General features: G+C 42.2%; 4 protein-coding genes across 10 annotated transcripts; 1 reads left to right on the forward strand and 3 right to left on the reverse strand.

The window, feature by feature from the left end:
• Positions 1 to 1,954: 1,954 nt before the first annotated feature.
• Positions 1,955 to 6,926, reverse strand: nr2c1 (nuclear receptor subfamily 2, group C, member 1). The gene is made up of 13 exons (XM_070907308.1): positions 6,855 to 6,926; positions 6,482 to 6,715; positions 6,247 to 6,325; positions 5,968 to 6,147; positions 5,725 to 5,875; positions 5,204 to 5,300; positions 4,712 to 4,896; positions 4,183 to 4,336; positions 3,928 to 4,049; positions 3,601 to 3,743; positions 3,270 to 3,407; positions 3,017 to 3,122; positions 1,955 to 2,864 (listed from the first exon to the last, which is right to left on the reverse strand). Exons 1-13 carry the CDS (start codon positions 6,924 to 6,926, stop codon positions 2,693 to 2,695), a joined length of 1,833 nt encoding a protein of 610 aa, XP_070763409.1. The 3' UTR covers positions 1,955 to 2,692.
• A 2,298-nt stretch (positions 6,927 to 9,224) lies between these two features.
• On the reverse strand, positions 9,225 to 24,464 carry LOC139286419 (FYVE, RhoGEF and PH domain-containing protein 6-like). Its single transcript, XM_070907203.1, has 21 exons — positions 24,336 to 24,464; positions 21,228 to 23,220; positions 18,877 to 19,021; positions 18,471 to 18,538; positions 17,913 to 17,943; positions 15,407 to 15,552; positions 14,159 to 14,315; positions 13,871 to 13,958; positions 13,292 to 13,342; positions 13,121 to 13,179; positions 12,959 to 13,030; positions 12,417 to 12,485; positions 11,874 to 11,957; positions 11,679 to 11,758; positions 11,424 to 11,526; positions 11,185 to 11,331; positions 10,803 to 10,908; positions 10,593 to 10,687; positions 10,381 to 10,509; positions 10,142 to 10,281; positions 9,225 to 10,059 (listed from the first exon to the last, which is right to left on the reverse strand). The coding sequence occupies exons 1-21, from the start codon at positions 24,346 to 24,348 to the stop codon at positions 10,023 to 10,025; spliced, it is 3,813 nt and encodes a 1,270-aa protein (XP_070763304.1). The 5' UTR covers positions 24,349 to 24,464; the 3' UTR covers positions 9,225 to 10,022.
• A 10,018-nt stretch (positions 24,465 to 34,482) lies between these two features.
• LOC139286424 (methionine aminopeptidase 2-like) lies at positions 34,483 to 41,339 on the forward strand. Of its 6 annotated transcripts, none has more exons than XM_070907216.1 (11): positions 34,483 to 34,672; positions 35,456 to 35,569; positions 35,814 to 35,876; positions 36,539 to 36,641; positions 36,956 to 37,117; positions 37,393 to 37,574; positions 37,810 to 37,904; positions 39,030 to 39,126; positions 39,218 to 39,321; positions 40,394 to 40,509; positions 40,611 to 41,339. In XM_070907216.1, the coding sequence occupies exons 1-11, from the start codon at positions 34,498 to 34,500 to the stop codon at positions 40,861 to 40,863; spliced, it is 1,464 nt and encodes a 487-aa protein (XP_070763317.1). In that variant the 5' UTR covers positions 34,483 to 34,497; the 3' UTR covers positions 40,864 to 41,339. The 6 variants fall into 6 exon arrangements, with proteins under 6 accessions (XP_070763317.1, XP_070763311.1, XP_070763312.1 ...); XM_070907210.1 differs by having other exon boundaries at positions 34,498 to 34,666; positions 35,417 to 35,569; XM_070907211.1 differs by having other exon boundaries at positions 34,519 to 34,679; positions 35,439 to 35,569.
• Positions 41,292 to 50,660, reverse strand: LOC139286423 (netrin-4-like). 2 transcript variants are annotated; one of them, XM_070907208.1, is made up of 10 exons: positions 50,530 to 50,660; positions 49,717 to 50,267; positions 47,427 to 47,699; positions 46,324 to 46,450; positions 45,875 to 46,063; positions 44,869 to 45,076; positions 44,616 to 44,728; positions 44,419 to 44,487; positions 43,682 to 43,855; positions 41,292 to 43,258 (listed from the first exon to the last, which is right to left on the reverse strand). In XM_070907208.1, exons 1-10 carry the CDS (start codon positions 50,588 to 50,590, stop codon positions 43,116 to 43,118), a joined length of 1,908 nt encoding a protein of 635 aa, XP_070763309.1. In that variant the 5' UTR covers positions 50,591 to 50,660; the 3' UTR covers positions 41,292 to 43,115. The 2 variants fall into 2 exon arrangements, with proteins under 2 accessions (XP_070763309.1, XP_070763310.1); XM_070907209.1 differs by having other exon boundaries at positions 49,717 to 50,249; positions 50,530 to 50,590.
• Between the last annotated feature and the right edge of the window lie 1,814 nt (positions 50,661 to 52,474).

The raw sequence follows: 52,474 nt of genomic DNA on the forward strand, positions 1-52,474 counted from the left end.
AAACAACATGACTTGAGAGGACTGTGCACAGAAGCATGAGGACTGATGTAAAAATAGTCATCTGTTTGAGTTAAAGGGGTGAGCATACTGCAGGCAGCTGAAATGAGGAACTGAATGTGCATCAGTATGAAGTTTTTGTCTGATCCTCTACATGATAAATGTTGTTGTATATTGTAGGAAGAGTAGCTGTATTAAGCTGTTGCTTCAGTTTACACATTTTCAGTCTGCTGAAAATCCTCTAGTTGTGTTACTCACAATTTCTTTACTTAATTGTATGTATTATGTAAGATAATCTCACATAATACCACTGGACACAGCTTAGATGTCATTTGCCGTTATTTAATTTATCTTTAGAATTTTAGAATTATTAATGCTATATCTGTAATGTTAGAGATACTTGCTATTTTTCATAAAACCAGTACAGTCTCTGTGTTTTGCAACACCTTCACCAATTTTGCTCAAGCAGTCAAAGCCAAAGCCCCAAGAGGCCATGGGAACAGTCCAACTGGCCCTTTCACTCACATTCATTCAGCTTGGAATGAGCTAATCCACCTAGCTGCGAACACAAAAGCCCATGTTGCATCACAAATCGCTATACAGTTACAGACAATAAGTGTTTTTTGCAGTTGCGAATTGTTCGGGCTGATCTGTAAACAGAGACGTCAAGAGAATCCTGCTTTTGTTTGCGCAGACCATACAGCGAGCGCACCATACATCGACATGCATTAACCTCTGTGGTTCAAAGAGGGCAAGTTGAGTGATGGAGTGATATGATAGGGCTGTGGAGAATCCCATAAAGAAGCTGCTGGATACACTGGACAATGGACTTCTAAAAACAGCAGCAGACAATATCGTTCATCTGGTCATCAAGTTTTAATGGTCCTATCAGTGCCTTTAATTAGCTGGACACATTCACTGGGTAACTACAGCAAAGGAAAGCTCACAGGCGCTGTCCTCTGTTCACCCACATCCGCAGAGCCCTAATGAAAAATTGATTGGCTAATAACACACTCTGAAAGTCTAGTCCCTTGGATAGCACACTGCAACATCTTCCACCTTCTCGCCACTTGACACGAAACGCAACAATAAGTCACTGGGGTAGGATACACATTTTGCATTATTAATTCAGAAGGCACATGTAAACAATCTGCTGTGTTTATGGAAACGGGGCTAAGTTAAAGCAGGGTTACTGTTTTCTTTGTACGTTTTTTAAACTCAAAGACTCATCAAGTGTGGAACATATACAAAGAGCTATTGGAGGCTTTACTCAGTAAACCTGCTTGTAGACAGCCCCAAATAGGGCTGATAAACACATATGAGCCACAGTCCAACTGTGGATTAGTGCATTTGATGAGGCAATAGACAAGATGTTTCAAAAACTCCAGCTCGACCCAAAATCAAGTGTTTGTGTGCATGGGGTCAGTTTTGCTGGTACCACGTTACTTGAACCTGGTCAACAAACTTTAGAGATTCACTACTCTCTCTTACAGGGGACTTTGAAGGACAAATGTTGTACTTGCTGTACTTGTCAACTAAGGAATGTATATCCCTTTTAATATTTTGAATACTGCATAGATGTCTCTCTGAATGCTTAACATACTGATTACTGGCACATCATTTATATAGGTTGTTTTCTGTTTTCTTCTGTTGTTATCACTGTTATTGTTTCTGTATTTGTATTTAGTCTTTGCAATGACATGCATGACAAAAAAAAAAAGACTACTGCCTTTTTAATTAAGAGGACAGTTAACCAGAGCAGATACAAAAATGGAGCACTGCTACACAACATATTTCAGGCTAATTGGTAATCAACAGCTGCTTTCCAAAATACTTCCAATACAAACATTACATACAGTGTAGAATCTGCAGAGGTTAACATTAGGAATCAGCTCCACCTATTCATACTGATAAGACAATCAAATGAAAGCTCACCTGTGTAAATAATAGAGAAACATGATTGAAAGGTGTTTTTATTTTCAAATGACTTGACCATCATTTTCCATCCACATTAAATTGTCCAAAAGATGGAATCCATGAATTACCAAGTGCTGCCCATCGTAGCCTTCTTGGTGCGTTCTATACACAAATCTATATACACAATTACTTCAGATCCACATGATGTGTACATATTTGACAAGTGATGCTGGCCGATCCTTTGGATTGGCAAACAAATAAGAAATAAAAGGTTATAACCTTTAGCGATAACAACATCTCACAAATCAATTCACATTGACAAGTTATTTTTCCTCATAATTATTAGAAAATAAAAAAAAGCACGACCATGTCGGAAAGCAGTGAAAAACAAAAGCATCAGGATTCCTTCAAAGTACAAACAAGATCTGCAGAAAAAGGAAAGGCCTGGAGGCGATGAAGCATAAAATACTATGTACAATAAAAAGCGCAATCTACTATGCAGGTTTTAAAGGTTCATTCCTGAATGGGCAGATATTGGCAGACTCTCTTGCCACTGGAGTTAATTTTATTTGTCCTCTTTGTGAGATGTGCTGCACTGACTGGTTACTGAGGAGTCCGAAGCACGAGCAAGGTAAGAGTGAAAACAGAATTCCCATAGGATGCTGTGTCATAAATACAGTATGTTGTGACCACTTAGTGATCGTTCTGCGGAGCACTCTGATTGGTTGGCTGTCGAGTTTTCACAGTCCAATGTTGCAATTCCAAATGGCACAGTGTGTCAGACCCCAGAGACAGCCTGGCTATTATAATCAGTGGACTCCATTTTGAGGATGTATGGGATGATGCTGTCGATCTGCACGTTGCCAATGAGCCCAGCGAAGAACAGCTCCTCAGTGACAGCTGCACTTATCAGCCTGAGGGCAGGAAGACGCAGCAACAGCTTGGATAACCTGACAGCAATGAGGGGGAAAGGAGACATACTGTTTAAACGTGTACTGTTGCAAGTACACAAAGGTATCATCACAAATCTGTCTTGCTGTATTAGTACATCATCGCCTTTCTGTCAATGAGCTGGCATTATGTAGTACAGAGGCCTACTGACCGATAGGAGTCTTCTGGGTAGGTTCTGGTTACGTAATCCTGCAGCTCCATGTAGGCCTTCTCTTGAAATCGCTCTATCTGTGGGGTATTATCAATGCCTGGATGATCTGGTAAAAAAAAAAAACACAGTCACACATGAATCGACACACATTTAGCCATCTGTTAAACTTGTGTTCAGGATTTTTTCCTCTAAGGGTTCTGCCCTAACAGGAAGACAAGAACGTGAAAATGTAATCGTCCAGTTGTCTACGCACCAGGACTGAAGAGAACGATGGCTTTGAGGTAGGCATATTCATAAGAGTCTGGTGACAATTTGATCATGCTGTTACAGAACTCCTGCATCCTCCAGATGTGCTCCATTACTAGCTTTACTCGCTCTGGGGACAACTTCTCTGTAGGAGACAAAAAAAGTTTAGAAGAGGAGGTGAAGGATGTACAAAGCCGAGGAACAGCATAGTTTTAAGCAAATTGTGCCACAAAAATAGACATGATCTGCAGGTATAATTGCCCCCCCCCCCCGAAAAACATCACTTGGACTTCTGAAGTGTTAAACCTTGCAGGCAACCAAGAGCAGACCCCTCCTACCTTCCTGTAAGCTGGTCTGCAGATGGTTGATAATGGCACTTAAGATAGTACCAACATTCATAACGTTGGAGCACTGTGCCAGACCCAGGGCAAACAGTTCGTTCCAGCAGGCTTTCATCAAGTTAATGTCATTGTCTTGACCGCTGCAAAAAGTAAAATAAGATTAATTTAAATTATACTACAGAGGACTGTGGGGCCACATACGGGAAACCTCACTTAACATTGATTCATTTTATACATGACATGACATGTAATGACAGTCTAATACCACTATTTATAAAAGGTGTATTTAGGAAACAATGAAAAATCTTGTGACAAAAGGCTTACCCAAGGGTTTGAAAGGCAGGAATAGAGCGTGCCCAGTGCATAGAGAGAAAAAGTAGCCGGGAAGCTGACTCACAGATGTAGTTGACATTGAGGTACTCTGGCACAGGCAAAGGCATCATAAGCTGTAGGAGCAAATTGAGCGGAAAGAGAACACATCAGAGTGTTTATCAGAAACATTTGTAAAAATGTGTAACTCAGTTAAACAGAGGTTTTGGTCTTCATCCTGAGGGTCAAGGTCAGTGGCTGTGCGTTTACCTTGAAAGGGATATGGCTGTCAGAGAGTATAGGTCCCTCCAACTCCACCACAGGACCTGACTGGTCCCCTGACATTAGCTGCATTGTGGCCTCCAAGGACTCTCCTGCTGAGCCATCACCAGGGTGCAGGACTTTAGCCAGGGTGTCAAAAGCTCTAATGATGTGCAAAATATGAACACAAAAAGGTTTTAGCATTAAAAGATCCACATGTTTTGATTTTGTTACTAATACATTGTATCTTACACAGAAACAGGATATATAAGATACAACTCAAAGCTCTACAGCGCACCCGACATATGGTGCATTTTTTATTCACTATGGGTGAAATCTAATTAAGTCCTTAAGAGCTGAGTCAGAAACCACATGGCCCTACAGGAAATTCTATTACAGCTTTGTGACAAACAGAAACAAACAGTCCCTGGGTTTCATTCTAGTGCTCCTCTAGATCTCTAGTATACATACCAAACTATTCAGAATAAACTACCGCTCAGTATCAAACCCTCTTGAATCTTTATGTCATCTCCCTCACCGAGTGATATCACTTGCGGTTTGCTCTTCTCCTTGGATGTCTGTCATCGAGCTGTCCCCGTTGCTAAGCGTTTCAACTCCCATCAGATCATTGCCGCCGTCACTTGCCTCCCTGGCCTTGTTAAGGTGGGCGAGGGACGTCACTACATTTGCCAGTGTGCCGAGGTCACCTTGAGCTGGGTCATCCTGCTGAACGAGTAACGGTCATTATCAAGCATGATTCATAAACACAGAAGTTTGAATTTGTTTGTATGGCCCTGTCTCCTGTTAGCAAAACACTTGTGCTTATTGCTGAAGTACCTCCAACAGAATAACAAGCACAGGATGGTCCACGTCACACAGATGTTTAGACAATATACAAGCAATTACTCCTTTCTTAATTATATTTTATCAATCTGATTTATTCTCAGGGGCTTTATTTAGGTTTTAATGGCTAGGTAGGAATGACATGTCAGACTGTTATTTAATGTCCTGTCATTTGACTGCATGTTACCTTGTCGGGGGATGCTGGAATCAAGATGGTGTTTTCCAGCTTGGAGAAGGGTTGTTGGATGTTGAGCAACATGCTTGACTCAAGCAAACTTGTAGACCTGAAGTTAGAGATTTAACATGTCACATTGCATTTTGTAATACAAAACCATGCAATACAATAAAGTCATTACTCAAACTCTTATCAGTTTATTATCTAGACGTGCACAACCTAATTTAATTCAATTCAATACAACAAATTTCATCTTTCTTAAGCTTATAATGGTCAGATAAAGACAATGTGTCAGAGAGGTGCTAATTTAGCTCTATGGTCATTTTTGAGGCTGTAGTTAGTGATGGTGTTGTATTGGACTATAGTATATTGAGATGTGTTACTACATTCTAATAGAGTTATTTGAAATATAACATATATATTACACAAAGATATCGTTTGTAGCACGGCTATTTATTGGGCTGTATTAGACTGTACAGGTGTATCTGATAAACTGGTAAATTAGTGTATTATGTTTTGCCATGTGGCTGTACCTAGCAGTTTCCTTGTCTGATACAAAAGTGGGTGTGGCAGCCAGAGGGCTACACAGGTTCTTGCGGATATAGATCTTCTCAGTTGAGGCTGCACAATTGACAGATTTCTCTCTGGTGGTCACTTCAACAGGCTTCCTCTCACACTGCACAGCTGAAAACAAAACAAAAGGCATCAGACATCTTTTATGCGAGTCCTGAATAACATATTCACAACTGTATATATAGAAAATGACAGTCTCTTACAATCCTGTTTCATGCCCAGAGCCATGCAGCGCTGCAGTCGACAGTACTGGCAGCGGTTTCGGTGGAGCTTGTTGATGGCACACTCTCCGGAGCCCCTGCATGTGTAGACTAGGTTCTTTCTAATGCTGCGTTTGAAGAAACCCTTACAGCCTTCACAGCTGACAGCACCGTAATGACGCCCTGAGAGAGGAAAGAGAAAAAGGGTCAGGTTGGCGAATGTTTGCTCATGTGTGTTACTAAAAGATAATAATGTAAAAGCAAATGAAACTTAATTCCTACCTGAGGCCTTATCCCCACAGACAACGCAGTACTCCACAACTGGCTTCACAATAGACTGGTCTGACCCTTCAGTCACAAACTGACAAACAAACCCAAGACAATGGAGTAATTTAATACAGCAAACACTGCAAAAGTTTAGACTGACCAAACATGTTCATGCTTCAGTCATAAGACCTTTCAGTAACTTGTTTATCAAAACAGACTAAAAGAAGTCTCTAATATCCTCTGGCGATACCTGAATCTGCTGCCCAGCCAGTTCAGGGGAAGCAAACAACAGCTGGTTAACCCCAGAGCCGTCTGGAGTAGTGAGGATGACCTTGTTGGGTGAGCCTTCCTGCTTGGCCAGGATCACCTTCCCACCAGGGGAATAGTCAGCATTTGCTAGGATAAACTGCTGCTTTGCGGGGGAAGATGGCTCAAGTGCTGTGACGATTTGGATCTTCTGGCCTGTCTGCTGATCAGTTACAATCTAGAAGAAATAAAAGAAATCAAGGAAGTGCTGACTGTATATGAAGACTAAGCGTGGGAGAAACTAAACTAATATGAAACAAAAACAAAAAAAACACAAAAAAATCTTTCCACGATTATGTGAAAGACTGTCACATCACCTGGATTCTGTGTCCTAATGCCATGCTGCTGTCTGCTGACACAAGTTGAATTCTTTGAGTCTGTCCATCCATTCTGATACTGCACGCACCTTCTTCCACTGCTGTTCACATCAGTGCCCCATGAGGCATGTGCACCTGCAGAGAGAGTATCTGTTTTACTTTATGTCTTATTAAAGCAAACTTTCGGTCAGGTGAGGGGAATAACTTGAAGGATAAGGCTGACTTTATTCTATAACTTTCTTACTGTCATCAAATCCCATGTATAATACTTCCAACTTTTGTGGCACTTAGCCCCAAGCCCATTCTTTCATGCTGAATTTATAAAAGACAAAAAGGTCACAAATATATATATATAGAAGTCATTTTCTAAAAAAGCTGTGCACTGTAGTTTTTAGCAAAGTTCAACAGGAGTAAATAGTGCTTTTGATACACATGTACATGAGGTGAACTAGGTGTTTACAGAAGCCAGGCGGTATGTGGGATTGACTCAAAACTTAGTTATGTGTTGAATTAAGATCTCATTAAACATTTCATAAAACTTTTACCTCATATATAAACAGCATTTTATATATATAGTGATGTGTGTGGAGAGACACGGAGTCCGGACTAAAATCATTTCCAATTTGATACGCTGTATCATAGCTCAGAGCTGTTATTAAGATGACCACTAAGAGCGTATAAGTCTTGTAAACACTTAACGGTACAAGTACTCGTAGCCCTTCCGTTTAGTCGTTTACCTCTCCCTTTAGCTAGCAGATAGTTTTGACCAAAACTTGATCGATATTGCTAAACGATGTTAAGCGCTAATCAAATCAAAATTAGCTTGAAATTATCTTTAGTGAACCAGCAGGTAAAATACAAACATCTGTTTTATTATACTGCGTGTCACTAACTAATGTCAGTGTGTGGCCTGTGCTAACCAATCTAGCGTTAGCCGGCGCTAGCTCGAAACTGTACTATTGGTGGTAAATTACAGCTTAAAATCACTATGAAGTGACAACAAATGAGCGGAAACGCTGTAGTAGTAACACAAACAAGCACTTGACAGCCAGCTATTTAAAATCGATACGGAAGATAAAGGTATTTCTTTTCCTGTGGGTGAAAGGTCAACATTGAAGGGTTAAAGCATGCTAGGGTTCAAGGCCCATGATGCCGAATCGCAGAGTTAAACGGCGGGACTTCTGTTTTGACAACTGGACAACATTCGCATTCATTTTTGCACTGGACTTCCATATCAGTCGGAAATTTAACTAAAGAGCTGACGATTCAACGCTACTACACGCCATTGTCACATTCAAACTTCAAATCAATGATGTAGTTGGTTAGTTTACGGAGACTAGTTAGCAACGCTAGCACAGCAGCTAACATCAGCTAACAGTAACACGGTTAGCTGACGCGGCTAAGCACTGGCTAACTAGCATGTCTGTTGATACTACTGTTGCCGAATTGTTACTACTAGCTATACGTTAACACATAATGTTAGTTAAAGAACCAAATATGCATACGCATACACATAGCGACATTGTAACATACTTACCAAATTCAATTAGTATGCGCTGAGCTCCTGGCGACAGTGCTAACGAGCTAGGTTAGCTGTTTGCTAGCTAGTAGCTAATGGCTGCTTCCCCGCTGTAGACCTACTGAACACTCCCTCCCTTCCTGTGTTACTGGCCCCTCGTGTCTCCTTCATGAACCCCTCATGCGTCCACGTTAGTAGACATTTCTTACCTGCCAAGAAGCTGTTTGATCAGATAATGTAGTCTTCAATAAATTAATATTTTAACTGTTTGCTGCAGTTGGTGGGCGGGTCAGAGTTCGTGACCTTTTTTCCCATCAATAAACGCGTTTTGCACATGCGCAGTTAGGTAGCCGCGGTCCATAGCCTGCCCTGGAGTGAGTGCTGTCCTGTCACAATGTAATTTGAGTAATTTGTAATTCTCCCCACTTGTCTTCTTTTATTGTTATAGGAGTAGTGACATATCTGTAGCAATCAGTGCAGTATCTCAACATCTGACTTCTTTGCTTTTCTCAGAATAATGGTTACTTTTTAGAGAGTATATGCTACATCATTGGATGTAACATTGTGAATTCAGAGACGACATAATGCAGGCTTCAGCTTTTTAAAACGGATGATATAATGAACAATCCCAAATCAACCAATGGCTCTTCACTGGCTACTCGAGGCTCCACAGTTGTACAATTGTACATTTTTAAAGTTGAAATGGATGATCTACTCAAACAGCTATTCTGTACAGTACAATAAGTATTTATGTAATTTATTTCCCCATTTGCTGTCTATGAAAACACATTGCTTGCACACCATTTGAAGCCAAATTGTTTGTTCCCTCTACAGATGACCATTACAAAAAGCACAGTAAAACAAACATTTATTATAGTGACAGAATTTAAAGTGAGATTCATGGAAACTTCATTACATTTCATTAACAATCCTCTATATTTACAGAGGAAATGTGTGTATGTACAGCCATTTTAGTTAAGTGCAATACACATTATGGTACAGTTATGTCCAAACAGTGAATATTCCCCTGGTACACCATGAAAACTCTAGGTTAGACTCAAAGTTACAGAAAGGTTTAATAATGTCAGGTGAAAGTTTATTACACAAGCATAAAGAGTGCACATTTTGTGTTCTACAGCCAGCTTCACAAGTGTGAAATAATTATTCCCAAACAACAAGAAACACCTATGATTTGCCTGACCTCTAAAGATTATGTGGATCAAAATGTTATTAAATGTTAATGACAGTATTCATTAAACATCTATTGACAATGGCTTTTTATGTACAAATCTGTACGGAGATCCAAGCAGGTAACTAGAAAATTCAATAAAAAAATCAAAGCGTAAAAGTCTAAAATAGCTACAGAAGTTTGTGAGATGATTCTTAAGTTATAACTAAAACTGCATAAATTCTGGTAGAAACAAATCATGGTAACATACAAACATAATATGGGTAATTCCCATCTCCACAGGAGTGCTTTCAAAACAATGTAAAAGGTAATTACACTATGTCGGATAAAAGCAATAAAATAATATATTTGGATTTTATTTCAATGCAATATGGTGTCTCCAGATGCTTTTTGCACAATTCAGAGAGCACTGAGGTAAAATAAAAGTATGTTGAACAGCTACACACACTGTCAAATGATATTACAGCACTGTGGCTTCTTTGAATGAGTCGATCCATCTGTTAAAAAAAAAATTATAATTAGTATTATTATTGCTGTCGCAATATGCAACAATAAGTGGCGCCCCTCGTTATACTGTACCTCTGTGCCGTTTGGATGTCCTCAGCTTTAAAAATGTAGTAAAGCGTATTTTTGTGGTAAAGCTTAAACTGTAACTTCTGTGATGAATCAACTTTCAACATAAACCCTAACAGGGGCTGACTCTCTAAGGCTGCAACATCCTGCATGAAGACAAACAAAGGCCGATGTTAGATGGACATGAAATCAGTTCAATTTTAACATGACACGGGGCTTTCCTTGATGTAAGTAGGAGATCTCACCTCACTTGCAGCATACGTGTACAGGACCTTGTCTTTGATGACGAACCACAGCCTCTTCCCCTGCTTCTTATTGACCTTTGACCTCTGCAGATACCCACTCATGGAGGAGTTGTCTGTGTTTGCTGACACCTGAAACAAGTAAAACCCATCTGATGAGATATCAGGTCATTATCACCAACAGTGCATCTTGATCGGGTCAAAGCATCAATCACCTCTTTGAGGGCCGCAGGTATCTTCTTGTGCTTCCTGGAGAAGGCAAAAGTAGCTCTGCTTCCAGGGGATACAGCTGCTGATAGGGCTTGTTCACCTGAAGAACAGAAATGTGGAACATGCAGTTGTTTAATACAGCCTTAGGAAACAAAAAGATATGAGGATGTGTTTGGATCAGATTGCAAACAATGTTGGAAGGAAGCCAGACTTACTTTTCTGCTGCTGAAGAACAAGAAAACACTGGTCACACACTCGTGCTAACTGGTTCTTTAGATATTCAAGACAGTGTTTGTTGGAGGAACAAGACTGGCACACCACCTGATGGGATGATAAAGCATAAAATTGGTTATTTTTCTCCTCATTTTACAACTGCTATTGTTTTCAATGTGCTCTGCTGTCATATTTTTAATTATGTTATAGTTTTTTTATAGTTATGTTTAGTTTTTCAGCTACTCTGATTTCATGTACACGTACATCTTACTTTGCAGCGCTCATGTTTATATATTATATATTTAATATTTCTGAAACTACATTTGTTTTTGAAGGGAGAAACTTTTCCAAATTCCAAATCTGACCACTTTTTTCCCACCATACCTTTCCGCATGCACGGCAGTGGTGTCGCCTCCATGTTAGGGTGAATTCACAGGTGCAGATCATACACATGGTGGTCCGTGGGTCAGGGATCCATATAGGGGCTTTGGATCCCAAAGGAGCACCATCACCACAATCCCTCAACTCTATCTGAATATTAAAAAAAACAGGAGTTAACTCTCATGGCTCATACATACACTTTAAACACTGCAAACAGGAAATGTATGATTAAGTTATCGTACCTCTTCTAGAGGCTTGCCAGATATGAAACTGATCTTCTTCCTGGTGTAGTCTCTGATCGCTGTGGAAATGGCCTCAAGCCATTCATCTCGCTCTGTGGCCGAACTGCAGAGAGAAAACAAAGTGTGATTACACACCAACACATTCACAGACATATGCACTACAAGGAAAAACACAGGAGGACTGTTATTAAATGACTTACAAAACAACACATGTTCTTAAATTACCAAGAGATATCTTTTGTTTCTGGTCATTACCTCGCTGAGAGAATGAAGGAGCGCTCCACACTCTCAATGTTCAGCTCATTCTGATTGGCTTCTTGGCTTGGTTTGCTAACCTGTAATTATTTTCATTGTGAGCAGTGATGGCAGCATATAACATATCTTGTGATATTACATGTATATGTGTGAAAAGATGAAGAGTGCAAGGAAATAAGGAGGGAAGTTTCTCACCTTCATTCCAGCCAGAGACAACATGTTGTTGAGCTTGTACTGGCCTGACTGAACAGGGGTGGTGTACAGCAATGTGTCGTTAAACTAAAGGAGAAATGACAAAGAAACATAATTTACTTTCTATCATTTCGAATACTCTACAGAGGAGCTCAGGGTGAGTTTAAGAATATACAGGTCAAAACAAACTGATTTCCTTAAAGTTTGAGGTTGACTCATCAAAGGATTTGATCGCCTTTGAGTCTTGATCTCAAGACAGTCAAAGAGTCTCTGATCTATAACTTTCTTAGGATCTTTACAGCAGTATAAGAGCACAGCAGTTCGGTTACATACAAGAATGTATGACTATATAATGCCCATCTTAGTAAAGAAAGCCTTAACCAAAAAAGGAAGTCAGAGTTCATCTTCGCAGAACTCATTTTGGACTAACTGAAGGTAGGAGAGTGTGCAGTAGATTGTCTTAGGCAGATTACAGTCATTGTAGTGTTACCATGATTATGTTACATGAAAATTAAATAAGAGAAGGAAAAGAAGGTGTTACTGTACCAGGAAGAACATTCTGGGCTGCATGACCTTCCTGGACAGCTTCTTCAGGATGCCCTCTTTCAGGAAGATCTGGAGCACAAAAATGTCATCAGAAAACATTATGTTATGTTTGTTGTTTTGCTTGTTTAAATTAATGAGTATGATGGCTATTTTCTGCCTCTTGAACTTGAAAATGTTGATCTTAAAATGAAGCACTAGCTTCCTAAGGTTAAAATAAACATTTGCGTGATAAAAATGTTCTTCTAATGCGATTTCCTGTTCATTTTTATACTTATTCCATTTTTGGATTCAATACATAACTGTCATTAATTCATAAATTCATAATCTTAAATGGTGAAATTGAGGTGAGTTTTGAGAAGAGATTGTTTTGTCAACTGCTACTTTCAAGCTCAAGCCTGAACTCTGACATTGGCTTTGGTAATAAATGTAAATTAAGTCTTATTTTAAGAAAATCTAATGTGAGTACATTTACAAATGTTTTATATTTAAAAGAGCAATACACTTTAAGAAAACAACTCTGAGCAAATTCTTTATGGCCTTACCCGTCCAGGTTGGACTATCTCATGGTGGCCGTTCAGACTGCACTGCACCTGGATCAGCTTCTGGAAGTTATCCTGAGAGGGAAAAAAACATAATCAGCAACCGCATTTTATCAACATGTTAACAGAAAATGTCTGTTTGCCTGTTTTCTTGTCGGCTCTCACCCCTTGTTTCATGATGTCGTTGGCATGATTGGCCACCTCTTTCACTATTGCAAGGGCAGCTGAGTGGGTGTGAAAAGGTGTATATTACATACATGACAGACAATGTTTCCATTCCACTGACATCATCAGGTCAGTGAACAGTATACAGACGTAAAAAGGCTGTTAGTTTACCTTGTGTGTCCTTATAATCGTCTGAGTCTTCAGACAGGTTTTTTAGATAGTCTGAAACACAATCACAGACATTTAAAGTCCACACTTTAAGAGTCTACTACTTTGTACACCAAGTTACAAGTGCTCAATGTTGTGAAGTAAATTCCTGGAACGTAATCAGAAACAAAAATCCTGGATAAAAAGGTCTGCAGGTGCTTACATAATACAATTATACAACAGTGACGCGAGGAACATTCTTCACATTTTGGTGCTGAGGGATCAACCCTGATCCATTAGACCCATGAAACACTAAGCTCACTCATGTTAAAGCTCATGTTATGTCACCAAATCTGATTTGGGCTGCACTTCAAAAATCTTATTATATCAGGATTGAAGAGGCAAGACAGAAATTCCAAACTATTTTTGTTTCTCTGGACACCAGAGGGCAGCATGATGCCTATAATGAGACATCACAGGCTGGTCAAACATACAACAGCTAGGAGCCCATATAAATAAAGCTTGACTTTGTCTTACAGATAATGTGTCAAGAAAGTAACCTGAATATGAACGCTGTGAATGATGACTCTTTTGCAGATGTACCTGTGAGCAACAGCTGATACTGAGGAATCCTCTGAACAGGCTTCAGTAGATAATGCTTCAGGGCCAAGTTGGCACAGCGTGGGCTGGCCTAGAACAAAATAAATGACACAATTTTCGGGAACAAGCTCACAAACATGTCCTCTACACATGCATAAATAATGAAACCTCACCTACCCAAAACACAAACTCACAAACACATCCTCTACACATGCATAAACAATGAAACCTTGTTGACCCAAAAGACACGCCCCCGCAGACAGAGAAAACAGGTCAAACAAGCCTCGTTACCTCAAATTCCCGAACCACGGCGCTGAATGGTGGGTTCTTCTTACTCTGCTCTTCCAGTAGAGTCACATTCTTGTCAAACTCGCGGATGTATGTGGAGTACATCTTCAGATAGGGCCCTTTCTTCAGGAAAATGTCTGCTAGCTGGGCGTTCTCATCCCTTTACACAGAATGACGTAGAATGAGTTAAAACTGTGACACCTCATGTGTAAATAAGCTGTACAATAACCTGTGCTAAATTATATATTTCAGTAGGATTAATTCCACATTATTATTGAAGTAGGGTTTTTTTATTATTATTACTCCAATAGTTATTATTTCATTTACAGCTCTTTAACTATTATTAGTCATGTGTAACATTTAAGTTGCTTATTCATGTTCCCTTTCCTCAGAGTTCCTACCAGCCTATTGTTTTACAGGGGACGGTAGTGAGCTCTGGGCTGTGGGTTCTCTTAAAATAATAATAATTATAAAATAATCAAACGTCATTAATCTATACCAACACAGGAAGACAATAAAACACTCAACTTCTCTCTCTCTGGGTTCACATCATACTCTGACCATAGTGTACTGTATAGCTTAGCTTACAATATAAATTAATATGGTGAACTAAGTGATTAAAGTGTATCAAAATGTAACGTGTGCAGTAACGAAGGTTAAGTTTATTTATCATATGCTTCTGGAAAAATAGATGTGGTTTTTATCAGGTACATACTACAGGGCCAAAAGTATGTGGACACCCAAACAAAGTATGTATACACATGGTGCCTCCACCCTTCTACAAAGACTTTACACAAGATATTGGAACCTGGCTGCCAAGACTTTCATCCATTAAGCTACAAGAGCATTAGTGAAGTTGGGCACTAACGTGGGGCGAGAGGGCCTGGCTTTCAGCTTTTGGTTCAGTTCATCCCAAAAGTGTTGGACAGGGTTGAGGTCAGAGTTCTTCCACTCCAAACTCAAAAAACTATTTCTTTATGGACCTCACTTTGTCACGTTGGAACAGGAAAGCGCCTTACGGTTGCTACAGGGTTGGAAGCACACTGTTGTCTGAAATATCACTGTATGCTGTGAATTAAGATTTCTCATCAGCTTCTTTACATGGAACAAAGGCATCTAGCCAAGACCAAGGAAAACAGCCCTAGACTAAAATGAAGTGACAGGGGTTCCTACATACATTTGGCCATAGAAAGGTGCATAATTGCTCTTTGAGTCAGTGGCAGTGATCACACACAAATTATTTTGTTGTACCATTTGGCCACTCTCTCCTTCAGCTCTCGGAGCAGGTCTTGGTTGAGTTCGTAGAGCTGTGGGAGGTAGTACAGGATCTGGTTGAGAAGCCGCTCCTCAATCACAGGCTTCTGACGAGACGCTTTGGAGACCGCATCACGGAAGTCCTGTAGGTCAGATAGTAGGTCAAAGAGTCAGGTGGCCTAATACAGGAACTCAGGCACACGGGGGAAAACCCAGAGTGTGTCAAATGTGGTGGCTGTTAAAAAGCTTTTTGTTGAACTGGTTCTCTTTAAATTTTTTTGAGAATGCAGTGCAGTCTGATACAATAAAAAAATCTCAATGAAGTCCAAGAAATTGACAAAAAAAATTGTCTGCTCTGTAAAACACAGTCCAAAAAACAGTACTACAAATTTGATATATACCTATAGGAATATTACATATAAAAGACAAAGAAAGAGAAATACTGCTGACACATGAACTTACATTTCCAGTATACAGTGAATCAGGACTAAAAAAGCTGAGCAGAGAGCCTGAGGGTGCTGTTTCTGATGATGTGGAGTTTTTTTTGGTGGTTTATGAGGACACATGGCAAATAAAACTGCTTACAGACTGAGCGCCCAGTCGAGAGCTCCTGTGGTTAACATGTGTGATATCTTCCCACTAACAGCTGACACTGAAGGAGGAGTGTCATGTGGACGCGGATTTGGAAGGGAATTAAGAAAAATATGGATGTTTTATGAGATAAGGAAAAATAACACTGAACACGCACAATTAGCAACAGGGCTAACAAGAAGCTGTAGACTCCAGTTTGGTTGGTTTTCATGTTTTCACTTAAAAACATTACGTACATACATACATCTTCTATGGGTTAAGAATATTCTTTGAACTTTGAAAACTAAACAAAAAAAATCAAAGCTGTCTTCTCTTTCTGTTTCTGGGAAGTTGACATTTATGAGACAATAGGGTTTCACCTGACAGAAATAGTAAACAGAGCATAGCACAAGCATTGCTAGAAATATGGCTGAACTGATAACTCAGATAAAAACACACAACAACTGGCATGTTATCATCCATCACTTCGTAAAAAGCTGGCTGAGAGCCCAGTAGAGATGGAGAAGTCACCTCAACATTCTTTTGAACTTGATGTGACTGTTCCTCATTACTGGATTCCTCTACGGTCTTCAGAGACCCAAGCACTTCCTGTCTGTGCTCTGCAGTGAGGAGTCATTGTTTACGACTCAGTCCTACTACAATCTTGTTTCATGACCTTTGTCTCTCAAAACATCTGCTCATGTAATCATCCTTTTTTTATGAAAATAAAAAAGCAGAAAAATAACAGTTCATGAAAAAGAACTTCAAGTAAAGGATTTGAGCTTCAGCACTGCAAACACAGCTTCACATAGGATCCCATGACAGTTAAGGCATCAGTACACTCCAACCAAAGAGCTTGTAAGATTGTCGAATAAAGTCCCCCCAAACATTTCTGATGCCAAAATTGTCTGTTAAAGCGGGGAGTACACTTGAAAAGAACTAGTTTGTACAACATGTCATCCTATCATCAACGTTTTTTTACATCTCTGCCCTCTCTATGACGGCCGGCTTTTCCCTGCCTTCGAGTTTGGCCATTTGGAACAACTATAAACACATTTGCCTTCAGAGGTGGTCAGACAGCACGTCATTTGAACTAGTTCTTTTTGAGCATACGCCCGCCTTTAACAGTATTATATAAGTCCAATTATATCCCTGTTGGTTACTTTCAACTTGTGACTCCTGTTCCTCTTGCAGCTTTCCTGTGTTTGATATTCAGTATATTGTCATATGTCCCATTTTTTAACTGTCCTTGACCCACCATTGAGGTTGTATTTATAGTTGTGATCAAATTGAAAGTTGTTTTTCATGAACTGTAGTTTTGTCTGAGAGAGCCGAGATGTTCATAACTTTTACGTGGGATTGTGCTCCTTTATCTATTCATTTACAGTACACTTTATATCAAATACACTGACTCCAAAAGTATATAGTTTCACTTTTAAGATTATAATATGATGATAAAAAGTCAGTTTGATGGGTCTGACAATACAAGTACTTGTGGTACACTAGGATGTGTTTCTGACGTTTCTCAAAAACGAGGGGGGAATATGTACAGCAAAGAAACCAGATGATCATATTATTTTGGTGGCTTCGATATGTTAGAGATTCAATTTCTCAAAACACCACGAGGAGACAACAACACAACATGTGTAGCATTACCGTCAGATCACACTACTAATGAAAGTCCGGGGAAAACCATGAGGAATGTGAGCCGTACGGGCGAGACTGAGAGGAGTTGGGTCTCCACACAGTCTTATCCTGCATGGGGTGTGCCCCAGTGGCTAGCATAATCAGACACATATGGAGAATGTGGGCTCAGACAGTAGACTAGCACTAGATAAAACATACACAGAATAACACCAGCTTCTGCTGCCATCACAGCAAACATGGAGCTTGTTTTTGTGTGAAGCAAAGGGTGATATGTGAGGGTACTTACAACATGAAGCAACTTCAGGACATCTACAAACCTGATAAAACAAAGCATTAGACATGTTAAAGAGGTTATCATGGACGAGTATAGTTATAGAGTAAGTAAAGAGTCACTTCACCCAAACCCATAGTTACCTCTAATGGTAACTATGCTGATCATTTTGGTTTTATTTGTTTTGAGATATCAGTCTCCGCCTATTACAATGTAGTTGAACGGTATTTTGTCTGTGGTGTTCACTGCATAAAAAAAATCCTTTGTGTTACATATCCTTGCTGTGAGTTTCCATTTTGTACTGGGGAAATAGTCCCAGTGAAACTTACTTTTATTACCCAGAGTAATGGGAACACCGTTTCTAGAATGAGATGCTGCTGTTGAATGTTATTTTTCAATGTTGTGAGCTCCACATTCCTTTCAACTGAGATGTACTGGGGTGGAGGCAGAAATCTCAGAGACAGATATCTCAAAACGTGGTTAAATAAAAATCACAACGATGTCCATGGTTAAACACCTCTAGACAGAAAATATGTGTTTTCATAATTTGACGGAACAAATGAAGACTCTTACACACTCTCAGAGCTCATAATTTCTGTGGCGATGTGGTGAATCTTGCTCTTCTTCTGTCCACTCTGCGTCTAACAAAAGGTGCAAAAACACAGACTTGGAATTACAATGCACTATAATAAATCACTGTGTAGGTCATGTTTGCTCAAACAAGGTTCAGGACAAAACTACTGACAGCAGATACATGCTGTGCATCATAATATACACAGGTACAATTTCTATTGGCTAAAACATGGAGCTGATGAGGTCAATAAAAAAAGAGATTAAGTGCCAAAAGGAAGAAAAGTTCTTCCCCACATGACCAAAATAAACGTTATCTCTGAAAGCTTGAACAAACCCTGTGAGATGATTCCAGGAAGTATTTCTGAGCACTTCCGGGGACTAAAGTCTAACAGTGTCCTCGTCTCACCGTACTCTCCTCTGGCTGCTCTGGGTCTCCTTTACTTGAGATGGAGCTGCTATCGTCCACGTACTCCTCATCTGAGGTGTTGGCCAAGATGTTATCATCCGAGGGGCCATCATCCAAGGGTGCCACCTCCTCATCGACAGAGCTTCTGTCAAAAGGGGCAGGATGTCAGGGTCAGAGGGGAACAGAGGCGGATGCCAGAGCATGAACACACTGTTCAGGTGTTTTGGACACACAGAAGCAGCTGCAGGCATTCTTTGATGAATGCCTGCAGCTGTGAATGCAGCACACGATGACACACCTTTAGTCATTCACATGCCGCATGATTGGTATGAAAAGTACAAGAAAGTGATGATGTTATTTATAGAAGAAGAGGAGGAAAGAGATGAGGTTTTGAATGAAAAGAGTCCAGCAGTTTTCGAACATTTCCTGCTCTGACCAAGTAAGAGTCATAAAAAAAGAACACACTGGGAGCACTTGACACAACCGGAAAAACACATTTAATCATGTGTTTAATCATCAACACTGTCACATAACACTAGCCTTGGGTCCAGCTGCCTGCCTCGGGTCACAGAGCAGTAGTTTGGCTAAATGCTGCCGTGCCCAACTAAACAGAAGAACAGCCAAATTAGACACAAACTACTCATCATACACTTTGTTAATCTAACCTTGCAGCTCTAAACTGACTGCATGTGAACAGCTAAAAAGGGAACTGTATGAAAGATAAACTACATATCTAAAATGCCATAATTCCCAGAGGGAGCACTACATGTGAAACAACGGCACCTCCCTGAATGAAAACCACAGAAAAAGAAATAGGCCAAGGCAAAGCAGCAAGCCCAAAACTGTGTCCTACACACTGTGGCATGTTTACAATAGCTGTTGCATTGAACTGGTCTCCGTTTCTGAGCTGCTCAACGTGCTTTTAACACGTGATTTTGGGGATTTTTCAGTTTGATTTAAAGAGGGGCGACACACTAAGCTGTACGAAGGCCGAGTGTACAGTTACACAAACTGTAATCCTATTTTTCCAACTGACTTCTGCTCATTGGTCATTCATAACACAACATATGAGTTCATGCCATAAAAGGATAACTACAAACATTACTACCAAGAATATAAACATACCAAAAGTTTAATTAAGCTAATTGTCTAAGCCAGCTGGTCTAGAAAACTTTTAAAGGATTGGTTCACCAAAAACATATTTTCTCACCTTCCTGAGAGCTATTCTATATATCTACATTTTAAAATCAGATTAAGAAAGTACAAGCAGTGCCTTGTTTCAGAACTAATGTCTCTGTGACTCTGCTTTATTCACAAACCTCACTGTTTTATAGAGTCTGTTTCCTTGACTTACAATTAAAATTGTTGACAGTGGGCTCTGTGGGTTACTCAGATAACAAGAACCTGGTGTCTGGAAGACACACTGCTTTTTAAGTATAATTTTTCATTTATTTGAGCAACACAAATGGAATTCACCTCCATTGTATTGGAAATTAGGAAAAACCTGAGTCAAACAAAAACAATCTGCGTGGCTAGATACAACTAGATATTACTGAGAAAATGTGTTGTAGCGGCAATCTTCTCTCTCAGAACAAATAAAGTTACAAGATTCACTCTGTTTGTGCTCAACTCGGCACAGAGGTCACAAAACTGTCTCGCTCCGCTGACTGATTAACTCTAACTGAGAGGTACACAATAAGTAGCATAACTAAAGGAGCATTTCAACATTTTTGCTACTAAGTCACTAAACATCTTATCAATTCTTGATATGGCTCTTACATTTGTCTTTTGTACTTTTGGATGAATTGACTGTTGAAGAATTGAAACACTTGAAGTTTAAGTGCCCTCTTAGCCTCAAATCAAAAGAAACTGCTAAGCTGCAATGCACTGGTAACAAACACTAAGACACACAGAAGGAATTTTGAACTAAATACACACACACACTTGCCTTCTAGGCCAACAGTTGTCTAGTGTTAATGTTGCCTTTGATAACAACGTATTTAAAAACATTTGTGCAATCTAAAATTATGAGATCAACCCACAATCCATCAACTATGCTGTGCAAGCACCCATGCCACCATACTGGTCAAACTCCCCTGACAGGAACCTGCAACAAAAGACACAGTGTGACGTGCTTCTCTGTGATCTTCCCTTTTTTTTTTTTTTTTTTTTTTTTTTTACAAATGATACAGAATCACTCTCTGCAATCAGATGCATTTTATGGTGCCTGAGGTGTCCTTTAAGAAAACAAGAGCAATCACCTAATGTACAATATATTAACAGGTAAGATCAGGATGTGAGATACTGAGAGACACAAGACAGAGACAGAAATGAAAGCCATCATAATCTACCTCTCATATTCTGTAGGTGTCTGGCTCTCTTGGTGTCCAGTGTTTCTCTCAAAGGACATATATGGCTCCTGCTCCTCATAAATGCCCTCATCATTATACATCGAGCTTTGCCTGTCTGTAGGCTGCGAGACGGAGGCCCCAGGGGATGTCACTGCCCTTCCCACATGCACATTCATGTAGTCTGGTATCTCCTCATAGTGAGGGATGTTCTCATAGTAAAAATCTTGTTCTGTTCCCGTAGAAAACTCATCTCCGTCCACACTTTGCTCTACTCCAATCAGCGGGCAGGAGAATTTACGTTCAGCCCTGAGATGCTCGTGGAAGTTCTGACATCCGTCTTGGTCCCTGTCCACACTTTGTTCATTATCATTCGCAGCGTGGTCTGGGCTCTGGCCTCCTTTCACTATCAGCTTAGGAAGCATCTTCACCGAGAGCTTCAAGTCCAGCAGTTTCCGGAAAGAGTTCCTCTTCTGTCCTTCAGAGCGAATGACGTCAGCTCCAGAGAACGACTTGGCTCTCTGTTTACTCCGGCTGGACCAAGAAGTCTTAATGGTTCCAGCTGTTAAGAAGTTTCTGGTTGTTTTATTGTTAGGAGGCAAATGCAGCTCCCTCCTTACTCTTTCCTTCAAAGCACAATCTTGTATAGGAGGGGTCGGCCTTTTCTCATCTCCTAATTTCCCCTCTCCTTTCTCCTCAGAGGATTCCTCCTTCTGCATCCATGCCATCGGGCTGCTGTGTCTCTGGGGCTTCTTCTGAGCTACCTTGACTACCCCATCATCTGCGGCCACAGTGATGGCAGGAGGCTGGCTGAGCTCCGGTTGATTGGACGAACTGTAGACTGCCTCCTGATCGTGCGTTCCTTCCTTCTCCTTCTCCACCTCTTCATCCTCCTTGTCAACAGATACCTCCATCTCGTGGCTGCTGCTGTCCCAACCCAGGTCTTCCTCCTCCACATCCTTTGGGAGTGTCTGAGGAGCAGAGGTTGGTGCTTTGTCAGGTGTAGATAGAAAAGGCTTTTTCCTGGGCGGAGGGGCTGGCACAGTGCAGGCTCTTGTTGCAGACAGAAAAATGGTCTGCTTGTGTCCAACAGGTACACTGACAGACAGTGATGAGCTGCCCTTCACCTCTTTGACGTTCACTTCCCTCCCTTCCTGGCTTACGATCTCTTCCTTCTCCTCCTCCACCTTTTCCTGACGGGCCAGCACGGCCATCCTGGGCTTCCGCGGTACAGGGACAGGGATGGGCTTCCTAGGGGCTGCTGGGACTGGTTTGGATTGGGGCACACAAGATATTTGCTCTGAGCCAAGAGCATCTTCCTCTGGTCCTCGCCCAGGTTCACTTGGAGGTGTTATTACGTTACCATTTGCCTCATCGCTCCATGTTCTGTGAGGAAAGGTTAGCCTACCAGTCATGGTACTGATGTCTGTGTTGAGATTTTTGTACAAAGTGAATGTTTCCTGAAGAGGTTTATGGCTTGTGAGGTGGGCATTGGTGGAAGCAGTGTTCTTCACTTGGCGCTTGGCATTGTCTGTTTTCTCTTTGCTGTTATCCACAGTACCTCGAGATGTAGGGAGAAGCCTTCTGTTTTCTTCAGTTTCACACTTGTGCAATGTTTTCAAGTCTTTCTCCAGTTTGTTTACTGATGTGTTCCTGATGCACATGCAGTGTTCATGGCTACACAGACAAATTGGAATAATATAATCCCAATCTGGCTTTTTGTTCTCTTGCTGTATTCCATTTTGGGAGTTAAGAAGACCTTCACTCTGTGGGGTTTCTGATACAGATGTTAGGTGCAGGCTCTTTGAAGTGAGTGGTTTGGATTCCACAGCAGTGGTGAGTTTGGAGAGGCAGGGTTTGGGGGCCAGAAGTGGTTTGACCCTCCTCGGTGTGCCAGGAGATGGGAGCGAGAGGCCATCTCTTCTAGGGGGAGACAGCCCCGGCCTCTGGGGCAGGGCCAGCTTTGGTTTTGGGGCCACAGGTGGCTTGTGCATGCCTGAGGAGAGAAAAACAAAAGATGTGCACTTGAGATTAAAGTTATCTCCTCTGAATCAGAGCCTCTTGTACAAGCTAGAAAGCAGCTTCAAATCTGAAACACAGCAAAAAGATTATGGATCTAATCTGACACAATGAAAAAATAATACACTGAATATCCAGATGGTGTGTCTGATGCATTTTCAGCAGTCGGACAGATGTTGCTCTAATGACAGTCCACTCTTTAACTCTATAGCACTGATCCTAACCCAGTGACAGCTTAGTGTAAAACTGCTGTAAAGTGCTAAACCCCGTCTGCGGGGGTTCAAGTATCACATGGCGTTTATTTGCCACTCCACAGAACAGCACAGTAATCCAGCTAATGGCCCATGTCAACAGGCAGAGGAGGAGGAGCAGATGGGGGACGAAGAGTGGGAGAGAAATGGAGGAGGGGGCGCAGAGACTGGAAAAGAGTCACGCAAACTGGTACATCTGGCAGAACTAAAGAGTCCTAAAATCAAAACAGTAGCGTGCTGACAGGAAGGGATGTTGTTTTCAGCAAATCACATATTTCCTTATTCAGCAAGCCACAGTTTGACACTCTACAAGTCTACAGAAACACCCTAATGGATTTTCATTTGGGGATTCTGGGCACAATCACTGACTGACAGACAGGGGAATGAGTGAGATATGCTGTATATAACACACAAGTTAAATGGCAGGACATATTCCACCAGGATGTCCCAAATATTATGATGCATTTCTAAACATTCAAGTGATGAGCCACTCACTTACCTGTACAATCCATACACACAAGTACACTCCTGCAGACAGTCTGTTTTATCTGTTCTGTTGTTTTTATCTTGATTCACTTAATACATGTATTTGTTTAACTGTTTTAACCTGTACATTTAAAAGCATAACCAGAGAAATAGCTTCAGCTGGACGCCCTTCAGTATGTTCACTACATCCGTTGTTCTATGTTTATCTGTATTGTCCCAAAGAAATAAATAAATACACGGTTCTATCGTGATATAAGTTCTTGATTTGTAAGTTGTTTGGTCAGAAGTGACGGCGTAGTCACTAATAAATCTTTGACCAGAAAAATCAACAAGTCGCGAGTCTCCAGTCACTTACCTGAGTTCATCATCGCGTCACTCACTTCGAGTCTGTTTAGTCAATCCTTGTAGATCCGTGCAGACCATCTCGGGAGTCCGGATACATTGCAAGAAGTCAACTGAATATAAATTAATATCTATCAATCATCAAAAGTCGTCATTATGTCCGCTTTTGTCCGAGCAGCACATGTGATCCTGCGCCGCACAGTTTATTCTCACTGGAGCCGCACTGGCTGTCTGCCAGCGATGTGTGGCCAACCAGTGAGCCTCCTTTTCTGTTTCCGTAAACAGTCCACAAGGGGTCCTCAGGAGCCACAGACTGCCGGAATCAATCAAAACAAAAGGTTGGTAACTGTGAAGTAGAAGTCAGTGTAACATTAACTGACTCTGAAGTGTTTCAGAGAAACTCCTGAGTACTTCGATGGCAGGTTATTGTTATGTAAAATACAAACTACTCATCAGATCAACATTTATACCCAATTGCATTTAGACTTTATGGTTGCTCATCATTATAGAGGAATTTTCCAGTGCCACACACACATATCTTTCCACATACATCATCGTCATTTCTATTATTAACGCCACTGACTAAGAAACTAGAAATATGAGTGGGAGCCAGCTGATACTTTGTCAGCTATATTTGATATATTTAGTTGAGGAAGTAAAACTCAAAAAAACATATTCTATCTGCGCTTTCATCATGCTGTGACTTTGTCACCAGGTTGATTAATCAGTCTTACAGGAAACCGCCCTGACAAACAGGAAGGCAGGGTGATGAAAAGAAAACACAAAACTGGATAGTTTGGTGTTTTTATTAAATCTCATACTTACTGGAAAAAACAAAACAAATACAGATATTTCCCATGGATGTTTAAATAAAATGAAAAGCCCATTATTCAGAGAGAATTCAGACGTTACTGATTATCTTTAGCCTTGATGCCTTGAGGAGTTTACAGTGTCCTCATTACTGCTAAAAGTTGAAAGACATTTTGCATTTCAGTTACAGATTAGTCTCATAAGTGGTGGCAACCTGCACAGTAAGCAAATTAGGCGTTTGCAGTTTGATTGCACATTAACCTGAAGTCTTAACCCACAGTTGAAATAATTTGGAGACATTGTTTTTTTTCTAATGACTACAAGTGGGCCGATACAGATATAATCCCATCATCGGAGTATTTTCAGTGTGTGATAACAGGAACATGAGGAAGTGCTGGAGGGGCTTTTTTGGTTTGATACTAAAGTCCCTCTGTCGTTGGTGTGATATCTCAGGAACGTGATTGTTTTTTTCTGCTCAGGAAGAAGACATTAGAACACTGTTATTTAAATACAAAGGCAGGGTGACAATGGTAGTAAACACAACACAAATTATAGAAAATGTATGTGAATTTGCTGGAATCTATATGAAATATTAATTCACTCACGTACCTCTCATTGGCCTTTTCCCTTTCCCCTGAAGCAGTCAGTGTTATGTCATCTCCTCCCTTTAGTGTTGCATCTTGTGAGTTGTGTGCATCTGTGGCTGAAGGGGTATTCACTGCATCACTGCAAGGGAAGGACAGAAAACTGTGATCAAAGTAATAAAGTAATTAAATCAGATTCTTTGCATCTAAAATGTATTTTAGTAAAATGATTAACATGTGCTTTGAAAAGAGTCTTTTTAATGAGGTTATTTGTGGTTACAAATGTCCATCACTGACAATTGTTTTAAGTTTATTCCCTTTACGTTCACACTGTATCACTGGTTAGCAATGAGAGTGAATTACTGCGTATGGTGCAGTAGTACCTGAACATGTAGTCTGAAGGGAGGCTCAGACCTAATCTGTAGTCTGCCCTGGTTCTGGAGATTTGCTTTTGAAGGTCCCTGACTGAGCAGCTGTGACCACTGAATATGTAGCCCACAAACAGCAGCTTCCCTCTGATGTACATCTGTAATATTAACAAGGAGACTTTGTCACACACTGCGGTTTTTATTGTTATACTTAAAAAACATCAGTCCATGTATTTCTATTTACATTTCAGAGAAGTGGTTTACACCACCATGTGGATTCTATCTTTTGACAACATAAGTCATATGTCATGTGGTTATTTTCAGAAGTCACAATAGAGAAACGTACAGTATTCTGTCAATCATAAGAGCTGCTCTTTATGAGTTTCTGAGGAAGACCTCTTGGCCTAAAGTTCTTTAAGTGCAAACACTGTTTCATGTCCCAATGATTCAAGTAATATCTCTGTTTGATTTATGGGCCGACAGTGGGATTTTCATCTTACAGCAAAAATCAGTGACTTTGGGCTAAAACTTAGAGCTCCCTTTTGTAATTAAGAGGCGTCATCCCTCACTGCTTGTCAGCCTACAGTACTTTTATAATAAATGTCTGGGTTTCTGGGAAAGGACAGCGCCTTTCGACAGTCCTCCTCACCCCACCCCCCAATGCTGTCACCTCCTCTGCTTCAGGCAAGCACTGCTGCTGCCACCCAGTGGGAGCCATGAGAACATGCACTGAGCAGAGCCTGCAGTGGGTTTACTGACCAGGACCATCCCAGGAGCAGCGTTGTGCCTCTGCTGCAGCAGGATGTTCTCCACTCCACAGATGGCCTTTCCTGTTGACATCTCGTACCTCACCAGGCGAAATGAATCCATCTGGCACTAGATAAAAAAGAAAAACCTGTTACCTTCCAGAGATACATAATGTACAACAGCCTGATGGCTGTATTATGTCTTTCACCGACCCTTTGTCTTGTAGTCTATGCAAAGCTGTGTCCTTGTAAAATGTAAATGAGTATTACAAAGAATCTCAGCTCATTTAGTGTACTTGCTGATTATGTAAACTGGATGTTAACTACAATGCTACAACAAACAAGAGATGCACACACCGGAGGAGAAAGATTGTATGATGTTTGGCTGGGTGTACATACAGTATATAACAGGTGACCAAAATAAGAGAAAATTGTTTCATATTGTGCTTTTATTATTTTATGTAAGACAGCATTCACACCTGAGAGCACGGCATGGTTCTGTGCTTGTTCCTGCTCCTGTAAAGCTGCTCCAGCCCCTCCTGGTCGGGCACGGCCTGCGTGTGGATGGGTTGGTGTGGCGGAGTCACACACACCACCAGGATCTGTTGGCTGTGTGGAGGCTGGCCCGCAACGAAGGCATCGTACTCCTGGTCCGCCACCACTGGCATCAGTGTAGTGCTGCAGCAGCACTGCCTACGTCCCCCCTCCCCCAGCAGGGCAGCTCTCAGCAGAGCAGGGCACACTGTGATGGGGGCGGAGGGGGTGAATGACGGCGGGGCAGGACAGCGGGTGACAGCAGAGGGCTGCAAATCTGGACTGTTTGGAATAATCACTGACCTGGCAGGGTGGGGGTGATAGTGAAGCTGTCGTTGTAAATATACTCTTGCTCTTATAAAACTGCAGTAAATGTCATTTTCTACACAATACCATTTGAATGGCCATGCCTGTCAGTGATACGAGTGGGTCTTACTCAAGTTTGATGTTGCCGTGAATTTGAAGGGGTCCTATCTGTGTGACACAGGGCTCCTCCTTTGTTCGCTTTTCTGGTGTCCTGGGAACAAACAGGTCAAAACAGGGTTCACATAATGCAGCATACGTCTGTGTAAGTCTGGCAGAGCTCAAGCACTTCAAACTGATCAATAAACAGTGTGTTTATGTCACTATTACAAAATCAATCACTGGCTTCTGTGAAAGGATAGATAGATGGTCTAGACACACTAGTCTAAATCTCTGCAGCAGAAACAGAGATCCTGAGTTTTACTAACAAGTATGGGTCAAGCTTGAAAAACATTTCATCCTGCTCGTCCCATAATGCAACTCACTAGTGTCTTTCTCTAGTAAATACTCTTGTAGGGCTCAACGATTTGAGGGAAATATCTAATTGACCAATAAAATTAAACCTGCAGTAACTTATTTATTTGCAGCCAAAACAGTGAAGTTGCAGGTCGGACAGCTAAACAATGAGCTGAAACTCGATAAAGCCGAGGGGAGCTCAGGTGATAATTGTCTGTTGGGATCATCACTACGAGTGACCCCTTTAACATTGTCTCAATGATTTTATATTGTCACTTCATAAATTGTTGTAAAAAATATCAATTACAGTTGTTTTAAACTCCAGTCGCAATATATAACTATATAAAAACAATTCAACGTTTAGTCCTAAAACGTCTTTCTACCTCCATGCCCCCGGTTTGTAACACAGGATTTCTATTAAAGGTTTGTTGATGCCAAGCCCAAACTGACATAACCCTGATGACATCACATGAGTAACTGTTTTCACAGGCTGTGTAGTACTTGTATTGGTGTAAAGTGTGCACCTTGGCAGCTTAATGTAGGAGTCCGGAGGTCTTTCTGCTGGTGCTGACAGACGTCTGCGCAATAACTCACTCCTGCCTTCCTCGTGCTGGACTGGTTTGGCATCTGCCCGCTCAGGTGGGTTCAGAGAGGGCAGAGCGGCTGACGGTACCTCTTTCCTCAGCCTGGTCCTCGGTGGGGCATCTGGCATCCGCTCCATGTCTGGACACTTGATCCCTGAAGGAGAGGAAGAGGTCACTCAGAAATGCACACAGACACCGTGTGACACGAGTGACCGTGAACAAGATCCTGATGGAACTATTCAATAATGTTGAGTTTGCAAGATGAGGTGATACTGTAACTTTTTGCTTCATTGAACCACTCGAAACAACCTCACCGGGTCAGATTGGCTCAATGTTATTTATTTGCACCACATACTTTAATAACTCATAGTGTAAAGTACATCACACCCCCTGGTTGCAGTTTGATCCAAGCTAAGAAGAGTGAGCAACACATTACACATTTCAGAAAGGCCAAAAAGGCTGCGTAATGTAAGGTAAGGTACGTACCAATGGCCACACGATAATAATCCAACCAGTCGTTCAGGGTGTTTAGTACTGTCTGCTGAAGCCTCTTCAGCTCCCTGCCAACATGCCCTCCTCTTCTCCGCGGTGCTGACGGCTCCTCCAGCCCCTCCACCTCTCTGACCATCTGGAGGACCTCCCGGGAGCACACAGACACCTGCCATACATCATTATTCGCATGGTAGATGATATGATATAGAACAACATAAGACACTTGGCAAGCTGTTTTATACAAAGTGACTCAGTGAAGGCATATTCAGAACTCAAGTGTATTGTTGTAACATAGATTTTTATTTAGTGCACAAATAAATTAGTGAGTATCATGAGCCTGGGCTGCTCTTTTGACATTCAGGTGTTTTGAATCCACCTATTTACACCATGCCTTCACTGAGGCATTGCCATATGGTGATAAAGAGTCTCTTACAGGTGTTAGCATCAGGTTCCTCTTGCTCTCTTGGACCTCAGAGGGGGATTTTGTCTTCGTCGCCAGCAGGAGGTCATGAGCAGCATCAGAGGTAAACTTTCCTTCAGTCTGCAAACAAGGCTGTCAATGCAGAGTAGACTTTATAGATTAGAATTCATTATCATAAATATAATACCCTTTTGTCATTTACTTGTTAATCTTAATCTCACCGTTTCCTTTGATTGATTAATGTTAGACAGGGCAGAAAGAGGAAGTTGAACACTTTCGCTGTTACACATGAAGCTGAGTGTAGCAGACGTGCCGCAGAGCAGCCTCACAGAGATTAGATCTGACAACTGTAGGAGACAAAATACGCATTCACAGGTTTCTTTAAAATGGAAACAATCTTTAAAAAAAAACAGCTATCAGTATTGTGAGCACTCATGAAATGTGGTGAATTCATGCATGGCCATCTAATCTGCACCCTGTTGACCTGTTATAAAACCTCTCTTGGTGCTGTCAGGGACGGTTAGTGTTCGCTCATCAGTAGGTCATGCGTCATACCTCACATGCCCTGCTTTGTTTCCCCTAAATGTGACATTTCCCATATGCACATCTCACAATTATCTCACATGACAGGCTCACTCCAGATTCTTACTCCCTCTGACTAGCCTTGTCACTGAATATATTTCTTGTCTGGAGATTACCTCTGGCCTGTTCTCTGTGCAACATGTTGCTGAGCTGATGCATAGTAGTTTAGACACTGACACACTGTCAATGAGGTAAGATTTGACTCACAGAGAGAAACGTCTTCATAATAAAACTGTGAAAGATGGTGGACTTTTCCCATCAGTAAATATATCATAGGTAGAAAAGGGTGTGGTGGTCTTTCACACGCACTGTGGCTGCACCTGTATAACAATCTTCTCCCTCAGTGTGCGGTCTGTCTGCCAGCTCCACTCCTTAGTTATGTTCCCATGATGGTCACATATGAATCCACCGTCCTGGTCCCACACTGCTGTAATGGCAGAGCTGCAGGAACAGATTCACATTTTACATATAAATAAAGATGTCACATATGGTTATAGACAGACCATTTAAAGGCATATAGCGTTTTGGAGGAAACACTTTTTTTAGAGTGAGACGAGAACATCGACATCAGTCTCATGTGTGTTAAAGAGGCACCCCAGTTATTTGGTACTGCACTTCCATCAAGTCAGGGGGACTCAAAAGAGACAGATGTTTTATTTAAATGGTCAAAATCAAGTGGCAGAGATATTTGGAAAGCTCTCTCCAGAGCCACAGACTGAGTAGTTCTCCTCATGATGAGTAAACTGAACGTCATGTGACCCTCTCACATATCAGCACTAAACTCACCTAAGAGGGTGCGTAACAGCCCCGTGCCCAAACGCTGTGATAGTTGCCAGGATAACGGGACACTCGCTGTCACTGAACACAGTGGTGTAGAAGCCCCCGCAGGGCAGACCTGAGCGGCTCTGGCAAACTGCCATACAACCAGACAGGTAGCTGAGAAGGCAGGGTCAAAGGTCAAAAGGTCAGGTGCAGTGACACATTTCCCATATGCCTTACACTGCATTTGCGTTTTGGACAACAACCAGAATTAAAACAGTTGTGAATAAACATGACGAGAGAAGGATACTATATGAACGAGGAGCCGTCATTGATCCTGTAGTGTAGTTTCTGCCGTGCTGGATCCTGCTGCTTCACCTCTGGTATCCGCGGCATCCCGTTGACCAGAGAGGCAGGCTGGGCCTTTCTCCTCACTCCCCTGTCCATCAGTTTGGCCTTTGCATCACCATAGTGACGGAGTATGACCGGCATATTCAAGTCCTGTTCAGCTGTTTGCAGTTTTCTGAGTGAAGATAAAGTATTTTTTATGCTTAAATAACTGATCTCTCAAGCTATCGAACTGGAGTCAGCATTTTTGAGGAGTTACATTACAAAATGAAACATACGATTTTTAATAAATGACGACCAAATGTCAAATTCAGTAAAGAGATGTTACTTCTCATGTGCAATAAAAACCATCATTCACCAAAACAGAGAGATTAACTTAAATTAGCTATAGAGCTATACTTTGAGCTAAATGCTAACATCAACAGGCTAACATGCTCGCAGTGACAATGCAAACATGCTGATGTTTAGCAGGTATAACATTTACCATGTTAACCATCTTAGTTTGGCATGTTAGCATGCTAACATATGATAATTAACACTAAGCGCAAAGGATAGCTGGGACGGAGGGGAATGCCTTGCAGGTATTTTGTGTTGCTAAACACAGCAGGAAAAAAGTTATCCACGCACTCAGGACTTCTTGCCCCCTGGAGTCGCTCCACCACCCACTGACACAAACTGATTGGCTGAGGCTCATCACAGGAGGGCTGCTCTGGCCAGATGATCCAACCTGGACACAAAACACATCCGGCTGAGGCAGCAGGGCCACAGCAGTCAGACAGACCACCACAGGCACAGTGGCCGTCATTGACACAATGCTTCAGCTCCATGTCTCACCTGGATCTTTACAGCTGTTGGATGAGATGGAGAAACTGAAACCAACAGCTGTTGGATAGTGAGAATATCAGTCAGTGTATGGACAATACTGGCCATATATCAGGGACATCAGGGAACATAATAATGTAACTCAATAACTCTGGAACTGATTAACAGACAGCAGTACTTCTGTGCACATCTACCAGCTACCATGTCCCTATCTGGTAAACTAATCCTCCCACTTCCACAAGCTTGCAACCAAAGCTGTCCTCAAGTTCAGCCTTCAAAGGTCATGAGAAATTACTTAATCGCTTTTCACTCTCATCACTGTCATGGTTACTGACTCTTACCTACATGAACTATGGCATTAAAAATAGTGGAATGTAAAATCAGTCAGACTGGGCTGTCTATCCTGCCTTATTCTCAGTTTTGCATATTTGTACCCAGACAACACAAACATTTTCTAATGATGCATATTTTATAAAGGGGTTGTGCTGTAACTAATTAATGGTTAAGAAATCATGTATTAATACTTCATAATCCATTTGTAAAACCTACTTTTGGGTTGCCAGGATGTAAAAAGCCCTTTGGCTGATGTACATCCTCTTGTAGCGTAACTTTCTCTGTCTTTATATTTAGCAAATTATTTCTTATTAATCCTTTATTCCAATTTTACATATTTAGTATACTATTGGGTAGATCAACAATGTAGCACTGCATCATATCATATACGCATATGTTTATTTGTGTAAAAAGTAACTGTAAGTGTCAAATAAAATACTCAAGTAAATTGAGATTGAGTAAGTACTAAGTACTTGAGTGAATGTACTTTGTTACTTTCCACCACTGGAAATGTGACCAAGGGATTCATTCACCTCTGTTGGATTTGTGTTTGCGCTTTTTCATGCGTGGGTTTGAGCTAACTTGTGGTTTTCTCACAGAGGGACCAACATTTCCCACAACACCCGAGTCCCTCTCTCCTGCCTCCCTCTTGTCATTGGCGGACACCTGACGGGATCGACCTTCATCCAACTTCAGGGAACCTTCGGACTTCCCTCTTCTGTCGGTCTCTTCAGGACTTTTCGAGTGCGTCGCCCCTGCTGTCAGATCCTGCCAGGAGCAACTCAGAATATTTACAACCCCGTGAGGAATACGCCCCTCCTCGGCCCACTTATGTTGTGTAAGTAGGCGAGCCAAGTCGTTTAATAACCGAGGGGCTGCTCGCTTGTATGCATGCATGTGATCGCGGTCCTTTATGTTCAGTGCAGCAGATGAGGTGTCAGGTTTACGATCCCCACGTGTTTCACCTGACAGCCTCTGAATGAGCTCATCACTTTTACCTTCTTTGTCGTCATTCTCTCGGTCACTGTGAGACAAATTAGAGAATTTATTAGACACAAGACACAAACATGTAAAGGAATTTGTAGCAATAAGGACATTAAATTACCTTGTGTCTCCTTCACATGCCTCATTAAAATACAAAATGTTGCTTCGTCCTTTAATTCGATTCGTTGGCTGCAGAGAGATCAATCACATGGTTAATGTCTTGCTGTTTCTTTTAAAACACAGTCAGCAAAATGAATCATTAGCCCACCTGGTCAAAGAAATACAAAGGGCCGGTCCTGAGCTCTGGCAGCGCACCAGAAGAAGTCATTATATCCGGGGGAAAATGCACTTGAATTTCGCCTTATACGCAGATAAAATGCAGTATGCGTCCTTATCAACAAAACCAAACTGTAGTGCTTTAAAATCCACCTTTCACTTCTGTAAATGTGCCTCTGTCCTCTCAGTGTGCTCGGCTTGTTGCTTGGATACACAGTTCCTTCCGCCCGTCTCCAAATACTCGCGTCATGTGCACCATTAATGATCGACTCCGGGCATCACACCGCAAGGCTTTCTGTGACAATACAAACAACAAAACAGTACTCACAATAACAGATAAGGTGTCGAGCGTTTGGCAACGTGGACGCACGCGGGGCGAAGTGACACGCAAGTGAGGGGCTGCAGTCACAGGTGCGCGCGCGGACAGGTAACGTGAGACACAGCGGCTGGAGGTTCAGAGAAAGTGATGATTCCAGCGCGCAGTGCAGCTTTTACAGGCCGTATCAGGGCATAGTGGTCACACAACCAATCATTCCAGCCTCCCCAGAGTACACTGGGATTGTGTTGCAGTCCTATTACAGTTTGTCCCGAAATGTTATTTTCCCTACAGCCACAAATGTGATGATAAATTAAAGTTTGTGCTCCTCGGGACAGAGGGGGATCGTCTTCCTCTCCCCGGGTCAAGTTGTTGCAGATTGTCTAATGGCTCATTATTGGCTCAGCTTCCTCCGGCACACTTTTCTGCTTTGACCACTGGAGGCTCCCAGCAGCTTATGCGTCACTTCATCTCTCAGTCGCTGATCATGGCGGAGCTACAGCCACAGCATGAAGTGGAGCCTCAACTTCTCAACGGGGACGACTTGAACGAGGAAAGGGAAGAAGCGGACACCTCAGAGTCAGGAAAGAAGAAGAGAAGAAAGAAGAAGAGGAATAAGACCGCAGCACCAGGTAAGAGGCATCACTTTGCGGTTAGAGAATTCGTTGAGAAAATAGCGCAAAATTGTCTCATCTAGTGCCACTCGATATATGCACGAGCGTCAAATATGCGGGACAGGAGACTTTTCAACCTGTCAGAGGGTATTCCTGTCCAGCTGTCCCAACTCTGAGCGGCTGCTGCTGGAGCTGCTGGGCGCTCATCTGCAAACGGGACGATCTCTGAAAAACGGAATTTAACCACAAAACTGATTGAAAGCTGTCATTTGAAGACATGGGTGGAATAAAATGTAATTTTACTCCAGATTAAATATGTTCTATCCTATAAATCCCCCCTAAGCTGCATGAAATTATGTAATGGAAGTATCCACAGAATTTAGTGCAATAAGATGACAACCACTCTTATCCCAAAAAATAAAGCATGATGATAATTGCAGCCTTACTGCCTCATAATGTGGGAAAATAAAAAAAAACAAAATCCGGAGTTGTTGAACCTGCCATCAGTCAAGTGTGGTCCACACAGCTCTGTCTTTGAAGGGCTAAATGTCATAATGCTGCAAGGTACATATGCCCTTGAGGATATTGACTCCCAAGGTATAGAAAGAAATTATGCACAGGCCCTGCCAAGTTGAGATCGTAGTGGAGGCACTTTCTTGAGATGACTCTGAGCCACAAATGATTTACTCACTCTGTGTGTGTATGTGTGTGTCTCTCTCTGTGTGCACGTCCATGCATGTGCACGCACTACACGTGCGTGTTCTCCTGCACATGCATGCACGAGGGTGTGTGACTTTGCAGCAGGGACAAATGAGGCTGAGGGGGATGGAGAAGCCCGAGGTGTTGGTGATGTGACAAAACAGTTGGAGCAGCAAACACTGGAGGACAAAGAGAGGGAGGAGGATGGAGAAGAAGGTAACTCCTCACCACCACCACCATCATCATCATCACCACCACCATCACCATCATCATCATCATCATCATCTGCAGTGGTGATTGTGTTGAACTTTAAGCCCCGGAAAGTGCACAGTGAAATGCAGCTGGTCATATCTGCAATGTGATATCTGATTTTCAGTAGCACACTGGGAGTTGTGCCCAAACCTCCTGTCGATATTTCTCACTTTACAAACTGTATTGAAACTAATGATGCTTTCAACAGATGGGGATGAGGCAGAGAACTCAGCCGGGAAAAAGAAGAAGAAGAAGAAAAAGAAGAAAGGATGTAAGCCATTTTTTCTTTCTTATTGCAGCAAATGCATCTCTACAGTAACAGCCGTTAAATTCACATTTACTGCATTCAGAGTTTTAATTGAAACTGCAATTCACATCAGAGTGACAGAATATTTATCGTCACAGAGGCGCATCAGACTTTATAGACAGACTAGATAACAGTGTTTGAATTTTGAATCTACATCCTGAATCGGCTGCATCAGAATCCCTTTAAGTCATCAGGTAAATACAACAGGTGCACAGAAGCAGTTTGACTTGGTAAATTAGTGTCATGAGAGTTACATAATGCAGCGCTGACACAGGAGTTGTAGGACAAAATGCGACAGGACCTTACATGACGAGCAGACAAGACAAAATTAATGACATCATACTCAAACACGTTATACAAAGGCAGTGAAAGCCGAGTAATGCCAGTGTTACAGTGTGGAGAGAGTGAACTGAAAGTAGGTGATCCTAAAAAATGTGCTACACATATATCATCATAACCCAATATATGACACAAGTGCTTTTATCTTGCCACAGATTTTTCTAGCAATATAATTCAGTGGGTTTCTTTTACTCAACTCACTGTCTTGCTTAATTAGATCTGTAAATCAGGAGGATAACTGGTGTTTTCTTTTCCTCTGCTTCTCCTTCTCTCTATCTGGGCCACAGTGAAGGGACAGACTGACCCTCCCTCAGTCCCTATTTGTGAGCTCTATCCCAGCGGAGACTTTCCAAAGGGAGAGGAGTGTGAATATCCACCATCGAAAGACGGGTGTGTGACCTCCACATCGTCCCTCACACTCAGCAGTAGTCCTGACATGCCTAGTTTTTTATTTAGGTCTCTCTGCTCTGCACTTTTTCATATTGGACAACTTAATGAGATGCAATGTTTAGTGTGTGCTTTCATTTCCTGTTCAGGAGCAAATCAATTCATTTAGTCAGTTTTGGCCTCAGTTTAAAACTATCAACTCCACTTTCACCTGTGCAGAGTTTCTTCAGGGTGTCACATCCTCATCACAAACATTTGTGTAATGAGAAAATAATGAGTCCCTCCTCTCTGCGGTGTGCCTGTCTACCTCCCTCCAGGCGCAGTGCAGCATGGCGGACCACCAGCGAGGAGAAGCGGGCGCTGGACATGGCCAACGAGGAGATGTGGAGTGATTTCCGGCAGGCGGCCGAGGCACATCGGCAGGTCCGCTCGTATGTCAGGAGCTGGATCAAACCAGGGATGACCATGATTGACATCTGGTAAGACATGCACTGAAATATTGCCCTCGAACTCCTTTTAGTGGACTTAAATCTTGGCTGCTCATACCTGCCCGGGCTCATTTGAAACTGGAATTGATATAGTTTCAGCACTTCTTTGTCCTAGCCCGCTAGGAACCTTTTAAAATGATCAAAGAAAGCAGCAGAACAACTGCTTTGTGGTTTCAGCCTCTTCTGGATGCGTTATCTGCCCTGACAGCAGTCTCATTGTTCCTGTCATCCATTGTCCCCTTTGTGCTGCTCTCTGTTTCTGGCAGCGAGAGGCTGGAGGACTGCTCCAGGAGGCTCATCAAAGAAAACGGGCTAAAGGCAGGCCTGGCCTTCCCAACCGGCTGCTCAATCAACCACTGTGCTGCCCACTACACCCCAAACGCAGGAGACCCCACCGTGCTGCGCTACGACGACATCTGCAAAATTGACTTTGGGACGCACATCAACGGTAAGAGCTCGCTAATAACTTTTTAAGTGCTTTTGGACTTATGCTGTGCCGTTTCACACTTGGCATTTATTATGACATGGTAAAATGGTGATTACATTATAATTCTTACTGCCTTGAATAAACTGTTCTCATAAGTTAATTAACTTCCGCTTTTTTCAGATTAATACATGCTGAATATTTCTGCATAATGATCACGTTATAGAAAGTCTTGTGATTTAACTTTTTGGTCTTTCAGGTCGAATAATAGACTGTGCCTTCACCGTCACTTTCAATCCGAAGTATGACAGGCTGCTGGAGGCTGTGAGAGATGCAACTAACACCGGCATTAAGGTAACACAGCTTCTCTCCATGCATGTCAATGCATGGTGCTTCTTTGTACTGCTGGTTACTCTTTACATTACATCCTGACTACTTACCAAGGAGTGAGAATCATCATATTCAGAGCACACTTACATTAATATTCATATCTACATTGCAATTTATTACGATTAAACCTCTAAAATAACAACAATGATTTAAAATTTGGTTCTATCTGGCTCTAATGGTGAATTCCCAGTAAACATTCTGGTCAGGTCAATATAAACTTTGTATTTATTGCCAACATTGCTTTATAATATAAATATTTATAATATAAAGCAATGATGGCAATGAATATAAAGTGAATTCCTACTAATGACAGATACAACTTTACACAGGGGGAACCACCTATAGTAACTAATATGTACATAATGAGGAAGTCTTGATTAAAGTAAGACAAAAAAATGGAAAATTGAAGTGTCACAGCAGCGAAAGAAAGCACAAGAACAGATGCATATTATAAATAATATATATGGTATATACAGTATATATAAATATATGATAAACAATGCTCAGAGAAAAAGGTAGCTGTCAAATGCAGTGTGAGAATTGAACGTGCTCAATATGTGCACAAATACAGGCACTCAATGACATACTTATACACATTTTGAGCATGTACTATAAGCAAGGATAAGATGTACAACATACAGCTTATATCAATAGTAACTACAACATGTAATGAGACTATACAGAAGTTGCAATAAATAATGAAATACAAAAGTTGCACTTGATTAGGAATTGGTTTTGTGCCTTGTTCAGTGATCAGGTACAGATTCACATATATCAAGGTAATCATTAGATACTAGTTCACTAACCTTGCTGCCTGTCAAGTAAGCAATCATGAGTTATTATGAAGTCCTCTTTAGAGTTATTCAGGAACTGCTGTTCATTTCCTGAATAACTGCTGTTCATTTATGAGCAGTTAGTTCCTGATTTGTTCCTTATTAACTGCTCAGGAGTTTGTGTACTTTACTGTGAAGCTTATCAATAAGACATGCATCACAGAAAAGGTGCCAAACATTTCTTACTATCCAAACTGTGTGAGTGAGGAATGTAACGCTGTGTACTAATGTGAGTGTAAACACCTCTCTCCTCCAGTTTGCAGGAATCGATGTGCGCCTGTGCGATGTTGGTGAGACCATTCAGGAGGTCATGGAGTCTTATGAGGTGGAGATAGATGGGAAAACATATCAAGGTAATATGAGGTCATTTGTCATCTTTTCTTCACGCACAGATTCAAAGCTGCCTCCTGTTTATTAAACCTCTGTGTGGTGTTCTCTCTACAGTGAAGCCAATCAGGAATCTCAATGGCCACTCTATTGGACAGTACAGGATACACTCAGGGAAGACAGTCCCTATTGTTAAAGGCGGAGAGGCCACGAGGATGGAGGTTTGTACAGCAGCTTACTCCATTCAACCTCAAATATTATTCCATCTGAGGGAGATGTGGATGTGACTAGATTCTGGAGAACAAAACAACACTGCAGCCTCTTTTTCCTGGAGTGTCTGAAATTAAACCTTTATTAGCTGCTTGACCTTGCGTATAAATAAACCCTTTTTAATTCTTAAGTGTAATTGGAAGAACATGTGGCTGGTTAGGGTTACGACGGGGTGTGGAGAAGTGTTCCAATTCACTGCTCTAACAGCTTCTTAGTCACCCTCGTCAGCACTTTAATTACACCTTTAATGGAATTACCAGCCGCATCGAGCAGCAACACGTGTTCAAACTCCAGCCCCTCATTTCACTGTAAGAGCACTGAATTGTGGCCATCCAGAGTTCATTAGCAGGCCGCTGCTTCACCAAGGAGAGACATGGCTCTGCACCATCTTACATTTCCCAGAGACTACGCTGAGATCCATTCCTAGCTCACAGCTGCAGTACATGGCTGCATTTGGACAAAACTGAGCATTTTAATTGGCAAGTTGCTGCGTCGAGCATTTTACCTGATGGTTCCAGGAGAGGAGGGGTGCTGCTGCTGATGTGGCAGCTTTGCGTGTTGTATTTTTAGCTGAAGTGTGTTAGTGTAACAGGGCCATTACCCCCTTTGTGATCAGAGAGAGCACGGCTAGAGTGGCAGCTGGGCGTGCCACGGGGCTGCTAGCACTTTGACTGATTATCGGTGCAGTGAGAGAGGGTGTCGCAGTGTTATCAGCTAATACCACAGGGACTCCAACAACAGCCACGCGCTGATAGAGATACAAAATGCCAATGAAACCCAGCCCATCAACTCGCATGAGGCGCTGCTCCAGAAAGGACTCTACTGTCCTTAATAGACTACGCTTGAATATGTCAGCTGCTGGCATCTCTAACATCATACCCACTCAGCCCTGCATGAAGGTGTATAGATACAGTTTTAATACTGTGACCTTTTCTTACCTATAAAAGACTGTCATAGTGATTCTACATTTTACATCAACAACCAAATAAAAGTGTTTTTGTCTTTTCTTTTGCTGCCTCTCAGGAAGGTGAAGCATACGCCATTGAGACATTTGGCAGCACAGGAAGAGGTGCAGTCCACGATGACATGGAGTGCTCACATTACATGAAAAACTTCAATGTTGGACACGTACCAATAAGGTTGGCTCTGTTGTTTTCATTTCACCCCATTTCACATCTGCATGTTAGTTTATATCTAAAGTATTCCCCACTGTTGACTCTGTATTGTCACTGTGCTGCAGACTTCCAAGGGCTAAACATCTGCTGAATGTGATCAATGAGAACTTTGGCACTTTGGCATTCTGCCGCCGCTGGCTGGACCGCCTGGGCGAGAGCAAGTACCTAATGGCGTTGAAGAATCTGTGTGACCTTGGCATCATAGACCCGTACCCACCTCTCTGCGACATCAAGGGCAGCTACACTGCTCAGTACGAGCACACCATCCTACTCAGGCCCACCTGCAAGGAGGTAGTGAGCCGGGGAGACGACTACTGAGCATGCGCCAAAAACTCAAGGCAAACCAGGAGGAGCATGTCAGCTCTGAGACAACAAACCTCTGCAGACTGATAGCAATTATGCAATATTTCTCTGACCTAAATTTCCACAGCTTGAGCACCTTTAGGTAATTATTTTAGCAAGAGCAAAAGACTTGTGTCATGGCAGTAGCTTACTAGTATTTATTTTCCAAAGGATCAAGCCAATAGACAAAGGGCATATCTTTAAGAAGTGTAGTGTTGTCATAGTCATATTTTGATGTGCTGCTTTTAGGAAATATGCAAAAGAAATATATGCAAAAGAATCACGCAAAAATGGTTTAGGCGATCACCTCGCCTAAAACTGCTTTGCTTCATTGCCTTGTTAAGACCTTGTGTGGGAAAATAACTGCTATGAAATATTTATATTTCTATATTTCTTTGCTCTATTTTAATTTGAGGCAGTTTTATAAGAAATAAATTGTTATAAATCTTGAACTGATTACTGTGTACATATTTATAAAGGCTTAAGAGTTCAGCACACTCAATTACATTAACCAAAATGACGTAAAGGTGCATTTCTCTCTTTTAACCAAAGGAGGGCGATACTGAAACACGGGTCAAACATCAGTCAACCACCTCTTAACTAGTGAAGATGTTACAGTAAGACACATCAGGCTATTCATAGCTTTGTGCTTCAGTGTAATGTCACCACGGAATGAAATCGACTTTTCCCAGTAGCATTAAGAATGAGCACACTGACAAGTAGTTTTATGCAGTTTAGGTGAAAAAATGTATAGGACACAGAAATAGGATTACAAATATCACATTGATGGCAGAGTACATTCATGCACTCTAAAACACCACTTTGTCCTCTACAAGAAAATGTCCAGCCCATTTTCTCTTCTTTTGGTAAAGTCTTTGGGACAAGGACACGTGCGGTGATGTCATGGTTGAGGAATGCATCATGTCTCCTCACACAGTTTGTCCTTCTCCTTGGAGACAGCTGACCAGGCCTATTCTTAACTGGGCCTGGCTCAAAAATGGCCTGTGGACTCTGGACCTGATACACTGTGATGTCAATTAATACCCAGGCTTTTAATACATATTTATTTTGGGGCAGCAGAAGTCACAGGCCAAAAAGAGAAACATATGTTAAGAGAGTGTGTGCTCTCTTTCTCTCACACACACACACACACACACACACATTGGGTCCCACAGGGTCGGGATCAGAGAGGCCCTCTCAAGTGAATCCTTCTCATATGGAAGCAGGTCGTAGGAGGACAGCACGAAAATCCTCACAGAATCAAGTCTGACTTAAGCAACCTGACAATGATCCGCTCTTGAAACTGAACCAGCTGTAAGAGCAAACTCAATCCTGAGTATTTTAGCCAGTTGCACGTACTCCAGGCCGGAGAGGGTGGAGTGGAGTGTGTTTTTGCTCTTGTCAGACAGCAGGCAGGCGAGTGTGCCGGAGCAGAGCAGAGCTGTTCAGATTAGGCCGTCTGATTCCTTCAATGTTTTTTTCATCCTCTCCCCTCATCCAGGAGTTACTTGTTCTGACCTGCACAGTCCCAGACTCCCTGCCAAGGACATCAAGCATATGCACTCATCCACACTCACACACACACACTCACACTCATTCATGATTTATCGCCAATATCTGTGAGACGACAAGGATAATTCAGTCTGCGCCTTCACAAGATTTCAAAGTAAACAGCTCTCAATGAAATAGATACAGAAGGACGTGACTGTGTTTTGGCTCATCGGCTCTGACAGCATCTTTGGCCAGGAAATAAAGTAACTGAGTATTTAAAATGAATTCCTTATTGTTCTATAAATAACCTGGAAAGAATTATGAGCTGATACATGTCATACAGTAACACAGGAATGAAATTCCAACATCCACTTTGTCTTTGACCTGATGAAAGTCTTTATGGCTTGCTTTGTTCTCTTTGATTCTTAAGTGACTGTAGTCTGGCGAGGTATCTGCTTACAGTATGTGCTTATTTCTACCACCAGTTAACAACAACCACACCTTTGTAGCATTGCAGCTGTATCTTGGGGCTGTGGACTCCACATTGGAAAGAAGCAGTGAATTCCCTGGAGTAGGCACATGGTTTTGCTTTAATTTTAGCATCCAAGCAATACCTAATTCAAACAGTCCCTCTGTTCATTTTGCACACTCCTTCACTCATCCAACAAGCCATGTGTATGTCATAGATGATCTTCCACCTCTACGACCTTCTGTCTGTTGCAGTGGTAGCCGATTCCCTACCAGAGGCCGCAGTCTTTTCTGAGGATGTGAAGGATTTTGCGTCCCAGACTTGACTTCCAGGGCTTAACCAGGCTCTTAGTGTTGACCATCAGTCGGCCGGTCTTCCAGTCCTCATGACCAGCCACCACATACTCAGATCCTGGAGAAGAGAGAGCAGAATATAAAGTGAGAATGTCACTAAAATACACAGAGCATGGAGAAAACTCACAGCGGTAAGCACCTTGTGTAAAAAGAGCGACATCATTATATAACTATAATCAACAAGTTAAATACGGTGCTGCTATGACTGGCCTGGATGCAAGTTGCCAGAAATGATTATTGTGAAAGTGTTAAATGTGAAAATGTCTCCGAACAAAGAGGTGGCTCTAATCTTTAAGTTGTAAATGTCCATTTAAAATGAGTGATGCTAGGACGTTGGCACCCACTCAAAGCCTCTGTGAGCAGCAACAAAGGTCCTCTATTCAGCACAAAGCTGGCAGATTGTCCGCTGAAGAGTTGACTAATTAATAAACCTCTGCAATGTGAGCAACTATGTTTCTCATTGGAAGTGGCTGCAGCTGACCTGGGTTGAGGATGGGACAGGTGCAGCCTTGGATGGTCCAGGACTCTGGGTAAAGTGTGACGCTTCCCCTCTGGATCTTCATACGAGGGCTCTGGTGCAAGACCTTCTTGACCTTGACCTCTACCTCTGCATGGGAGCCTTTATCATGAGCTGACATTACCCTCACCACCAGCACTGCCAAGGAAACACAAACAGTCATTCAACAAATTTGCAGAAAATGTCAGTATTACTTCTTTAAAAAAGGTACCCTGTGGAGTTTTTGACCACTAGTAACGCTGTGGAGCAATACGTTTATGAGTGGGTGGTTGTTTTGTACGTTCTGGTGCATGTGTACAAGGACGCGGTACACATTACTGCCGATGGTTTCACACTATTCCACTGATCTGGTGGCGGTAACGCACCAAGAAATGCAGCAACCCGCCAGCAAAGGCTAGCCAGACAGCAGGGGTTTGATAGGCCCTAAAGATATACATAATGTGTTTTGGTGAGTAACACTGAATGTAAACAGAAACTTTGTTTACAAGAAAACTCCACAGGCACCTTTAAGGAATCACAGGACAATATATCAAGTGGAACAGCCAGGGGCATCTTTCAACATTCAGAATTTTATTATAGACAGGTCTGATGGGTTTTAAACAGCCACAGACTCCATTATTGTTGACTGGCTTCACCCTCTGTCACTGCCATGATTGGCTCACACAATATTGAATCAATTCCCTCTGTCAAATAGCACTTACCATAGTCATACTCTGCAGCACAGAAGAGTTTCGGGCTGCCAAGGGTTACTTCTACACACTCACATTTCTCTGGAAAAAATAAGACTCGTAAAAGTCACTTCATCATGATGTATAGATTTCAAGATCAAAAGCAGCATTTTATCTATGTGGGCTGATGAGTGTGCAGTGTATTAAGTGTGATGTGACCTGTGACTCACCAGAGTGGTGCAGTGCAGAGAAAAGCTCCTCTACCCTAAAGAGTGCCTTCTCACTATTATTGCTGCTGTGTCCCATGTGGCCAGTGGCTGTATAGAAGACCTCCACATCTGAGCTGTGTCGCAGAGGTAAAAGCAGTCAGAGGCAGGGCTCCACTCAGTGTTAATCATCCAGAATGCACTCTACCTCCACACCATACATCACTTTATCCAAGAGCAAATACATATGGATATGGTATTAAGTTTTGGCTCTCACCCAGAAATGCAGTCACCAGTGTAGGGGTCACAGTCCCCTGTGCAGTCACATGGACGGCAGCCGTATTCATGAAGCCCCCAGTATCCCAGCATGCAGCTGTCACAGCGGGGGCCTCCGACACCAGGCTTACAAGTGCACTCCCCACTGCTAGGGTTACAGAGAGTGCTACCTCCTGAGAGGACAGAGCCTACAGGGTGGCATGAACAGGCTGCAGAGGAGAGGGGTGACAGAACAAGAGGGCTGCATGTTAACAGGACAGACCTAGAAGCACTCAGTAAACATTATGAGCCTGCGTGTATGCAAAAGGACAAACACACTTGTAGAGGCACAAATTAACATATTTAGAGTGTACACAGTGAACTCCCATGGCGATATAAAAGTTGAATGTATTTCATCATGCTCCTGTAACAAGCGACAAGCTGGGAGTATGTACTCAACCCGCTTTAAACAGCTGCAGCAAAAACAAACAGTTAATCACTCCCTCTCTGCGCTGTCAGACCTGCTGCCTGACGGTCCCTTGTAATGACAGATTGATTTTTGTTACAGACTCGCTTCATCTGTTTCCAAAAACGGCGTGTTTGTTCTTAAAAAATGCTTGGCGGGGGGGGGGGGGGGGGGGGGGGGGGGGCGCAAGAATGGGAAAAATGTGCTCGCATGGTCCATGGGAAATTCCTCCATTGTTTGCAATTACAGTCACATTCCAAAACAGTGTGGTCTCCGTCATTCCTGCTAAGGAGCGGACTATCTAACTATATAGTCATCTTACTATCTCATCACTGGCAGGGCAGTGACTCAGAAAGGTGCTGGGGGGAAATACGCTTATCAAAGAGATCAATCTGCTTTAATCTGGGGGGTCAAAAGAAAAATCTAATCTCCATTACTGTCCTCAAAATATCAAAGGCCGCCCCTCTTAATTGGAATTCTCTGCTGGCATTCATCCAGACAGAATTATGGTTTAAGGAGAAAAGAAGCTGCGCTCTGAAGAAAAAGAGTGAAAGGGCCTTACGTTTGCAGGAGTCAGCGGCAGTTTTTGGTCGGCTGGGGTCTCTGAAGAAGCCCTTCTTGCAGTTCTGGCAGTGCCGGCCCTCTGTGTTGTGGCAGCAGTCGTCACAAACGCCACCACTCCGGCGTCCCGTTGCTAGCCACAACCCACGACTGAAATGACAGCTCTTGGCGTGGCCATTACACTTGCACTCTAGGTTTAGATGGACATGTACAATCAAACAGACTGATAGGTTTTTCTTTGCCCAGCTGATCTTTGAACTTTCAAAGGCCTAGTGATGGCAGTGACAGCTCTTTACAGTGGCTGACAGAAAAAGAGGAACTGCTCTGTTATTCAATATGCATGAGCGTCTAAAAGGTTACATGTGATTTATGAGACTAAAGTCATTTTCCAAATAAGTCTACATGCTGTGTGTCCTACTCTGCATTTGACTCTCTGGCCCCATCACTCACTCTGGCACTCATGCGGTGTCCCTATGATGCCGTTGGCAGCCTGCCAGGGTTGGTCATTGTAGAGAGGTGCACAGCGCTCGCAGTGGTCACCGGCTGTGTTATGTCTGCAAACACACTTGCCATGGACCTGCCAGGCAAACACCACAGACAGAAAATTGTTTGGATTGTGCCTGCATGTGTCTTTTTAATTGCTGGCTGAATCTTTTTTACAAGTGCTTCAAGAATATTGCTTAGAGAAAAGTGAGCAAGTAGTTAACATGAAACATGTTGTATATTGCACTATGTTGTACTGTACTCCCACTCTTTGGGATTAGTGTATTTTTGTGTAACTGTTAATAGTTAATTATTTTGAGATGTTTATCAGCCTGTCAGATGGTTAACCACACCTGTCAGCATAGAGCTTGTCATCAGCCTTTAAGGGTGTGGTGGCCATTTTAAAACATTTTGTCCTGATGGAGATCCAACTGGGATCAAAACATTATCCATTTCGATAAATTTGTGGTTTGGAGTCAGTGTGCAGGCGTTTCAACTCTTTTCATTGATGCTGATTCCCAGCAGCCTTGCGCCTACATGTGATGCGTGTAATACTTCTTAAGTATTGCAACATACCAACATCTACATGCATAATCACAGTGGTTACACACTGTGCAGCTTATTACTACCTGTGTAACATGTCCACCACCCCCCTTGGCCATGTTGGAATTAAACTAGTGCTTCTATGCTCCATTTACAGTAAAGAGAATAACATGACGGAGACTACGGGTTGTTAAAGCATTAGGCTGAATACCATAATTAAGGTTTCCACATCCTTAAATCCCTGTAATGGTAGGTAAAGCTGTGGCCTCATATCTAGTCTTCACTGTAGCCTTCAGATTCAGCAAAAAAGGGAGTGGTGGGAACAAAACCCCACACCCTCGACTCCCTATCTCACCACATAAAACAAATAAAAATGGAGACAAAATGAAGCCATCTGCAGACTTCAGCATGACACAACATCTCAGTAAGTTTCCACAACAGAACAAACTGTGAAAGAGCTTTTCCGTGGTAGAGAATCGTGCACCTGCGAGCTGCATGTTCACAAAATCCAGCTCAAAGTCGCTCACCATGTTGTTGGGCTTCTGATGGCTGGGTTGGTAGCCCATGGCTGGCACACAGTAGTCAGCATGTCCGTTACAATGGCAACTGCCTTTGACAATAAAATCATAGATGGCATAATGGTCTGTGGGGAGGACGGCGGCATCAGGATGTTTGGCCTGGCAGGGACACGGCTGGCGCTGCAGCAGATGGACTCTCAGGTTGGTGATCATGAGCTGGTCCTGGGCGGCTGGTCCATACGGATCCACTGAGTGCCAGGGCGATAAGGCTCGATAGATCACCTGCAGATTCAAGTAAAGGAGACATACAAGAAAATCTCTCAAAATCGGTGTTATTCCGCTTGTAAAAGTCAGTTTCTCTTTTTCCTTGGTCAGTCAAATAAAAAACAGGCATCCATCTGGTTCGCCTTTCATGCTCCTCAAAGAGCTGCTATTCTAGGAAAATCCAACTAGCTCCAATCTAAACATGGACAAATGGTTCTTGTTCTCCCTCATTAAGTTTTGTTGAATGTTGACCTTTCAGATACATCCTCTCTGTGTGTATATGAAAATGTGCACAGATATAACAAACTTAGGTCATTATTACTCTTCATCATAACATCAGGAATAAAGACTGTGTTAGGTTGTGTCAGGATTTTATAGGAATCAAAGCAGGAAACACGAGTGAATAAATTCTAGACCCAAAAATATACTAATCTGGACAAATGTTATCCTCAATACATTCTGTATTCAGTCAAAATCTCATAGCAGTTCTGTGAAGGGTGAAAACTCTCCAACATGTCCTTTTTTCATGAACTACTAACTCTTTTTTAAATCTTAAACATAATTTAATCTAATTAAATTGAACTGTGACATTATTTAAGTATTTTAAGTAATTACCTCCAGGAGCCCACACGTAGCCCGCACTTTACTGACATTAAAAAATGTTTCACGTGCCATTTTAAATTTAGTCTATAATCCATACTTAATCCGTTTGCAACGCCCGTTTGTACTGCACACAAGAGAGACTTAATGCTGTGTCATAATGAATATATTTTTTACCACATGGTTAGTGATGCAATACAGATGTAAACAACAAGATTAACTGTGTAATCATTGCACTTGACAAATAAGCTCCCTCTAATTTATAATAAGAAACCACTTGTGACCATATGTATAATTTAGGTCACAGCTGCAAGTTTAAACTAACATTATGATGTTTGCAATATTACTTGATCACTGAAACATTTTCACACAACATTTTGGGGATGTCTGCATGTTGAGCAAGACACTAATTATAAAGGGTGAGAGGCTTACACAAGAGAGCTGACATACTGTACACATACTTGTTGCAAACACACTGCAATTATGAGATCAGTCAAAGCTGTATATTCATTCAGGCGTTCAACCAGAACCTCCCAACGTGGTCTCTTTGGAGCGAAACAAATCTTTACTGGCCAGTGAGAGTCTCTCTTTTACACCATCTGTGTGAATGAACGCTCGGATCATGAATTAACAATAGCTGCTTATCTGGCTCGGACCTCCCTGTGATGATGCAGCAGGTCCAAAAAATGCTTCGAGGGAACATCAGAGGTGAAAAGGGAACATTGATATTCTAGTGGTGCACGTCAAAGCAGTTTGCTGCTCAGAAGGCTGGCCTAACAAAAAAAGGGTCTCCCGCGGCCATCAGAGGAGATCAGTTTACAAAGCTTGGTCAACTGTTTGTTTAGTGGGTTGTGCGATATCGCTTATTGTACATCCTGGTGCCAATAAATGGACAAGAGCACAGCAGACGGTGAGTGTTATTGCTGTAAAGTGCTGCAGCAATGTCTGGCAGCATGTTTTGATGTGGTCACTCTCCGATCTCAGAAGTAAAATCACAATCCAATACTGAAACCTTTTTCTTTGTTCTTCAAAGTTTTCTCTGAGCTGCAGGAACCTTCTTATATAATATATAATTTAGAACAGAGTTTTGATTCATTGAAGATTAGGGCTGAGTGGTATTTCTGTATTATTAAATTTGTGATATTGGGCTATAAAAATAAGATGGACATGGCTATAGTGCTTGCATATCAAGATATATATTTCAATATCGGAAAAGTATAAAAGTAATATCATTTTCAGTCATATTGCAGATGTTTCATAACTCTTCATTCTGCCTAAGTAAGCAGGACTTTATAGTGCCAGGGTCATATTTCTCTGAAAAGGTGTAACAAACCCAGGGATGATTGTGGATCTACAGGGGAGCATATGTGGCTTGCAACCCCAGTTGCCCCCCAGCTTTCCTAGTGAATGTTCCTAGACCAGCCTCTGTACTCACCTCTCCTCTGGTACAAGGGAAAGCTCCTGAATATTTGGAGGTGCAACTTGCTCCACTCTGTGGCGACCCCTCTGCCAGGCCAAACACCTCCTCACAGTCTCGGGCAAAATACCTGAGGGCCTTCCATGTGTGCCCGTGGTCCTGGGAGCGCTCCAGTACCATGGCAGCGGGGCGGGGTGAGCGGAACACCAGTATGAGGTGGGTGAGCAGGAACTCCGTCTCCAGGTCGAGTTGGAGCGTCTCCTCCTTCACCCCCTCTGCAGACTGCCACCAAGTGTCAGGATAGCGGAAAGAGGAGTCGCTCATGGCAGAGGGAGGGTGCGCCTGGCTGGGGACAGCAGAGCTGCACTTGCTGCATTTTGCCTCCGAGCATGACTCCCTGCTGCGGGGGGCGGCAGTCTGTTTGTAGAAGCAGTAGGGCTCCGAGGAGTTGGAGCCGCAGACCGACTGGGTGCTCAGGACTCGACCCTGGGCCAAGTTGCCCATGCGAGGGTTGCAGGCTCGGCCGGAGCAGCGGCTCTCCACAGCCGGACCTTTGGCTTGAGACGTTTCTGGTGAGAAAAATGTGCGTGTTTTAGTGCAATCTGAGAGGAAACAATGCAGTTGCTAATGGACTTTTATTTCAATGGGATTGTCAGGCCATTAGGCTACTTTAAAGGTTGCGAGATCGGTTCCCACTTCCAGAACTTCCTTTCTTGAGTACACTTATGACGCCGAGAGGCACGTGGATACAACGTGCAATGCTTGTTTTATTCATTCACATCTTCATAAAGTGCGTGCGTAAAAGTCTCAGTCACACAAGTTCTAACTCACCGGCTGAAAGTGGAGAGGATGCGCACACCGGGATGATGACAAGTAAAGTCCACAGCCTCATTGTGAAGGAGTTGTTCCTTCTACATAAAGTCACCTGTCGTATGTTCCGCGAAAGCAGGAACGTGCCCTCAACAGCTTGATCCAGGGATATCCAGTCGTTAATAATCCAACACGTTCCTTGAAGATATAAAATAACTACTTACAAACGATCACGCAGAAATTAAGAAACACAGCAGACTGGAACGTAAGCGTGTTTCTGTCTGTCATTGTGTAGAAATGCCTCGTTAGACTTAACTCTTATTACGTCAGAGCTCTGCAGTCATTGTCCTGAATGTATTTCATCGCACCCACTTCAGGGTTCAACTTGCTGTGGAGAGTTCATTGACATTTAGGAATATGAAGAGGTTAGCACCGCCCCTTCTTGTCCTTTCCCAGACCCCTCCCACTCTGATTCCTAAAATCAGACTTTCCAAAAGGGACAATAATATCAAAACCACCTCTGACTGCAGACTTTTTGGCATATATGTAATTTAAAGGGGATGTTTTTAGGAAAATGTTGATTAAGATTATTACAATGATGATTATGATTGTGATTTTATTTTATCATCATCCTTATACAATATATATTTTCTCCATTAATGAGCAATCATCTACCTCACACATAGGACATTTCTTATCAGCCTCAAATTAATAAATGCATATCTTACCCTAAAGCAGCATTAACTTTTTTTTCTCTGCATTCCTGCAGCCGTAATGAAAGAGGTTGGTTGTCATCAGATTTAGAGCACAAAAGCACTGGTCTAAAACAATAAGACAGGCATTTAGATTGCCTCCACACACCACCCAGGCACTTGGGCGCTGACTGACAAGTGTGTCATTGTGTTGCATTCCTGCCACATATCACCACTTGTTTCTAACTGCCACTCATTAACCGCGCTTTACCTGCCTCGCCAGACAGACCTGAGGGGTCGCACAACCCTTGACCCCAATAATCATCCGGTTGCATGCCATTTTCTTTTACTTTAACATTGTGACATCACCTCAAAATGGATATATGACACTACAGGTTTGCCAGTGGCTAACAAGATTTATCATAATCATTTGATACCATGTGAAAGCTTTGTGGACAGTCTGAGAAAAAAAAATGGAGCAGGCAGCCAAAGACAGGACAGGCTGATGAGTGAAGATGAAAAGGGAAAGGTGTCATTGAGAATATACATCATACCTGTGAATACATGAGGTCAGGAGTAATCTGTTCTCACTGTGAATATGGCCTGTCACATGAATCATCCTCTCACATGTGTGCGTGCATATGTTAAAGGAGAAGAAGAAGGTGGGGGGTTCATGAGCATTCTCAGTCTCTTCCCTAAGGCATCCCGGCCCAGATCAGGACATTCCTGGAATACTACGACTCTCGTCACAGTGACGGCCTCTTCTGTTTAAAGGGGACAGGGTTCATGTCTGTGTGTTTTTAGATTTGCATGGGTTATTTCGGTTGTCTCCAGATGATCCGCTGGGGCAAGGGGTGATGCACCTTGAGCTGTTCTCTTTGTACATCACTTGCATGTTTTTCGATCCTCAAATCCCAGGAGTCACCATGAAAAATGCTGCAGGAAGGATGTCTAATCTCAGCCAGTCTGTGGTGTATTCCCCTGGCAGGATGAAAGCGACGTGCATTACAAACAAGTTCCTTTACTCTCTTTAACTCCAGCTGTTTGTTGTTTTTCCTCTGTTACACAACTTGAATTCAGCTTAGCCACATCATTAAAGGAATAGTATGACGTTTTGGGAAATACACTTACAGTGTTTGCTTTGTTGACGAGGGTTAGATCAGAAGATTGTGGTAAATGTAAAGCTACAGCCACCAGCCTGTTAGCTTAGCTTAGCATAAAGACAGTAAACAGGAGAAAACAGCTAGGCTAGCTCTGTCCAAAAGTAACAAAAT

The sequence above is a fragment of the Enoplosus armatus genome, chromosome 6 (genome assembly GCF_043641665.1).
Source record: "Enoplosus armatus isolate fEnoArm2 chromosome 6, fEnoArm2.hap1, whole genome shotgun sequence".
Classification (NCBI taxonomy): Eukaryota; Metazoa; Chordata; class Actinopteri; order Centrarchiformes; family Enoplosidae; genus Enoplosus; species Enoplosus armatus.

Excerpts from the sequence above, each read along its gene's own strand:
- nr2c1 (XM_070907308.1), bottom strand. The coding sequence starts at position 6,926 with ATGGATGGACAGACTCAAAGAATTCAACTTGTGTCAGCAGACAGCAGC. Across the intron at positions 6,326-6,481 it reads TGGCTGGGCAGCAGATTCAG|TTTGTGACTGAAGGGTCAGA; the intron begins GTATCGCCAGAG and ends TTTGTTTGTCAG. Across the intron at positions 2,865-3,016 it reads TACCCAGAAGACTCCTATCG|GTTATCCAAGCTGTTGCTGC; the intron begins GTCAGTAGGCCT and ends CATTGCTGTCAG.
- LOC139286419 (XM_070907203.1), bottom strand. Across the intron at positions 15,553-17,912 it reads TCCTGAAGTTGCTTCATGTT|GACTTCCGTGATGCGGTCTC; the intron begins GTAAGTACCCTC and ends TCTGACCTACAG. Across the intron at positions 11,527-11,678 it reads TCCTTCATTCTCTCAGCGAG|TTCGGCCACAGAGCGAGATG; the intron begins GTAATGACCAGA and ends TTCTCTCTGCAG.
- LOC139286424 (XM_070907210.1), top strand. The coding sequence starts at position 34,498 with ATGCGTCACTTCATCTCTCAGTCGCTGATCATGGCGGAGCTACAGCCA. Across the intron at positions 37,118-37,392 it reads ATGACCATGATTGACATCTG|CGAGAGGCTGGAGGACTGCT; the intron begins GTAAGACATGCA and ends TGTTTCTGGCAG. Across the intron at positions 37,575-37,809 it reads CTTTGGGACGCACATCAACG|GTCGAATAATAGACTGTGCC; the intron begins GTAAGAGCTCGC and ends TTGGTCTTTCAG.
- LOC139286423 (XM_070907208.1), bottom strand. The coding sequence starts at position 50,590 with ATGAGGCTGTGGACTTTACTTGTCATCATCCCGGTGTGCGCATCCTCT. Across the intron at positions 47,700-49,716 it reads TCCCTTGTACCAGAGGAGAG|GTGATCTATCGAGCCTTATC; the intron begins GTGAGTACAGAG and ends TTGAATCTGCAG. Across the intron at positions 46,064-46,323 it reads GACACCGCATGAGTGCCAGA|AGTGCAAGTGTAATGGCCAC; the intron begins GTGAGTGATGGG and ends ATCTAAACCTAG.